At 31.7% G+C, this 72,089-nt stretch overlaps 2 protein-coding genes and 1 long non-coding RNA gene across 3 annotated transcripts; all 3 read left to right on the forward strand.

The window, feature by feature from the left end:
• The first annotated feature begins 12,679 nt into the window (after nucleotides 1–12,679).
• On the forward strand, nucleotides 12,680–18,122 carry LOC127709598 (low-density lipoprotein receptor-related protein 8-like). Its single transcript, XM_052215200.1, has 3 exons — nucleotides 12,680–12,773; nucleotides 16,543–16,656; nucleotides 17,998–18,122. Exons 1-3 carry the CDS (start codon nucleotides 12,680–12,682, stop codon nucleotides 18,120–18,122), a joined length of 333 nt encoding a protein of 110 aa, XP_052071160.1.
• A 6,027-nt stretch (nucleotides 18,123–24,149) lies between these two features.
• LOC127709599 (G-protein coupled receptor GRL101-like) lies at nucleotides 24,150–28,899 on the forward strand. The gene is made up of 4 exons (XM_052215201.1): nucleotides 24,150–24,195; nucleotides 24,915–26,474; nucleotides 28,443–28,564; nucleotides 28,810–28,899. The coding sequence occupies exons 1-4, from the start codon at nucleotides 24,150–24,152 to the stop codon at nucleotides 28,897–28,899; spliced, it is 1,818 nt and encodes a 605-aa protein (XP_052071161.1).
• A 458-nt stretch (nucleotides 28,900–29,357) lies between these two features.
• Nucleotides 29,358–30,847, forward strand: LOC127709789 (uncharacterized). The gene is made up of 3 exons (XR_007985767.1): nucleotides 29,358–29,429; nucleotides 29,671–29,900; nucleotides 30,609–30,847. It is a non-coding gene; the product is annotated as an uncharacterized LOC127709789 (long non-coding RNA).
• The last annotated feature ends 41,242 nt before the right edge of the window (nucleotides 30,848–72,089 follow it).

The following is a 72,089-nucleotide window of genomic DNA, read 5'->3' on the forward strand; positions in this document are numbered from 1 at the left end:
CACACAGAACCTTTTAAAGACACAAAGCAAAAATATCTTACAAATTTCTTTATTTTCAATATTGATATATTGATGATGTCCTGTAACTCAATGACACACATTAAAGTGAGTTCTGGCATCTCATAATTCTCACTGAACTTAAGATTATGGGTACTATTGAGAATTAAAGGTCTGCTTCATATCTTGATCTTTTCCTCGATATTGACAAAAATGGATGACTTCAACCTACAATATGTGAAATACGCAACATTACAGTTGTCAACTCCCCATCTTCAGCAGTAACATAACCTCTGTGTCACCGTATGGCATATACATATCTCAAATAATACGTTTCGGCCGTGCATGTTCACACTATGCGCACAAAAACGGCTCCAACGGAATTATGGGGTAATCTAGTGAAATCCCGAATTGATTGACCTATGCAATTTGTCTGTGTAACATCTCACTAACGACATCTTTTCTCAGACTTAGATCTTTAGATACTAGAATAGTCGTTTGATCTGTAAATTTACCGATGTTGTCATATTCCCGACTGTTTGACTGAGTGTAAATTTACATTGCGGGTGATGCATACATCGCTGGAGGTGCTGACTATGTCGATACATCTGATCGCGCCTTTTGTTTGATTAATAACCATCTTTGCTCTTTCTCCTGGATTCTATTTGCTTAGTGTGGAGAAGTAGCAAATACTAAATTTCCAGTCTTTGGTTTGATCCAGCCATGGATCAAACCCGCACCTTCAATACTTGAGGTGAACACGCTACCACAAAACCCCTGATGAGGCTCGTGTGATTTTCTTTACTATTGTCTCTAATTTACTTTTTTCTTTTATGTTTGTCATGTAAATTGAAACAAATTCAGCACGAGAGATATTGGATGCTTATTTTCCAAAGTAACACAATTCAAAGATTGAGATCAACCCAATAAAACCATTATTATGACAATTAAAACATACAAAATTGTATAGTAAGCTCACTGACACTTATCCTTCTCAAACAATAGACTATTTTTTGTTACTTGATTTAAAAAATTTAGTCTTTTTAGTATGCATTATCTCGCTAATGTTAATACTATACTACGGTACATTCCAATTATTTCCAGCAACAGGCTGTGGGCGTAATCTTGGGATGATTACGGGTGACATTAAGGATTACCAGATAGAGACATCATCCAACTATAAAGACATACACCACAGCAGAGCAATGCAAGGAACAGAGGGCTGGTGTTCTTCAACTGAAGACATGGATAGGTGGTTAATGGTAAGTTTACAAATCGTAGTTACATTGTTTCAATCTGATGAAATTACAACCAATTCTAAATGTATTTTGGCATTACATGTAAATTTATTTAAAATGTTGAATTATGTGCAAGATAAAAGCAAAATCACTTGAACTGATCTTTTTATTTGACTTGAAGTTTAAAAATACATACATTCATTTTATAGTTAAAACACTAACATAACAACATGAACATATTCAAAAGTAGCAGGGTTTAAGGGATATTCCCTATGAAAAAACGAAATACAAATAAGTTATGAAAGGTTTCAAGTTCTTTTACAATACTGGTTATTGATTATTTTATCTTTTACTTTAAGGTTGATCTCATTGCACCCACAGAGGTCCAGGGAGTAATACTTCATGGATGGTATCAATTGAAAAGGATGTTTATTTATTCCTTTGTGGTAGAGTTTGGTCTTAAAGAACATAATCTTAAACTGTATGGTGAAGATGGTCATGATCCAAAGGTAATATAGTTGAAACCAATTCATAATAGGAGTTTTCTCGAATGTTAGTGATCATTTCTTGTCATCTTAGTCGTAATTAGCAACGTAGAATATCCTGTAATAATATAAACAGTATAAGATATAATTCTCTGTCAATTTGATTTTTTGTAGGTTTTCACCCTTGATACTATCCAAGACGTTCACATTCTACAAAAGTTTATGTTTTTACATGTTATACTTACAAGATACATAAAGATCAAAGTCATAGAGCCCAGTAACGACATTGCTTGTTTCAAAGCAGAATTCATCGGATGTCAAGTATATGGTAATAACTATAAGAGTATCAAGTAATGTAACAATTTTGCTAATGAATTCCACAATTTAAAATAGAGACGCAAAATATACCAACGGGACATTCAAACTCATAAGTCGAAAACAAACTGACAACGCCATCGCAAAAACGAAAAACGACCAAGAGACAAATAACAGTATACAAAACACAATGACACTACTTTTATATTTCTTTTCACGATTAATTTTTACATTATTGCATATTATAGATTTCAAAAGAAATTTTGAAATACGTAAAAAATGTGCTCTTTGAAAATCTGTTTCGGGGCTAATACAATCCTCTTCGTCTTATTACATTTTCAATTATTTCCAGGGCTTATGGTTCGCCTCTACTTTATATATATACAAAAGCAATGCAAAGCCATTTGTTGGTAATATGAGAATCAGATTAGTAAAAGAATAAATAACAGATTTACTGTTGATGAAGTCATTTTGGAAATAAAACAGACGTATGCAATTTAAAAGTTCTTTTGGAGTAATATTATAATCAGCATTAATGTCTATTGTGTAGGAAGAATATTTTTCTTCTCTGAGCTTTTTGTTTCATTCCGTCGATCATTTTACATAAACAACTATCCAATCAATGCAGTTGGTTCGAATATTTAGGTCTATATAATCATTCAGACCAGTTATCTCAATATCAACGGCTTTCTGTGTGAATCAAATTTCATATTTGAGGACCGAACATCTTAGCTTAGCTTGTCAATAATATTGTACATAACCATTTATCTATTGTTTCGCATTGTTCTACGAAAGCTTCCCGCAATATATTGTGCAAAGAATCATCGAGTGGTAGCTTCCTCGGTAGTCCTAAGAGGAGCATTGACATGGGGTTTGCCTCTGTAAGATACATGGAAACAAATGGTTTTTGTGATAATGATTCAAATATCACATTGAAAGACTGCCAGCAGCGGACTATAGACAAAGGATACATTGGAAATGTTTATCAGGAATCAAATTTTCACTGCTGTTATTATAATATAAGTAGCACCAATAGACATTACAAACATCTGTGGAAAAGAGAAGAAAATAAAGATGTAATTTCATCCGAAAGGCTATGTTTCTCAGGTAATAAAATAATGTTAAATTTCCTTATTTTCAATTATAAATCATATCTATCATAAGTATATTGAATATTGTACAACAAACAAAAAGCCGGAACTATGGAAAAAGTGATAGCCTAATACAGACTCGTAATCTGTATATTTAAATGCCCAATAAAAATATATCATAAAAACCAGCAAACGTACGAAATCCAAATTTATATTTATATATAGATGTGAAGAAAGACGTGGGTTTTAACAAGTCTAAATATTATAAGGCGTACATACTGTGAAATTCACTTGAATCTAAAATGTCTACTGTAATTAACGGTCAAATGATTATACTGTTAAATTACTTCGGTCTATTTTTAACTAATTGGATTTGTCTCCCAATATAATATGTAATATTATTATGAAGAGAAATGTAGCTGCTGAAGTGATGATATACCGCCATGAGAGCTCCTAGTATATTCGCTTTTTTTTTAATTGATTAAGTAAAGGTATTGACATTTCACCAACGTTAACTACATTTTAGTTGTTCTAGTTTAAACATAAAATTGCTATAATTATGATCTTTAGCTTATTTAAATGGTATTATAATTTTGAAAGAGTCCAACAAGTTATCCTGGTATCTATGATGAGTTTATTTATGTTTTTTGTTGGTATGTTCGATTTTATTATCTCTTTTTATTGTATCTGGTCGCACTTTTGAATTTGAGATTATCTTTGTCCCTGAAATAAATGGTTTTGTTAGCAATCGTTCTATTTAAATAAAATGTCACTATTTCATTAAACAAGGAATAAAAAAAACTCAATGTTTTTTATATGTCTCCATCCAAGTCACAATTTGTAAAAAGTAAACCATTATAGGTCAAAGTACGGCCTTCAACACGGAGCCTTAGCTCACACCGAACAGCAAGCTATAAAGGGCCCCAAAAAATAACTAGTGTAAAACCATTCAAACAGGAAAACCAACGATCTAATCTATATAAAAAACGAGAAATGAGAAACACTTATAAACCACATTAACAAACGACAACAACTGAACAACAGGTTCCATGCATTTGTTCAATACTTTCCTTGACGTAATACTACTAGAAACTCGTTTCATATGATTTTAAGAAAATATATGATTTTTTTTCTAGTAATTCAAGGGACACATGCCATCTGAAACTACTGAGATTTTAAACATTAACAGTGATTAAAATCTGAACTTATACATTAAATATATATTCTTGAATTGCAAATTATTATAATCTAAAACCAAATAATCGAAAACAAAGAAAATATCTAAAGAAGAAATGCGTTATAACATATTTGCGGTATTTAATTTACAAGATAAACTAAAAGATAGCCTCTACTTGTTACTGTCACTCTGTAAGACAAAGTGTGTATTGAATATGCGGATTTTCTTGCAACATGACATTTTTAACTCAATGAAAAAAAATGACCTAATTAATTTACAAATGAGAGGTGAAAGATACCAAATGGGACAAAATTGAAACTCAGAATTCAAAAACAAACTGACAATCCTTTGCTAAAAACGAAAAAAAACAATGACAGTATAAAAACATAGAAAACTATCCACTATTAAACAAATAACGAGGATGTTGACGAATACATATTCTCTTGCAGCCTTCAATGACCAGCAAAACGCCTCTCGTATGGTGAGGCAATGAAAGGTTCCGAAAGTAAAAAATGAAAATATTCAAAAGGGACAGCTAATGACCTGGTTAAATGACTAGCAATAAATAAAACCCAATAACATGGATTTTGTAAGACATCATTATATATGTCTGATTATTTACAGCTAGGTGCTGTGATATTTTATTAGCTGCTGTCTAATATAAAAATAGTGAGATGTTGTATGTTTACTAATGAGACAATTAAGCTACTGTCTCATGCATATTCCCCACATCTCTTATCATTTATATACCACACACATAGTTTACTTTATGCAATAGCTATTTTAAAAGAACACGTACATAGTATGATAACATTATTAATTTAGCAAACACGAAAATAGTGTTTGGAAGAAAAAGTATTATGCAGATCAGTCTTCAATTAACAATGGTAGAAATTTGAATTCTAACTCGATCTATTACAACGTTGAAATTAGAAAATTTTTGAGATTTGGATACATTTGTTCTCTTTTCTGAGATAATTAATATAAAATACATGATTCTTTTTGTCTATGAATAAACCCTGTAATAAATCATTGAAACAAAAACATAACAGTTTTTAAAGTAAAATCCACAATTCTTTTTTTATTTTTGATCTGGTTGTGAAGGCGAATTTTGGGTATTTGATAAAAACTCTTCAAACAATCTAAAAGGAAATTCTAGAAAATGTAGACAATTAACAGCAGTTAGCCCTTATCCGACCTTTATTTTCTTTCTAGTTCTTAGTAAAAAAGTCAAGATGTAATGCAGAACTTACTGTCAATTGAAACCATTAGATTAAGCTTAATGTAAAATTATAATAACACTTTATAAAGTTGATGAGTCCAAAATGCTCACACCAAAAAGTATAGATCTGAAATAAAATTCATCAAAGTTTTTGAAGACCAGCATATATGTAAACAGTCCACCATTTCATCCTCCTCATAAGAGAGTTTCAGTTATGTACAACTTCACTTCTTTTCTTTTCAAACAAATATTATGCCTACAGAAGTACATCTTCACAATTTTCTTAACACTATTGCTAACAATTGTACTCTTTTCAAAAGACTTTTATAGACCAACGTTTCACGGTGCTGGGGGAATCATGTTTCCTCCCTTACTCGGATATACTGATTATACAGACTCTCCAATGTTTCCATCGAATTATCCAAAGGGAATACATGAACATTTAACCATATGGAGCTTTCCGGGAATGTACTTAAAATTGACCATTCTCTATGCATCATTTGCCCAGACTGCAACTGAAGCGCAGCTTAGTCAAGTAAGTTGACTCTTGAAAACAAAGAAGGTGAACGTTTAAATTGTATTTTTTGACATTGAATTTCCTAGAATGTTTACTTATTACGCATGACAATAATCTTCTCTGTTATTGATAATTGTTTGATGGCATTACTATATTAAAATAGCCTAGAGATTTTTTTTTCACCTTTAAAACAAGTATAATTACTTCGAGCTTTGAATATATAAATTGCAGCACCATGCCATTTTTGTAAATAACTTTAACTTTTCTTCAACTACAATGCCAAATGTAGTAGTAAATGGATGAATGTTCTATTTAAAAAAGTTCAAGTATACAACATGATAACGGTATTTATTGATTTAAATTTTACTTCTTTTCTACAGAGTGGTCATTCGTATATAAATCCAAGTTCTTGTAAAGACACATTATCAATAGACATCGGAACAGGACAAGGGATAAAAATAACCAGAGACAACCAAAAAAGATACAGATATGCGTCGTTCATGGCAACTGGAGATAATATCAACATATATTTCACATCGTGTTTTCAGTATCTTACGACGGATAACTTAATGTATCAACTAAAGATTGAAAATATAGGTAACAGTTTGCTCTTCAACTTCTTACTTCATTTAGCCTTTTAATATTTTTGATTCGAGCGTCAATGATGAGTCTTTTGTAGACAAACAGGCGTACAAAATTATAAGCCTGGTATCTTTGATGATTTTTTTGTATGTTATTGCGTTTAATTCTTTGTAACACGAAAATGTATACCGTATAAAGATATATAGGTTACAAAATAAGACAAAAATCATAAGAGTGCATATGCTGAAATTTCTCGCCTGCCTACCTGAATGGGAATGAATTTCATGTAGAAAGTCTTTATTTCAATGACATTGTCGGGTTGTTGTGTTATTGAAGAATATCGATTATCTGTTTAAGTTCAATTCCATTTAAAAGCCACACTCTGATCACTTGACTAAAAGCAAATACATATTATAATAAATATATCAACAAGACAAATCAATCAGAGGTTCAAAAATCATTAATCCGTCACATATCAAAACTCAAATATTTCAATTGATGTCTTCTCACATATCAAAAATTGAACATTTCAGTTAGTTCTCTTTTGCATTTTAATTTGTTTTTTATATTTGTATTTATTGGCTTTTTGCTTCTTTGTTTGGGTCGTAGGATTGTCTTCTTTTTGAGGTCCGTAAGATTATGTTGTGTTTTTTCTTCTTCTTCTATCAGTTCATATCTATGATCTGACAAAAACCCAGCAAAACAAAGAAGTTGATATAAAAGTGTCACTAATATTTAAATCTTACCAAATCATCTAAACAAATTAAACGTTTATGACGTCGTTGTAACATAACAAATAACATTCTTATATTTAATTATTCAATTAATTTGAATATATTGAAGAATTATTTTTGAATTTTTGTAACATAAACTTTTTTAAACAATGACTTTTTCATATAATCTATTTCAAATTACATACTATTACCTTAAAAGCAATATAATAAAACTTGGCAATCTGATTAACAAATATATAAATTATTGACGTGGCAAATAATAAAACAACAGATGTCTTTTTGACATTATTTAATATTTACAGAATATCCTGGATGTGGAGTAAATGCCACAAGATATGCACGATGCACTGAGGAAACTGCATATATAGCATCTTACTTATATCCGTCCTTATATACAGCGTCTGATACAAATATGTGGGAAATCAGAGGTCGATATGGACAATACATTGAACTTCAATTCATAGAACTTGATGTGAATATTCTGTCAATGATTGATGCGTTTGTTGAAGTATTTGACTTTAATATCATGGGAGAAAGATCTGCATCTCTTGGGCGCTTCACTAAGGCTTCGAAGCCACATTTTAGATTGATATCAAGTTGGCATATGATGGATGTAGAATTCCGTGTTGGAAATGATTTGACTGGTAGAGGCTTTCTAGGTTTATATACGATAAAAGATAATGTTATTGATACCATTTCAAATGCATCAAGTAAGTTTTTTAAAGTGTCATTTTACTTGTATTTGGTATGATATTTCAAGTCCAATCAATCTAATTCCTAACAATATTTCTTTCTTCATAATTTGCAATGTCAGTTAAATACATAAGAAAGATCTCGAACAAACATCAAAGCTTATCAATAAAAAAACAAAAAAAAACCCAAAAAACATTAGTATATACCAACAACAGCCTTTCAATAACTTGAATATTGCAAAAGTACTTAATCCTATGAAGACATGCTTTCTTGAATTCTTAATTTGGATATTAACAACATATATTATGTAAAAAGATAAAAAAAAAATAATGTTATAAATAAAAGCAACAGTAGTATACCGCTGTTCAAAAGTCATAAATTGGTTGTGGGAAAACAAATCCGGGTTACAAACTAAAACCGAGGGAAACACATCAACTATAAGAGGAAAACAAAGGAACAACAGGAACACTGAAGTGCAACAAAAACAAACGCCAACGTACATAGAAACGAACTATTTGATAACAACTGCCATATTCCCGACTTGGTAAGGCCATTTTAAGAAAAAATAGTGGGTTGAACCTGGTTTAATGGCTAGCCAAACCTCCCGCTTTATAAAACAGCTATGTGGGAAGATGTTCAAAATGATTTGTGTTTAAATCTACAAAAAATACAATTGAATTATATATTTTTAAACATTATTCGCATTAAATCAAATCAATAGAAAATGATGATGCATGGCTGTTTAACGTCTGGTGGCAAATTACATGAATATTCAGGACGAGAATATGTTAATGCTAAAACTGGAAGGTACTAGACCAACACGCGGAATTTTGACTTTTACGTGCTAGTTTACAAGTCCGCAGGCAACTTTTCATCCTACTCGTTAGTCTGTCTCCGAGCCGACCAGTTTTTGCTTTTACTACTTTTTGCCATGCACTTGACGGAAGAAAGAGCAAGTACCAATTTTAGAGTCTTTGGCTTGATCCGGTCGGAGATAGAACCCATAAACAACAGTTTTTTTTCAGATTGTGCTGAAACATGGGCTCACTTGAAAACAAGTTGTTATAAGCTATTTCACAACAACAATACAAATCAACAAAAGGCTGAAATTGCATGTGTGAAAGAAGGGGGTCACCTTGTCAGTATCAACTCTGAAGAAGAAATGGCATTTGTCCATCAACTGTTGTTCACTATGCCTGAAGCGACAAGTGCTGACAAAGTATACATAGGCATGTTAATTCTTTTTGATTTATTTATAGATTCGCATCATGACTGTAATATTTTTTCGTTAGGCAAATTTACAGAATGCATCTTACATTTCAAAAGAATTTTCGGACTGTAACATCAATTTGAAATAGCAACCTGAAAACAATTGGAAACGTGAAAGTAAAATGAACAACCTGATGAAATTTTGATGTGAAGAATAGTTCCCTAAATTTTCATTTATCATGAATCAAACCGTAAAAATGTACTTGTCTTATAAACACCAACCGCTCATCAACAATATTAAACGTCCTCGATGAAACAGAAACTATATAATACGACCTGAACATTTACATTGCATTTCTACACAATTTTGATAATATGCATATACTTAGGGACATGACATATTTACAAATGCACAAAAACATATTTTTTAGATATTTTCCCTTACAAATAAGTTTGCTTTGAATTTTACTTTTTAGGTTTGGTCAAGAGGAATAAAGGTTACAAGTTTACAGATTTCCAGTGGTTGAGTGGTGAACCATTAACGTATACAGCCTGGTAATATGCTTATTCTATTTTCTAATTAAAGAAAACCACACTATAAAAAAAACCGGTGGATTTAAACAGGTAATTATAAAATATATGAATCAATGTCATTTTCAATTGAAAAAAAAAAACAGTTTGAATTTCTAAAGAAGGAATATCGTACGAGATGTATAAGCATTTTATCACTTCTCACGCGATTTACCTTAGATCAAGTAATACTCGTATCTGTCAAACAAATTCAACTAAAACGTAAAGCTAATGAATAAAACTTCAACTTGTGAGGAAGAATGAATGAAGTTTTCGAAGATTGAATGACTACATGCACGACAACCGCTCCTGCATAAATCTTATTCAGATACTTTATATGAGATTATAAATGTTATTTAAAACAGAAGAAAATTTTTATAGCCTCAGCAGCTTAAGATAATTTGTCTATGGAATTAATTAGTTAAATAAACGATCAACGGTATCTAAATGTATAAGACTGCGTGGATAATGTGTTTAGCTAGTGTGTTTAGTTACAGACATATAGTATCGGTCAACTATTTGGTGGTAGTAAACGTAAATTTACAACACATCGATATAAGCCTATATTAACAAATTCATGGATTAGTGGTGTTCATATGTTAGCTATATATTTATGTGATATCTAAGTAATCGAAGAAGTGGATATATATAATCAATATCTTATTATAAGACATATACTAAATTTACTGACTAATGATAGATTTGATAAGACATGTCATACACATGTCCAAACACTGCTTTATGTGTTTAAAGGTATAACAAATTGTCAACGGGTATCTCTCAACCAGATGGTTTCGACGACGAACAGTGTGCAGCAATCATACTTAAAAGTATTCATGATAAACAGAACTGGCATGATGTTCCTTGTGCGTATGACAAAATATATTATTTCATGTGTGAGACACAATTGGATCCAATTCACAATCAAGGTATACTATAATATCCTTTAAAATTTTACGACAGAAAATATGAAATATAAATACAAAATAAACACGTCTGTACAAATAAATACTGTAGTTTGTATACTACATGTGATGTACGACATTTCATTCCTCTAATTTGAATTTATACACTTCTGGGAATCGCAATAGGGATATACAGAATTACCCTGTTTAATGTTATGCTCTTCTTTCATAATTTCCATACCTTTGATCATAATTCCTTTTACATACATTGACACACATAGTTATGTTGTCTGATCACGGGTAATCAGTGACTGATATGCTGCTTTAATACTTCCTTTAATTCATTAATATAAAAAAACAACGTATTTTGTTATTATAATTACTATTTGGTGATGTACAGATTATCCAAATAAACAAATGATCAGACGGGATTTGCCTCAATACAATAATATTGAGATTTTCTTCTGTTGTCAACTTTCACTCTATATATTCATGGACTTCATCTTCTTGTTTAACTTTGACTTTGGCATTTCAATTTTTATTGATCCAACATATAAAGGCAATAGTAGTATACCGATGTTAAATAGTCATAAATCGATTTAACTGGAACAAATCCGGGTCACAAACCAAAACCGAGGAAAACACATCAATTATAAGAGGGGATATGAAAAGACAGAGATGTATTGGATAGTTATTATGTATTTCTCTGTCTTTGGTGTTTTTGCATTTATTTGTACTCTGTTCCCGTCATGTAATGTTGTCATTTTAGCGGTATATATAACATTGCCATAAAGCGCGGAGGTTTTGCTAGCCACAAAACCATTTTCAACCCACCATTTTTCTTAAAATGTCATGTGCCAAGTCAGGAATTTGGCAGTTGTTATTTAATAGTTCGTTTCTATGAATGTTGCATTATTTTTTTTTTGTTGCACTTCTGTGTTCTGTTATTTCGTTGTTTTCATCTTATAGTTGATGTGTTTCCCTCGGTTTTAGTTTGTAACCCGGATTTGTTTTCTCTCAATCGATTTATGACTTTTGAACAGCGGTATACTACTGTTGCTTTTATTATCACATGATTTGTTAGTCTATTTGAAAACTACTTACAATGAGTGTTCAAGTTATTCTCATCAAACCATCTGCACATAGTTTAAAAATAAATGGCTTTTTATTACAACCTCACTTTGGAAGACGGATGGACGTACATTCATCATTAAACTTTATGTACCAACAATTCAAATATTGATTGTGATTATCAGCTAATGTACTGGCCTATAGCTGATATGGGATTAACAAATGCAGATAATTATGCTTTTTCATTAAAAGACATGTAATTTAAGCTGGTTGGTTAATTTTGAGATAGATTTGTATGTCTATTCTTATCTTATTGCACAGCTTGGAACCATTCTTGAGGTTGCAGTTGACATACGGAAAAACACGATCATCGGCTCTAATTTCAATTGCTTTTATTAGGAAAACTTAGATATATACTTTTATCATCAATAGAACAGACAATTTATTATGTTGCTTGTTGTATACTAGAATCATTGTCGGATTTATACTGATTGCATATTATATCTACATCGGGTTTTGGTCAACGTTTTACTGTATATTCTGTCTAATAAATAAAGGCATCAATAGTATACCGCTGTTCAATAGTCACAAATCGATTAAGCGAAAACAAATCCGGGTTACAAACTAAAACGGAGGAAAAACACCAACTATAAGAGGAAAACAACGAAACTACAGAAACACTGAACTGCAACAAAAAAAAACATCAACATACATCGAAACGGACTATTTGATAACAACTGCCATATTCCTGACTTGGTACAGGACATGTTAACTGTCTAACCTTATTTTAAGGATACATACTATTTTTTTTCAGAGATCGATGACGGAATAAGAGTAATGAACAATACAGGATCGCCATTTTCTAATCGTTCCATGTTTACCTGTGGAAATGAAGAAGTTATATCACAGTTAGCAGTTTGTGATTCTTATAATGATTGTTCTGACAATTCTGATGAAAAATATTGTGGTGAGAAATTTTTTGTGTTTGCTTCACGTTATTTGTTTTTACTGAAATTCACCTGGTATATCGTCTATGTTCTGTATGTCATTAGAAATTAGACCATTGATGATGAAATAACCCTTGATTCAAATGTAACTTCTTTTTGACCTTGATATATTCTCTTTAAAAATCGTCGTGTAAATCTTATAGTGCTATATGTCCACTTTTGATAAAATGGAGATAGGAGATAACTATAAATTTGAGATCCAAATGCATTGGTCTATCTCCCTATACAACTATAATACGAGATTTCTACTCTCTACGGGTTTTTGCAAGAACTACACTGTTCTATTTCCACACCCCCATTGGATTATAACGGCTTATTCATCTAGTTAGTTCAGAGAAAATATTTTTATAGTGTTGTATCTCCACTATTTCTCATGTATTTTTGCTGTAGTACTATTATTTAATGGTTTGCATGGTTTGAACTCAATCTATGAGCAATTCTTAGCAAATGCAGCAGTACAGAATCGGGGATATTACAAAGTTAAGAAATCCATGGTCTATCTCCAATGGAAATATAGGGATAAAACTACATTGTTTGTAGTGAAATGTTCTATCTCCAAAAAAGGGGATACTATATTTGTCTAAGTTGCTTGTCTATTAAAAAAACAATCGAACACAGAGTTACTCTTCATGTAGGTCAATTCGATTCCTATATAACTTTTCATGTCTCATTCAAATATTAATAGTATTAAGCTTTTAAACTTTAATTTAAATTTTCACCACTATTACAAAATTGGAAATACACCATAATAAGATTCACATGACGAAATCTTTAACTTCTTAACAAACAAACAAATAAAATGAAAACAAAACAAAAACAAAAGAACGCAATAACATATAAACATATAATGATATGACACCACTTTTACTGAATACTCATGTGACACTTAGATAAAAACTTATATTTAGATAAATATTGAAAAAATATATGATATTCCCAAGGGGTATTTGCGAAACTACCTGTCGAGAAAAGGTAAAAATTTTTAAGTCGCTTGGCGGAGAATATTTTTTCTCAGAGCTGGAATTTTGCAAAAATCCCTCCTGATATGTCTGTTTAGTTACACCGAATAACACGAGAGATAGTAAAGTTAAACATTCGAAATTTATTCTGTATATTTGTCCAAGACATTAGCATTTGAAAAAGCGCAAAAACGATAAAGAGTATCTTGGACTGGTGAACATATGGTCATATAGATAGCGACATGTTATCGCGGTGTTTTAGCTTTATATAATACAATTATAACCTTTGTATGAGGTCGATACGAGGTCGATATAACACCATATTGACCTCAGACAAAGGCTACAATTGTTATATTATTAATCAACAACCATTGCATGAACAATGTAAAATTGTGGATTTCTAGAATGTATTTTTAGTAACATGCTGTATGTCAAGTGCAATATGCTGTTTTTGACCTACTAAAAAGCTAAACACAACATTATCGACGTGCAAACTTAGTATATACAAATGAACATGTGATCAAGTTTTAACGAATCAGAAATCCTTAAAAATATTCGATTATTAATATACCAGAATATTCGTATGATTTATAAATTTATTGATTGTGTTCTGTTCTCGATGGTGACATTTGAATGAAAGTTTATTCGCTTACCCTGTCGAAGCACCGGGTCTCGCTCCTTTTGGTGTTAATGCGGTTCCCTCATTTATTTTCTTTACCTTGATATGTATCTTCTTATTGCATTAATGAGACTTGATCATCAGTTAATTTCTGTTGCCACTAGTATACGTTTTGGCAAATACAACGACAGAGATTGTATTGAAGGCAGCATATATTATTGCATATATGGTGATATATGAACAATATTCATCTTATTTAAGATACATGATAATGCACATCCAAATCCAGGGGACTTATATTAGGTGTAATTATTTTAAAATAAAATCATTCTTAGGATATATTCAACTTGTATAACTTCTAGAATAATGTGTGGTTAACAATACCTTTTTATCAAATATACTAAAATATTTATCATCATGATGTTCCTTTTCATGCTTTACTAAAAAAGATGTCTGTTTGTTTTCATTTTGCATCATATTCACAGGACAGAACCTGGTCACTCGAAAAAAACCGATCAATTCATTAGAAAAAACACAATCCAAACCGGACGCTTTACCTACCGTTGTTATATTATAAAGGCAATTATGTGGTCTAGCTAATTATCATCTTGTCCTGGAATACTACTTTATTGTACTTAATATTATACTTTGATTGGTTGTCAATGTGAATAATGGACTGTAAATAAAACAATAAACAATATTAAAATATGCATAATAAATTGAAGACAGTAAACAGGAGATAACATAAAAAACAATAAAACTAACAACGAAACACCCCAAAATATTAAATTCAAAACAATTATTTTAACAATTAAAATTTTTAGATGAAGATTAAGTACATTTAAAGGGTAATTCTAGCTTAAAAAATCAATATCAGCCAAACTAAGCAAATGTGTTATGAATAAAAACATTATGATGGCATCATTTTAACAGACCATTTTTGTAAAATATAATTTGTTCCTCCCAAAAGTAGTTAATGTATATACGATCACCATATTTTATGAAAGGAAGTGTGACAAATGTATCTGTGAATGAATAATACTTGTATAAAAAATAGGAAAGGACTGATAAATATTGAAAATCTGTGTTCCAACTTTTTTGAGACAGGTTGTCAGGCACTTTCTGTTGCCAAAACACAATCCTCTTACCTTAATATCTTACAGGAACTTAAGGCATTATTATGTATAAAAAGTAAGTGAGCAAATGAGGCTACTTCAAGACTCCAGTTTTCATTTTCTCTGCACTTGTAGAGAAAAGACATTAAAGAATAATCATTATGATCTCTTTATTTATATAAATTTAATGCAAACACATCGTAATTTAGTATCCAACTTTGATTATTTCAAATACAAGTTTAAATTCTACTTTTAAAAAATTTTAACAGAAAAATTCCATAACATTTATGATACATAACATGCCATTACGTTAGGCACTGGCTACTAGGTATGTGTTACCTTCGGAGTCTTCATAACCACACAACGACAGAAATGACATAACTAGATACGATATTATAAAAAGAAGATGTGGTAGTATTGTAAAATTACACAACTAACAATCAGCGACATAATGACGTATATGTTAGCAACTTTGGGTCATCATACAGCATTCAGAAAAACTCATAGCCCATAGCAAGCTATAAAAGGCCCTTCATCACAAAATGTAAAACAACCCAAACGAGAAAACCAACAGACAGATTTTTAACGTACAAAACAATTAGCGGAAAACAAATATGAAATACAAACGACAACCAGACCACTAAAAATCACACGAAAAGGTCTTGACTCATCAAATCGATTTAAAGCACAAAAATTAACTAACAAAAAGACTAAAGACACATAATACCGATTTAAGGTTACCCGCAGTTACTTAAATTTGTTCATATCCAATGATAAATAATAAAAAATCATATATCAAAAGACAAAATCAGTGTTAATCCAAAGGATTTAGTCATAGATGTAATCAACAGTGTGAGAAAAACATGACTTTGTGCAATGCTAAAATAGAAATAGAAATTTTCTTTTTTATAACATTGTCAAATTTTTTCAGGTGCTATGATTTCTATGTTGATTCATCTAATTTCAATCAATCAATCAATCAATAATTATAATTGTATAATATTGAAGCAGAACTTTGCTTTCATTACGATTACAGGAACAGCATGTTTAAGTTCCCAGTACCAATGTGCAGATGGTTCATGTATACAATTTACCTTCTTCTGTGACCACATAGTGCACTGTAATGATGGATCAGACGAACATCACTGCCGTAAGTTCAATTATTAATTTCAATATATTAATGAAATGATTTTCTCTAGATAGAACAGGTATATATAGGATTGTATGTATGTACAGGTAAAAATCCGAAACTTTACCGATTTATCTTATACTATTTTCGTTAGGTTCCTTTAGGTCATGAAACCCATCGCGTATTCAGGTTTATATATATTTTGGCTTTCAAATGTTGGGTATGAGCATACCTAATGAAGGAGAATCCAGAAAAGAGCTTCGGATGCACGAAATTTATTTACTGTTATTTTCATTTACTATTTTTCGATACCACTGATGATGGACTGCTAGTCTCCAAGGGTATCATCAGTTCAGTAGCCAGTGTTCCGGTACTGACATGATTTATAACATTATTTTCTAAAATTCTCCGTAAATAAATAAAGAAAGTATTTAGAATCTAATGTGCCAACTCCTTCACACAAAGTTGACCTAAGATGAATTGACTTTTTTTTTGTTTCCTTTTTTGTCATAAAGCTTCTCACGTATTCAAGCATTTTAACATCTTTGGCTTTCAAATGTTTGGGTTTAAGCGTTCCTGAAAAATCCAAACAAAGTGTTATTTGTATTATGTAAGTTTGAAAATGTTTTTCCTGAAGGAAATATGGAAAAATTTCGAATTTGATGTTTAATGAATTGATCGTTTGCAGAGCTTGTATATGACAGGATATTTGAAATAACATCACGATTCCAATTAAGGGTATCGAAGGTTAATGCTCGAAATCTAAATTTTTTAACAATCTCTGTTGGTGTAGACCTTAAGGGGTATGCAAAGCTTTCAGAATATTTATACATAAAAATTTATAGCTGAAATCGCCTAAAATACCTGATGGTACAACAAACAACATTAACCACCAACACCTGACTCTAACAAAGAACCAGACATACACACACATTGGACCATTTGTAAAGAGTTGAGGTTAAAATTATTGTGCTTCGGAGTATTATTATAATTTCATTTGATAAATAATATGCAGGGTATTGTGCAAAAGAGACTTCAGTGTTGTAATGTTAAGACTAGAAGTTACAAGATATCATTTCACTTCTCAAGAGAAAGACATCTGAACACATCTAAATTCAGATGAAATATTCAATAATCCGCTTATTCCTGTTGAACTAAGGAAATGTTAACTCATTACAAACAGTTCCAGAATCTGCATGTTTGACTAATTCCTTTCTGAAAGGGAGGTTACCTCTATCTTATAAATGAAAACAATACTCTACTTACAATAATATAATGTTTCTGGTAAATGATTATCATATATGTCTTTATCTCGGAAATATATATTGTTATCTCTGTATTCAACTGATATCTTTTGTTTAGGATGGGGAAGTTGTACAAACGGAGAATGGCAGTGTGACAACAAACAGTGTATTCCTTCAGCACAACGCTGTGACGTCACAATCGATTGTCTTGATGGATCGGATGAGAACAGTTGTGGTATATAAAATATATGCTAAGCTATTTGCCAATTCATAAAAAAAAAGGAAAAAGTGAAATGTTACTTTATAGAGGGTACAACTTCCGTGGTACCTTTGAAACAGTAACATGCAATGACAAAACTCTTTCTGTTTTCAAAGAAGTTATTCATAAACATGTATTCAAATCTGCACTATAGTCAAAATGACCAGTTATTGCTTTTGTATAATTTTTTTTATGTATAAACTTATAAATAATATTTACAGAATGTACACCATACAATTTTGAGTTCCTTAATATGGACGTTCGTATTGTCTAAGCGTTAATGTTAGTATTCGCTCAATCGCCTTCTATGATCGTTGATTCTTTCATCAAGGACTATCATCCTCAGTTTAACCGTTTTTGGTACAGCAATTTGTAATACTTAAGTCATGTAATGATTTCCATGACTAACTAGAGAACTATATTTGGACACGAGCTACTTCCCTTCCAGAGGAAAGTAGTTATAAGTTGTAGTTAAAAAAGGATTTTGGTTTCCGGTCACAATCTTTTGATCCAAAAAGAATTTTCTAACCAAACTTTTTAATAATGCCCGATAAGGAAATGAAAACATTATTAATTTGCAAGCCCTAGGTCGAAGGTCAAGGTTACAGCAGTTATTGATAGACTGTTATTGGGGCATAATATAAAATCCGAATAATATCCTTTGAACCTCATATCAAACCTTAAACAAACTTAGCTAATACGTGGCCCTTGGACAGCTAACTATTGAATTTTGGGTCAGCAGGTCAGCAGATCAAGGTCAATGTGCATTTTATTAGACTGATATTTCGGAAAATATTCGTGTCAATGGGTCAAAGCTGAAATTAAAAGACTGATATATTGGCATATTTTGGGTTTTGGATAATAACTTTTGAAGATACATCCAGTCATTTTGAAAGTCAGTTTGACAAATTCCCACGGAAAGAGACAAATTTGAGTATTTTTTTTTAATTTTTGGACAACATCTTTTGTTCCGAAATCAGACCTTTACCAAATTTGAATAGAGAGGAAGATTGCAAATGAATTTAAAGTCGTTATGATTAAGATAAAGGTCATATCAACTAAAAATATACTGATATCAGGCTAAAATTTTAGTTTCCTTGAAATTCAGGAAAATATCTAGTTTCTGGCTATAGCAGGTTCCAATACTTCCGATGTCAGAAACTACCATCATTTAACATAAATTGTCATCAGACTTTATAGTCAACGCATCAAAAAACCAAAAAGAATAACAAACAAATGTCCCAACACAAACAAACTATATTTCTACTACAAATTCATTTGGATTGCAACTCTGCTATGCATTATGATGCTTTCTATTAATTATCTTTTTGAATTTCCCTTGAAAACAATCAATATAGAGCATATCGGTTGGTCAGTGGGTTTTATTGGACCACGATCTTTAAAATGGTCTCTCATTTTTGTGCCTTAAAGGCTGCAAACTTATTTTAAAAATGACTAATGATAATATTTTTCTATTTGTTACTGTAACAAGTTAGCAGTAGGAACGAATATAATTTTCGAATTTACTTTTTTTTTCAATTTAAGTGGCTGGGAAATATTAAGAAATAAAAAAATTGAGAATGCGTGGTGCACGCCAAGTGAGAGCTACAGCTCTCATCATTCGTTTAGATTATTTAAGATAAAAGTCTTAAAATATATTCAATATTTCCTTTACCTTTAAATGGTATTCGTAACTGAAAATTTTGAAAATTTTAAATTTATTATATATTTATTGTTAAAAACTGCGGAATATATGCTTAAGAGAAAGGTATTTAAAGTAAGGTGAGAAGTTTTTTTCCAGACATGAAGACTTTTAAACAGTCGATAAACGGCAGAGTTGTAATATCTCAAAAAAAAATACCGATTTGCATGTGAGCATTTTGTAAATTGGAAAAGAATTCATGAAAAAAATACATTTTCTACTTTAAAAGGTATATTTGATATTTAGCTAATTGATTTACATGATATTTGTTAGAAAATTTAAAATAAACCTAATCATATAAGAACAAAATGTTAATTACCTCCTTTGAAAAGGTCCTTCATTTAGACATAGGGACAGATAGAGAATTCAATTTGGGATAATAACAAAAATTTACAAATTGAAAGTATTTACACTTTAGTCCTGACCTGGCATAAAACATTTCTTATATGTGCATGTATTTAAAAAGTTTCATTCAAAAAAAAAATTTTTTATTGCACATCAGAATTTCGGTGGAGTATATAGATAGGAACACATGACAGTGGTGTTGGATGACAGAAAGGTTTTTTTCTCGTTATTTTCGATAGAGATTCACTGATTAACGTAACCCTCCTTTGAGTAACACTATGCTATTATAATGTTGTTTTCGCTGTAAATGTAAATATATCTATACATTTGTTTTACAGAAACTTGCAGTTTTAACAGTTATCAATGTTATGACAAATCATGCATCAGTCAATATCGTGTATGTGATACTATATCTGACTGTCCTGGAAGATACTTAGAGGACGAGTATGGTTGCACGTATAGTATCAAACAGACATCGTGTGAACAATGGTGGGTCATCGGGGCGAGATCAAATGGGATGTATTATATAGATCAAGGAACAGATGGTATAATATATTACCCAATTATAGTCAGTTTTTGTTGAATTATTTACCAGAAATTTAAACTATTTCAAAAATTTAAACCATTTATTTAGAAGACAATGAAGAAAATTGATTTTTTATTCGAATTGATATGCTTAATACGTTGCAAAAATGTAGTCAATGTGATGGTATATGTTTGAATTCACTATAACTTCATTTGAAATTTTCTAAACATTTTGCATATGTTGTACCAGAAAAACCCAACAGAAAGTCCCGTAAAGTTTTTTTTCCATCTGAACATTTTTGTTGACAATATAAAAAGAGAGGCGAAAGATACCAAAGGGACATTCTAACTCATAAGTTTAAAATAACCTCTCAAAGCTTTGGCAAAAAAAGGACAAGACCAAAAGACAAACAACAGTTCACAAAACACAACATAGAAAACTAAAGACTGAGCAACACGAACCCCACTAAAATACCGGGAGTGACCAACAGTCGTAACAGTGACATGTTTTGGATGATTGGGTGATTTTTATCTCGATTTCTCTATTGTATAATACGGTAAATAAAATAAAAAATAGTAGTTCTTATATTCTTGCTATCGACTTTTGATTTAAAAGAAAGTGTAGTGTAAGAGATTCAACGTAGCTGAAATTGAAAACATTGCAGAGAAATGCCATTGAAAAAATCTTTCATTGCAGATAGATATTTGGTATATTGTGAATTCAACGAACAAGACAATACAATACTGGTTTCAACATCCTTTCATTATAATTTTGTTGGCAAAATTAAAAGCGCTATTGGTCACGTTGAAACAAAATCAAATATTTTTGTATTTCCTGTGGACATGATTAAGAGTGTTATGCAGAATAACGAACAGAGGTGTTCACAAAATGTTAAACTGACATGCTATTTCCACGAAGCCTTACATTTGGATAGCAGTGGAAAGTACACAGAAACTGTTATCGAGGCATGTCATGATAGGTAAGTAACTTAGCTCCAGTTAACTCGGATGAAAAGAGTATCATCATCTGAGTTGTCATAAATGGATAATGTTTTAAAAAATAAAAACGCAATGTGGCAATGATCTTTGATAGCTATCCATTTCTTATGCTTCGGTTTTCTAATCTTTCTTTAGTCTTGATATAGCTCTGAACACAGTATTGCACATCGCATGATTTGTTTTGTTTTTATATATTCCTTATTAGAAAACTGCTTAACGGTATAATTTAGATTGAAAGTTTATTAAATCTTTATGCACACAAGCATACATATGTTTATTGAAGTCACTCTAAAAGGTAAGAGTTCCAAATGAAACCCGTACCTTTAAAATAAAAACAAATATAAAACCGTACAATATTCTCTGTGGTTGTGTTCTACGGAACTCTTTGCAGCAAAATTTAAGTCAATCATTTAATATGAACTTTTTTACTTTTTCTGTAGTTGCCATTGTATTGGAGGTATTGACTGGAGTCAAGCAGATATCAATAAAGTGTTTACTGATGATATAGAAATTTCAAATCACGACAGACTTCCGTTTAATGCTTATCTTATTCCAGAGAAGTCTTACAGTGGCGAGGGGTTTTATGATGTGACAGTTGGACCTGTTGTATGTAAATCAGGTAAAGTATGATGAACAGACAGCATGATTGTATAATTAATGACATTCTCACTTTGTTTTCGACTTATGAGTTTGGGATAGTTCGCCTCACTTTTATAATGTTTAAGCTGATCATATAACGTCCTCGGTTTTTACAGTCATTTGTATTCTTTAATGCTCACTTGAATTATATTATGTGATTCGTATACTGATATTAATTTTTTACTTCAAACTCTCCGATGAATGCTTCTTATCAGATTATTTAACTAAAATGTGAAGATATGTTTTTAACTATAACTATCTTATAATATCATTTGTGTATAATTTTCAGAAATTTCTAAAAACGGTTCCCTTAGCCAATCCCTGTGTTCTGACGGAAAATTGTATAACTATACAGATCACTGCGAAATGCGTGTAAATGATAAAAGTGATTTGATTGGTTGTAGGGATATGACTCATCTTCAGCATTGTGGTAAGACACACAAATTGTATTATAAAAACGATTTAGAATAGGAACAAAGTTAACATTGTTCTGTACCTACGAATGAAGTCCCCTAATATGTCAACATCTTTTTATTGTGACCCAGTTGAAATATATGTAAATAAGCTTAAATCTGCTATTTTTTATTATTTAGAAAAGGAAGTGAATAAATTACCTTAATCATAATTTAAGACTGACCAACTTTCACTCATGTATATAACAATAATTTTAAATAATAGAAATGACGATACTTTGACAAGAAGGTCTATTTATATTACACGAAACCTAAAATATGACGATCAAATTATAGTTTTTAAGAAATTTGCTATTTTTGACAATTTTGGTGGAAAACATCTGAACGCACGACTTGAAGTTGATTCATTGAGATTCTTGTAAATAGGTGGAGTCCTAACTACACATTTGACAGTTACTTGACCTTTTGCATAGAAAATACCGGAAACAAAACAATTACCGTACCAATTGCCGATAAAAGGGTGTGTCTTGAGCACTTAACTTTTACAAAAAAGTAAAATAACAAAAATACCGAACTCCAAGGAAAATTCAAAACGGAAAGTCCTTTAAAAAAATGGCAAAATCAAAAGCTCAAACACATCAAACGAATGGAAAACAACTGTCATATTTTTGACTTGGTACAGGCATTTTTATATAGAAAATGGTGGATTAAACCTGGTTTTATAGCTAGCTAAACCTCTAACTTGTATGACAGACACCTAAAATTCCATAATATTGACAACAATGTGTGAACAAAGCAAATATATTCACCCTTACAAAAAAAAATATGAGGCAACGGTTAATCACACTTAGATAAAAACTTTTTTTTGTAGAAAATCAGATTTGCAAGCCAGGTTACTTTAAATGCAAAGAGGGTCATTGCATCACATCGAGCTTTCTTTGTGACGGGAGAAAACATTGCATGCATGGCGATGATGAATTATTTTGTGGTAAATATAGATTATAAGTTTTAGCAGATTTTATTGATTCAAGTGACTATTCCAGATAATTTTAAAGACAAACTCTTTTCAGTCTTCAAGCTGTATAATTAAGAGAAATTTTGGGATATTAATTAAATGGTTCATTTCAGGAATGATTAAACTGTCTCCTTTAATAATCCCCGATTAGAGTCGGTTGTTCTATTGTTTCTAAAAAGCTTTTAACTCCAATACTTAAGATTTTCAAGGCAATTTATTTCTAGGTAGGGGGTATACGGCTTTATCCTTTTTCGCTAAATTTTCCATGTGTCCGTCCATCAATGAAAAATATCATATTTTTCACAAGAAAAATTCATACAATAAATTCATGAAATTTGCATTCAAGCTTCATGTGAGTATGATATACCGCGTGATGCAATTTGACATCTCTCCTCATCAGCTTCCCGATAACAAAATTCGTATAGCGAGGGTATGATAAATGTGCAAATAGTTGATACTTATTTGCATAGACCAATGAAATTATTCTCAAAACAAATGCAGGTGCTATTGACCATCGTCCAAAAGGTATTATCATTTTTCCGTTTTAAAAGTACGTTACTTTTTCATCATGAGGAATGTATTACAGATCAGAATACTGACAAAAAAGTATTAACAAAAATACCAAATTCCAAGTTAAATTAAAAAAGAGAGAAGTTCGTAAACCCTGATAAAACCAATCGAACGACTCTATCCACCAACGGAACTAATGGAAAACAGCTGTCATATTCCTCACTTGACACAGACATTATCGGAAGAAAATAGTGGGTAAATCCTGGTTTTATAGCCAGCTAAACCTCTAAATGTATGACAGTTGTATTTTCGTAACATTTTTTTTTGAAAATCTACAAAAATTACTGTTATTTTATAATATAAATTATCGTATACTATCGATTCAGTAGGAACGAAGAATGATTCTGATAAACACTTTTATTCCGTAAACTCCAGGACAAAAGTTGCGGAGCATCGATCGCCGACAGGGCTTACTTAAACAAATTCAAAACATGCAAAGGTCAACTTTGCTCAATGGAAGTGGAGATGTTGATTTAAACATTTCTTTGATTTATAAACTGAAATTTGCAATCATAATTTATCAGTCAAAATCTTTTAATGAGGTTAGTTTATATATGACTGCTTTCAGGAAATTTAACCTGTCCTGGATTATATAGATGTCAACAGTCAACCACTTGTTTGTTATTTGATGAGGTTTGTGATAACATTAGACAATGTCCTCATGGGGATGATGAAATTGGATGTGATGTCACATGTCCTTCAGGATGTTCGTGTGAAGGTTTTGTATTTATATGTCATCAAAAAGAAGTAGAAACTGTTTTCATGGATCTGTCTGTTGAAGCAAGAAAACTAGATTTGAGCAGCTCAGTATTTCCAAATAATAATTTAATCGTTCCTGCATATACGTACCTTGCTGAACTTAATCTATTCAACTGCAGCATTGCAAATATTATGCCATACTCATTTGAGCAATTAATGAACCTTCTTCATTTAGATTTGAGCAGTAACAAAATAAAGGTTTTAGATAGTTACACATTCTATGGTCTCACCAAACTAGTAACCTTAAACTTAAAAAACAATCTGATGCTGGGATTAATCAAGCCATATACGTTCATGTCATTACCCAATGTCAAAGGGCTGGAACTGTCTGGAACTAGAATAAAAAAACTTTTCGATGGGACATTTAATGGTTTAGAAAACCTTGAAACGCTTATCATAACAGGGAATGGACTAACTAATGTAGAGAAGAAAGGATTTGATGGACTTGTATCTCTTATGATAATTGATTTGACAGGAAACGATGTGACAGAATTTTCTCTAGATATATTTTCTCGCCTTTCTCATTTAACAGAAATAAAAACTGATTCCTATATATTTTGTTGTTTAAAACCAGAATCTGTTTTCGCAGATAAATGTTATCCCAAAATGGACGAATTTTCCTCGTGTAGCGATTTGATGAGAAATGATGTATTGCGTGTGTGCCTATGGATTATTGCAGTTAATGCTTTAATTGGAAATATTGGAGTAATACTTTATCGTATAATCTACGAAAAAGCGTTGCTTTTCAAGGCAAATGGACTATTCATTATGAATCTTGGTGTTTCAGACATGTTAATGGGTGTGTACCTCGGCATTATTGCTGTTGCTGATATGTTCTACTCTGGAAACTACATTTTACATGACAGAAAATGGCGAGATAGTCTTGTTTGTAAATTTGCAGGTATCATTGCGGCCATCTCATGTGAAGCATCTGTTAATTTTATTATGTTAACAACTCTTGATTGCTATTTAATGGTGAAGTCCCCATTCGGCAGAAGGAGAATGACATACAAAACAGCAAAAATTTCGACATTTGTATGCTGGGTATTTGTAATCATTATAGCTGTGGTCCCGATTTTTAACACGTCGTATTTTTCAAATACGTTTTATTCAAGAACAGCAGTTTGTTTGGCTTTACCATTTTCTCGACAGAAAGTCAGCGGATGGGAATATTCAACAGCTGTTTTCGTGTTTTACAATAGTATTGCGTTTACTGTAATAGCTTGGTGCCAATTTTCAATTTACAATGTAGCTAAAAGTAGTAATAGAATAATGGCGAAGAGGACAAAACAAGACCTAACACTGGCTCGACGATTATTTTTAATTGTTTTAACAGACTTTCTTTGTTGGTTTCCTGTTGGAATAATGGGTAAGTGATCCACGAAGCAAGGTAAGCAATATCGACAGGTAAACTCATGGTTAAATACTGATATATACAGACAAACCGTCAATTCAGGAACAAATGCACCCACCCACACCAGGAGACAAGCCCCCAGGCAAAAACCATCTCAACTGCTATTGTAAATAAACAATTACAATGATTACTTTTTTTGTGTTTTTGTTTATGAAAGTCTTTAACGGGGGCTATCTTATTGCATAATTTAAAAAAAAATAATCTAGAAATTACAATTTAAATTTGAAATATGACCACATTTTGGTAACTCCAAAGAAGCCAATCAGGGTGTGTGGACAGGGCAAGCATATCCTGCTATTAGTGCATCTAACCACAGGCGAATTAAAAGACGAAAACATAAAGTATTCCTGTTAAAACCTTCATTAATCAAAAAATTCGGATCAAAAATATAAAATTTGCTTGCCGACTTGTTGCATAATTATTTCTGACTTCATACATAATCTTGTCAAGAAAAAAAAGAAGAAGCTGACATCTATCCCAATCAAAGTTCACGTTTCGATATAAAGATGATTTTTCTTCACTGATAAACACAAAGTTTGTTGATTATGTAGACTGTATCTATCCCAATGAACTTGGAATAGAGGATACAGTTTAGCCTGCTTCATATTTTGACCAATATCTGTAAATTAAAGCAAATGGAGGTCGGTTGAGAACAAAACTGTAGAAAAAAAGATGATTTCAATGCTCCAATTGTGAACTTTTCATTTCTATGTAACCCCATTCAAGCAACACCTGTATATTACGTATATATCTCCCTGCTTATACGATATTCCATGACTTGCGTTTCATATTATGATTTTTATAGAGGGTTTCCTGCTTACATAGAAGTTGTTACACCAAGGTTTCCAAATGTAAATCTGAAAACACACTTTCAAATGTTGTACGGGCGCTATCATGATTTTATAAACGTATGAATTATATATGTCACAGATGCTCCCGGATATGCTCCACTTGTTACAACTATAATCAAGTCTTCTTCTTTGATTTTGACATTACTGACTTATCTCCTTATTGTACTTGCAATGAGCTGCACGACGGCTGCCAGAAGAGAAACAGTGACTGCGTATATTTGTGGAAACACTGAGTTCCCTAACTTTTTCTTAATGGGTTTTATTTGTGTTCTGTTATTGTTGTCTGTTATTTAGTCATTTGTTTTCTTTTTAGACTTTTTTGGCCATGGTGTTGTCTAATTTTTGTTTAATTACAATTTTGATTGCTTCCTTGGTATTTTCTTTGTTTTTTGCAATGCAAACATAACTTTTATGATCAAATTGGTTTTATTAACATTACAACAGCTTTTCTGGTAAAATCTGAAACTGACAAGTTGTACTTTTTTGCTGTGACAATTCTCTCCTCATGCCATAAAATAGTTCGAGTGTGGATTAACAAGCTTAGCAACTATTTTCTAAGTACCCTCAGTGGTGCATGCCGTTCAGAATAATTGTAATCTGTAAAAAGTTGAGGATTCAAAAAATTGAAAAAGCTCCCCCCTCCCCAAAAAAATCCCGAATCCAACCAGACTGACGATTCCGAGCTATGAATAATGAATACAATTGTTTGTTTCTAAATAAATGCAGCATGAGGAATAACATACACATTTTGTCCTCTAAAGTAATAGAAAACGTCAAGTCGTATAATGATTCCAATATGTGAAGCAATTCTGCGGAAGATTGTTTTTGCATATTTGCATAGCCTTCTATGTTTTATGCAGTGTTGTATTGTGTGTTTTATCAGCACCAAAGTCACTCTGTAAGTATTTAGTTTATGAGTATCTGAAGATACAAAAACAAACTAAGTGACAATTCAAATAACTGGAAGGGACCTGTAGATTGGACTAAACTAATGTTTTAGCTTAAAAAGTTGTTTCTTTTACGCTTGATAAATCTATTAATAAATACATATAGGTTTTTTTTTTCATTTTAGGCATGCTAGCAATGACTGGTCAAGTATTTCCCCCAGAAACTTATTCTTGGGTAGCTGTATTTGTGATGCCGTTAAATGCAGCACTAAATCCTTTTCTTTACACGTTTTCAACAATCAAACAGGTACTTACTTAACAATAAACACATTTGAGCAACACCTTCTGTAAAAAAAATCTATTTCTTGGATCTGTCCCTTTAAAATTGCATGATTATGCATTTGGAATATTTCTGAAGTAATTGTAAAATCGTGCAATATATTTGAAGAGCCGAGGATTGCATATTATGACTTTTAGTTGAAAAGAGTTTTGAAAATCTAATAATACACTTCTTAATAAACACATTGAAGAATTCAATGTATTGTCAAACAGGAAGTAGGCCTGACAGATTCCAAATTTTCTAACACATTACAAAAGAAAACGTTACAAATCACCACTGTCAAGCTATTGACTAACTATTAAACCATTCTGTTCAGTAGTTCTAGTAAGGGGAACGATCTTATATTAAAACATTTTTTTTTGTACAGACAAATTGGCATATAATTGCAATATAACCGCTCAATCCTTGATTGGATACAGTATCGATATTATACCTTGTTATAGAAACTTGTTATGCAGTTCCTTCTTTGTTTTCACAACTAAATGTAAGATAAATTAGCGCACTTGAATTGTATGCTTCTGCAACTTAAGTAGAGGACTAAAACTATATAACCATATCCGACTACATCGACTAATCAATCTGATTAAAACACTGCAAGTTCCATTATGTGAAAGCCGGTCCTAAAACCCAGGGAAAGATAATTAAAGTAGTACAGATTTTGAATTAGAAATCGATATCGATAATTGTTAGTTACGAATTCAAGATTAATGTTCCACAATTCATCTTCTTAATTTAAAAATTTATGACTGTTTTCTTTTGTAGAAACCAAATATTCTTGGTAAAATATCTGGCAAAATATTCCAGATCTCCAAAGTTAAAGACCGACTTAAAGGTAAGAAAAAAAGTTAATTCTGCATTTAAATGCATATTCTATACGTTTCGAAACTAAAAAAGGATGTCATACAGACTTTTTCTTTTGCATGTTTATTGATTCTGTCCCACAAATTACAACGTTGCAAGCTGCATATAAAATTGAGAATGGAATTGTGGAATGTGTCAAAGAGACAACAACCCGACCAAAGAGCAGAAAACACATATAAATATGTTGACTTATAAATCAATTTTTTTTTCAGATACATCAGCTGAAATGTTTATGGCTTCTGCATTTATCAACAACTCACAAATGCTGAAAATGAAGCACATAACTCTGAGAGAACTATTTGCCTCGAGGAAACTTACCATTAAGGAGAGCATTCGTCTGGTGTCACAACTTACCGCCGCAATAGCATATTTGCATCATCATTATTTAACACTTTGTCAACCACTTTCATTAGATACTTTAGCTGTCTTTATGGATAGAAAGGTAATTTTAATTGTCTTGTCACCAGTGATGACTATTTCAATCTGGCTCCATAATTGTTTTGAACGCTTTTTGGTTTGATTGTTCTAAACAAAATGTGTTTTCCATTTAAATATGCAGTCATTGATTGGTCAAATCTTCATTCAAGTATACTACAGGAAAGCAAATATGTTATGCTTTTTGAACATTCATTGTATATCTATTTTTTACAATGAAATTCAGAAGATTATATAACATACCTCATCGCTTTGGCAAATGTCTTCAATCAGCGACATTTTTTTTTAATTTAAAGTATATCTTATGAATATTTACAAATATATACATAATAACTGAACATAGATTTAAATAAAGTAGAATTACTTTTAATTTGTTGAACTTATAGAATGCAATTACATATGTTTTTGCGTTTTGTCTGGTTAATATACTTTAACAGAACTTTCTTGAACATAAGTTTCGTGTACTTATTCATTTGCTCCGATTAAAGTCATTTAGGATATACCAATACATTCACTTTATAACCCCTAAAAAATCTCTAAAGGTTGAGAAGGCTAATAAGTTCAAAAGTTGATGAGCAGTTAAGAAAAGAAGAAGAAAAAGATGATAATGATGAGGATGATGATGATGATCTTTATCGTGCTCACAATTTAATATTTTTCACGCAATTAAATAATATGACCAATCTTCTTTACAACATGCATATTTATAATTCAGACCATCATACGAATAAAGGTGATTTCTGAAATAAAAGATATTAGAAATGAACTGGATACTGCTCAGGATGTAGACAACATCGGAAAGATAACTAAACTGGTATTAAGGAATACAAGAAAACTGCCAGAAGATGGCAATGTGTATTAGCAATTTATAAACAGATTACAAATTCTACACTATAAGCTAATGTTAACATGTACAAATGTGTGTTTACCTTGCATTTTCTGTAAATACCAATAAATGACGTTTACTACAATGGGTATTCTATTTCATATGTTACCGAAGGCCTAGGAGTCATTAAGATTTGATATCACTCACACCTACATAATGGCTCATCAGTGATCGTTCATGCTTTTCATTTTGGTCGACTTAAGTATCAAGCAGTACATATGAGATGGAATTCTTGTGAAAAAGTTTAATCTTTTTGAGAGAGAAAAGCATGACATTCTCCCATGTTAATATATGACAAATTACTATGGACAAAATGTAGGACCATCCAGTCTTTTAAAACTTTTAAACAATAACAAAATCAATCTTAATGTCCATAAACATTGAGTACACAATGATCGTATCTATATTTAAGAGACAAATAAACATCATCGATGTTTCTTAGCTTATTTTGACAAAATTGAACCAAACTGGCTGCTAAAAGCGAATTATTATTTCACTATTTCACTTTCATTAATGATTGAACCAAAACAAAATCATATTTCAAAATTTTTATTTATCTCGTAGCTAGTTCCCCTTTCAGTAACAAAGTTCCATCTTGTTACTATGTCTGTAGAAGGATAATTTGTTTTATTTTGAAAAAAATGATGCTGACATTTTTACTGTATATGAAGCTGGAATAAATGATATGCATGAGACGAACATTCATTTAAGGCAAAATTAAAGTTGCCAAGACCTGTTGTATTGTTTAAGCTTATTGTATTATCTTGCTAAAATAGTATGAATAACACACTGTATATTCATTTGTTTTTATTGTCGTATTTGTATTTGTCTTTGTATTTTGTAAATGTCAGCTGGTATCATTACTGTATTGGAATTAACACGAATAAAACTACTGGATTTATTTTTAAAAAATTAGATAAAAAAACAATTACAGATATAAAGCGGAACAACCACACTAACCTTTCGAATCCTAATCATTTAAAAAGAAACTTTTTTTAATGTGTAGTCTATAGCATAAGTTACTGCTTTGTTTCTTTAGTGTATTCAGAAAGAGTTCATATTGAGGGAGATAATTGGCAAGGGCTAGTTGTTGATAACATTAAATCAGCTGATCAATACTTGTTCTTTCATGAAAATAGGAATTATAATCCAATTCTGTCTATTTATAGTATTGATCGTAGTGAATATCGGTGCATTTCTACGAAAGCTGGACACAATTGATAATGAATTTTTATAGCAGATTTGCTACTCGGTTAAGGGGATATAGTTCATGAGTCTAGGACATTTTGCCTTTTATAGCCTTATTGAGATTGTCATGTTTTATGAGAAGATAGGGTGAAATTTTACGAATTCCTGTCTCTTTAGCTGAAATTCCTATTGGTGAAGGTAATGCTTGCATTTGTTTTAGAAAATTTACATAGAAGTTTCCGAGTAACTTGACGTTGGTATCACCAGCCCAGTATTCAGCACTTCGGTGTTGACATGAATATCAATTATATGGTCATTTTTATAAATTTCATGTTTACAAAACTTTGAATTTTGCGAAAGAACTAAGGATTTTCTTATCCCAGGCATAGATAACCTTAGCCGTATTTGGCACAACTTTTTGGAACTTTGGGTCCTCAACGCTCTTCAACTTTGTACTTGTTTGGCTTTATAACTATTTTGATCTGAGCGTCACTGATGAGTCTTATGTAGACGAAACGCACGTCTGGCGTATTAAATTATAATCCTGGTACCTTTGATAACTATTGACGTCACAATCAATTAACAGAGCAATAGTTTTAAACTGTATAAGAACCTTGTCAGAACATATACACACCTAATATTATATATGATGGTTTGGGGTTTAATCTGTTTGTACCATGCGCTCTAACATTTATAAGGGTAAGATTTAAGGCATTTAGAATAATTAGATTTATATGTTGTAATACGTTTAGTTGGTGTATTTTATATCTCTATAAAAATAAGAAGAAGTGATCTAATTGCCAATGAGACAACTCTCCACCAGAGACTTACTGCCATAGATGTTAACAGCTATATGTCACCTTACGGTCTTCACCAATGCGCAAAACCCATACCGCATAGTCTCCCTAGAAGGCCCCGAAATGACAAATGTAAAACAATTCTTTGTTGGTAATATACTTTTGGCGTGGCTAGGTATTCAGCTATGGTCGTTTTTGAATTCCTGCCCTTTCATTTTTGCTTATGTACTTTGTCTATACATTGTCTATAAGTCGTTTTGTTTTTCTTTGTTGAAATAGTTATTTGTTTTTATTGTGAATAAGATTAAAGCACTATGGTGACTGTTGTACCCAAAATTTGTGACATTTTTAACTATTATGTCTATTTGTTTTGCTGTTGTAAATATAATGGAATTCTATATACTGTCATAGAAGTGAGAGGTTTAGCTAGCAATAAAACCAGGTTAAATCCACCATTTTCTTCATAAGGAAATGCCTGTAACAAGTCAGGAATATGAGTTGTTTTCCATTTCTTTGATATGATTGAGCTGTTGATTTTGCCATTTGAAAAAAGGACTTTCTATTTTGAGTTTTCCTTGGAGTTCGGATATTTTGTTATTTTACATTTTTTCAAACGAGAAAACTAATGACCTGATTTATGTAGAAAATAATGAACGAAAAACAAATAAGATATACAGCAACAAAATAATTACAGGCAACTGACGGGACGGTCTCATACAGAATGTGGCGGGGTTAAACTAGTTTGAAGGCTCCAGCCTTCCCTAACATTGGAGAGTGGTGTAACTGTACAACATAAGTAAAACTATCTAAGCAGAAATGTATTTAAAAAAAACACATACTTATACATCCCACAACAAAACAGACACCGAGTACAGATCTGAGAGTACTCGCAGTTACTGACAGCTAGTTCAAATCCAAAAACAACTAATAAAAAAAAAAACATGCATCTTGGAATAAAATATCAACAGTACACATCCAATGGATCTATGTTAAGACGTTATTAACAGTCAGAGAAAAAGATGACCTTGTGCAATGCCAAGATAGAGGTATCGACAGATTGTAGAACCATGAATGTGCATATGTATATAAAAAAATACTATTCAGTTTGAATTTAATTCACTGATAGCAAGATCAAAATTAACACCATAAAAACAAAATTTGACTATATAAACCCATTGTTGAATTGGTCACCTTTTAGAATACGTTTATATAAAGAATCGATAAGTTTACCCGTATCGTATCTTAATTTCCGGGCTTAGTAAACAAAAATTAAGATGTTCTATACCGTATAAATTGGTTTTCTACAACAAAAAAGAATTTCTTTTTATGTGTCAAAAATGAGCCGAAAGATACCAAAAGGACAATAAAACACATAAAACGAGAATAAACTGACAACTACATGGCAAAAGAAGAAAAAGACCAAATTCAAATAAAAGTATGCAAAACACAACATTGAAAAATTAAAACTGAACAACATGAACCCCACAAAAACGGGGGTGATCTTAGGTGCTTCGGAAAGATAAGCAGACCATGCTCCACATGTGGCACCCAACGTGTACTCATGCAAATGCAAACCATGTGCTATGTCTAATTAGGTGATCAATATAAAAAAGAAGATGTGGTATGCTTGCCAATGAGACAACTCTCCACACAGAAATTAACAACTATAGGTCACCGTACGGCCTTCAACAATGAGCACAGCCCATACAGCATAGTCAGCTATAAAAGGCCCCGAAATGACAAATGTAAAACAATTCAACCGAGAAAACTAACGGCCTAATTTAAGGTCAAGCATAGTTTGTATTTCTTCGTAAGTTTATAATTATGATATAATATAACTGTCTGCAAAGTTTGGAATCCAGCATAGTTTGTGCAAATGTATTAACCCATATCATTTTCTTTTGATTCTTTGAAAAGGTCATTAATGTATAGTTTGTGTAGTCGAGTGCGGCGTATTCCTCTTTTACGGATGCCCTGATATTCTGGAAAGCTAAATCCGTTTTTCCATTTGACCTTAGAGGTTATACTTACCAGAAATAATTTTCCAATATCAGGGTCAATATTTTGGTCAAATAATCTGTCGGGGTAAAATATGATGGACGACTTCAAAAGCGTTTGGAGAGTCAAGCAGTCAACGCATTTATCATAAACCGAAAACTGCATTTGTACTACTATAGTCATCTGTTCAATGTTCACCTATGGTATCCATGTTTTCATCGAATAGGAGAAAAAAGATTAGCATTTAAAGAGAACATGCAATACATCATTACAGCCAATGTTCAAAATATTTGGCTTCATGGTCTCAAAATGGAAAAAAAATATACCATCGCTTTACTAAGATGAGCCACAAATACTAGTATAAGCTCAACAAGCCTTAAAGGGCCAGTTTCTAAAAAAACTAAATGTCGACCATTAAGCATGAATCTAGCACAGGTTACTCCTGTCTGACAAATTTTAATGTTGCCTAATTATTCTCTTAACAAATTGTTAAGACATTTTTTTTGACAGAAGACTGTTGCTATCAAGAAAGCTAATTAACGGAAATATCTAATAGAGAAACTGAACTTCTATTCAATTAGAAAATCTTCATTTTTTTGTTTTCCATTCATTTAATGATGTTTGAGATGGAAAACACTTTTAAAAATACCTTTTAGTGATCCAGATATTGCTTAACGTAAAACAACATTTCAATATAAAGTTATTAGTTGTTAATTGTTACTTACTTTAAAAATGTCAATATATATATAACACTTAGCTCTGAGGTTGATAGTGCATATTTCCTATTCTTATGAGGATAATGGTGTGTATTACCCTACCACAGTTCATATTTAACAGCTATCATCATGTAGCCTTTTAGAATTTAAGCAACATATCTTTTTAGTTAATGTAAAGTAAAGTGTGATACGTTAACATTACAAAATAATGTTTTATAAAGGTGTGGTAGGCAAAACAGAAATCGACAGTTCTTAAACATGTTAAACCTCACAAATACTGTTTTAATCATAGCTAGATTACTCTTGCAAATTAAGTCATACTTCGACAATAAACCCATATATTTGAGATAAACTTTTATTTAAACTATAAAAACATATCTATTTTTTCTTGTGCCACAAGACTTCTTCTAAATAATGAAATCATTAGATTCTTTTCAATTTTGATAACTCAGAAATGCAAAATGCATCATCAAATGAAATTGACTGATCGATTTGTAAAAGATAACTGATTAAGATCTTGTTTTATTGAACTGTTCTGTGGATCCAAATTGTTGAATGAAAGATTAAAAGGATACATATATTATGTTTTTGCATTTTATTCTGGTGTTCCTCTTCTTCTTCTTCTTTTTCTTTTTCTTCTTCTTCTTCTTCTTCTTCTTCTTCTTCTTCTTCTTCTTCTTCTTCTTCTTCTTCTTCTTCTTCTTCTTCTTCTGATGATGATGATGATGATGACTGATGATGATAAGTTGATGATGATGAAAGACATTAGCTTGACTTGAGTGCTATAATCATCATGATGATGATGATGATGATGATGATGATCATCATCATCATCATCATCATCATCATCATCATCATCATCATCATCATCATCATCATCATCATCATCATCATCATCACCACATCATCATCATCATCATCACCAGAAGCATCAGAAACAAAAAATATACGTAACCTTTATTCTATATTGATTCACAGAACAATTTAACAAATCAAGACCTTAAATTTATTTTACTTCATTCGAATCCTTACTAATTATCCTTTTAAAAAATTGAGTATTTTTTTCAATGGTGATACATTTTGCATTTCTGAGTTGTTCAAATTGAAACGAATCTAATGTTTTCATAACTTATGTGTTTATTATATGTTTTAATAGCTTTGAAGTTTATCTCAGAGGGACATTAAAACTCATAAGTCGAAAATAAACTGACAACGCCATGGCTAAAAAAGAAAAGACCAACAGACAAACAATAGTACACAAAACACAACATAGAAAACGAAAAGATTTAGCAACACGAACCCCACCAAACACCAAAACCTGTGGGTGATCTCAGATGCTCCGGAAGGATAAGCAGATCCTGTTCTACATGTGGCACCCGTCTAGTTGCTCATGTTAGTACAAACCCGGTAATAAGTCTAATTCGGTAGGTCAAATTCGGGAAAAGGGGACGGGATTGTCGTAACGACATTAGGAACATATCCGTTATCATCTGTGAAACGGATATTCCATAACGGTCAACCATCTCGTGTGGTTTAAAAATAAGGGAAGAGCGGTCAACATTGTCTATAATCTTAATCACAATAAAAACAAACAAATATAGATATGAGAAGATGTGGTATGAGTGCCAATGAGACAACTCTCCATCCAAGTTACAATTTGTAAAAGTAAACCATTATCAACAAAGAAAAACAAAATGGCATATAGACAAAATACATAAGCAAAAATGAAAGACACAAATACAAAAAATGACCACAGCACAACAACACATTGGCGGGATGCATAACTACCGAGCCACGGCAGAAAAGGATATTACCAAAAAATGGACTAAACAGTAAAGGTTAATAATTTACAAAGACAAATAAAAGAACACTACAATACGTAATTAAGATGATAAACAACGTCAGCACCTTGAAACTGTACTTCAAGACCATCGTTATTTGTGAAGTTGATACAGAATATTTATCAACAATGTCTTGGTATCTTCCGATAAAGTTTTTTAGAATAGGAACTGCGTTTTCTACCCTTTTCTACATAAGGAAATGCCTGTACCAAGTCAGGAATATGACAGTTGTTTTCCATTCGGTTGATGTGTTTGAGCATTTGATTTTGCCATTTGATAAAGGACATTACGTTTTATAAATTTCCTTGGAGTTCGGTTTTTTTTCTTTTTCTTTTTTTGATAATTGAGTTGTATCTAGCCTATTTCCGGTTATGAGTTTACAGCGTAATTTATTAGTGTGTCCGTAATATGTATACTAAAAAAAATCTGAAAAACAATCAATTAAAACCATTAGACGAATATTAAAATAATATCCATGCTGATTTGCTTCGTAAAATTGTATAGCCCCCCACTCTTGAAAAAAACACACTAATAAAATACGAAAAAAGATATAAGTATAAAGAATATTTCTAAATTTGTAAACTTGTGGAAAGAAAAACAAGGTTTTCTTTATTTGAACTTGTATTGTATTACTAGCTGCACTATACATGTTATAGAGAGTCAAATCTTTATAATCTTAAAAATCATATGTTCAGGTGAATGGTGTAAAATAAGCATTGGGCAAAATGTCGTCCTTTCTCTTTATATTCTATTGTTATCTATACAAGTTGGGACAATATTGTCTAGAACAATTTTTATAGTACATATTTATTTTTTTATATGTCATAGTAGAAAGATTTTTGCAAAGATTAATTAAACATAAATATCGTATTTGCAATATTCATAATGGGATGATTTAATGTGTCACATTTAACAGATTTATACACTTAATGATAATGTATTCGATCAAACATAAAATATAAACAATTGCATAGTGAATGAATGATTCTCATAAATCTACGTGTCATAGTTACACAGAAAATTGATATTTACAATAAAAAAATATAATTGACATTTGCGATTTAATCAGCAAAATATATAGTCATCAAACTGTAAAAACTAGAATTTTACTAAAAGCGAGGATTGCCAGTTTTAAGGTTTCCATTTTTTCAGTAGCAGCGTCTGTTGTTAACGCTAGGTAAAAAATTGAACGCAATTCCGTGACATATTTCATTTTAATTGTAGTTTATAATCATTTAACTGTCAAATATTTTTAATTAAAGTCGATCAGCGTATTGAAAACTATAGACCAAACGTAAATACAGAGAGACAAGACATATAAATCTGCACAAACAATTTCATGTCAAAATTGATAGAATTACCTGGCACTTAACGCTACTCAAAGTTTCCAAACAACTATTTTATCGATGTACTGATTTGTACGTTAACATTCTTGACGCTTCTGAATCAAACGCAAGGTGTTCTTCTTTTAATTGCATGAACCAGTACTGCATGACTGGTACCAACTCTGCGGTCGCCTGGGTATTGAACAAGTTCTGAATAACTGAAAAAGATCTTGACATTTTCTTTGCGGTAAGTTCAGGCATTTAAGAGTTACTCAGCTCAAAATTACCGTTTCAGAAATAAAAACCGTTCCTGGTGAAATAACAAAAGATGTATATCTGCCAACATCTATTGGTAATAAACTATTACTTATTCTAAACGTTTCCATTTCATAAATGACACTTTTGTTAAGGTCTAGTAGATGATATTTTTTCCAATTTAATATAGTTTTTGGCTTTGTGATACGTTGTTTATTTCCATAAAATAGTATATTTAATTCCTTTATCCTAAAGTATCAATGCTACGAAAGGAAGAGACCGATTTCATTGAGCCGCAACTCCTCTGAAACCATACAAAGTCGGAAATATTTGTGATATGACGTATAAATGTAATGTTTTGTACTTCCTAAATTTGTCTTTGAAACAATCTTTTTTCCACAGAAAACGATAATTTTTGAGAAAATATCCAAATTCTGAGACCGTTATCGATCCGTGTCTTATACGTTTTCGCGCATGCTCAGTCGACGTACTGCCCGCGAAATCCAAGTGTTGTTCACATATTTGCATATACAGCTTGTTTATTTTCAACGTATTTTAATGGAGTTTTTTTTTTTTATTGCTAATAAGATTCAGCAACTTGATATTTGGAGTAGCGTCAACGGTTTCTGAGATACAAGAGGGGTTGATTCCTGATGAACTGTTTTAGATTTTATTTTTCATCCGATTTAGATGGGATTTTTTCCATTGTGTTACTCTTTTTTATCCCTTTCAGATTTTACGTAGCTCATACGGTTAATGAGTTAAAAGGGTAAAAAACTACTGAAAATCACACTTTGCTACACTTTTCTTAGGGTATTTAATATTTTATTTTCCAACCGAGATGAATGGGGTCTTTTGCATTATGTTCCTAATTTTCATTTCTTTAAAGAAAAAGAATTAAATGCATTTCTCGTGTCCAAATCCTTACTGTGTCCGTCTTATTACTGTGTCCACACTCTTTGTTTCAACACTTGCCCAATTGTACCGCGATTTCGCGGGCATCATCTAGTTATCAATAATATTTTGAAAGAATTATCAGATCAGTGTGTATGTATTTCAAACCCATTTTACGAACTTTCTAGGTTCTTATCCAAAGGACATGGTACATAAAGGGCCGTATTTGTCCCCCCACTTTGTCACAAAATCATTTTCATGAAATAAATGAGACTGAGCATCGTTACAGATTTTCATATATCTGTTCTTCAGTGACACATGCGTATTTTATCTTTTAGTAAAGCAGAAACCTGATTTTGGTTTGCTTAAAGTGCGTTGATTACGTCAAAAGATAGAAAAATGTTGATTTGAGGACTGCAATCCTTCGTTAGGCTTCCGCGAACATGAGCCACAGTAAAAATTAGTGATAAAGATGGCATACTAACAGGGTTTCTCGATTAAGAAAAGAAATTATTGGCTCACGTTGGCGGAGGCACTCAAAAATTAAAAAAATATCTCCTAAAAAACCACCAACTTTCGCCGAAATAGTAGTATCGGATCGAAATCGGAGAAAGGTCTGAAAATATTCGCATTCGGCTGTTACTGCAAGACACCCTCAGCAAAAGATCACAAAAGCAAGAATACTTCGATAGGTGAGGTATTTAGTTTTAAGATTTTGCCATCATTCTTCAAATTGTATATTTTGTCTTTTTATCAAGGTGGATTTTGTTTTATCGATTTAAATCAACACTTAACATGGTGAAAACATATGCACTTGGCACACACGATAAACAGTAAGTTTTCAATTGTCCCTCCGGTTGAGTTACCTCATAAAATAAAGCGACACATAGTTTTAATAATTAAATTATTTTTCTATTTAAGTAAAAAATACTCATAATAATGTGAACCTTCGGGACAAGACACCCGGCACCAAGCCGCTTGCAGACGACTTTGCGAAAAACACCACCGCCGAAAAAAACTAGTTTTGTTTAATATCAACGTGAGAATTTTTATAATGTACACGTGTAATGTAAACAATTTGAAATCTAGTTTGTCCCAGTCCCAGATTTCTTTTACAAGAATAGTTACAAATCAATGACATGCAGTAGGTGTAAATACACCATTTTATCATTATTATTAATGATGACAACGTAGTGTGGTGGTAACGTGTCCGCTTTTGGATTTCGTGATTTATGTTCGAATCTCACGCAAATTGTTTTTTGTCGAATATATTTATTCTGATATCATTTTAACATATTTCAACGAGAAAGATTGGCAGAAGTATTTTTGGATTATAATAGCCAGCAATTTAGTCGGATGTCTATAAACATACTTTTTGAGTCTATTCAATGGGATGTTAAAAGACTTTCTTCAAGGTTCGAGTCTAATTTACAGGTTTTTTTGCCGTTGATTTCCGATGTTTCTGGGTTTTTTTTAAAACAAAAGTAGTAGAATAGAAGCTTTTTGAAGAAATAATATTTAAGGAAGTACCTATCTATATAGATCGTATATATACAGTTTCAAACGCATGCGAATTTTTAAGGGTTTAACTTGTGTCAATGGATAGCAGAAAAATGTCCTTACAAAATTGTTCTTGTATTTAAAAAGTTGAAATGATGAAAAACATTTCATAGCATAATAAAAAGGTAAAAAACAAATCATGAACAACCTGATACGTATCGTTTAATATAACATATATATTACTCGCACACTTTTTTTTCAATTTAAAACTTTACATTTAACCATTTTCCAGTCTTATTACAAGTTCAATTGACATCCTGAAAATGTAAATCATGGACACAACACAATGAAATGCATGGACATTCTTGTGCCTGTTCTGATATGGTACATAGTTATTTTGTTGTATATCATTAAAGACTTAATAATAGACACGTCTTGATTTATGACAGTATTCTCGGATTTCGTTTCGGCTCCGTATACATTCTGCATCAATAAAATGATTTTTGTATTCATAGATCACTTTTTATGCGACTGGAAAAATGTTTGCGCCTGTATTATCATATGACGTTGTTTGTTGTTTATTTCTTAACGAGTTTCAATGGGGGTTAATTCAAAGTCTTGAATTCTGGGGGTTCTTTGATATGCTGCATCTAACCGTGTATTTATATTTGGAATTCAAGGCCCCATTTTTAAATTGGTCCAAACTTGAGGTCCAAAGGTTTATAATTAAACTTTGTTTAATTTCATCAAACATTGAATTAAAGGGGTTATTTCATATGCCAAATCTAACCGTGGATTTATATTTTTTTTATTCGGGGTCCGTTTTCAAATTAGTCTACAATGAGGTCCAAAATTAAACTTTGTTTGAATTCAACAAAATTAAATACTTGGGGATCTTTGATATGCTGAATCTAACTGTGTATTAAGATGTTTGATTTTGGAACCGGTTTTCAAATTGATGCAAATCGGGGTCCAAAATTAAACTCTGTTTGATTTAAAAAAAAAAACTGAATACATGGGATACTCTGATCTGCATGTAATCGTTTATATAGATTTTTTTATTTTGGGCCCTGTTTTCAAGTTATTTCACATTGAGGTCAAAAATTAAACTTTGTTTGATTTCAACAAAAAATGAATTCGTGGGGTTCTTTCAAATGCTGAATCTTAACAGAATTTTGATTTTGGGCCCAGCTTTCAAGTTGGTCCAAATCGGAGTCCAAAATTAAACTTTGTTTGAATTCAACAAAAACTGAATATATATGGGACTCTTTAATATGCTGCATGTAACCGTGTGCTTATATATTGGATTTTGGGCCCTGTTTCCAAATTGGTCAACACTGAAGTCCAACGGGTCCAAAATTAAACTTTTTTTGATTTCATCAAAATTTAAAATCGTTGGGTTCTTTAATATACTGAATCCAACGATCATTATGTATTTAGATTTTGGATATTGGACCATAAAAGGTAAACGTCCACTTTCAATTTGTTAAGTTCTTAGACCACATTCATTCTGTGTCCGAAACCTATGCTGTGTCAAATACTTCATCACAATCCAAATTCAGAGCTGTATTAAGGTTGACCCAACTGTTCTGTGTTCGATTTCTGCGGTCGTATCAAGCTGCGCCCTGAGGAGCATTCTTATTTATCAATGTTATTATAATTCAGAATGCAAAATAAATGTTAGTAGATAAACTCATTATAGATTCCAGGATTGAAATTTTGTATTTGCGCCAGACGCGCGTTTTGTCTGCAAAAGACTCATCACTGACGCTCGAATAAAAAAAAGTTTAAAAGGCCAAATAAAGTACGAAGTTGAAGAGCATTGAGGACCAAAAATTCCTAAAAATTTTGCCAAATACAGCTAAGTAATCTATTCCTGAGGTAGAAAAGCCTAAGTATTTCAAAAATGTAAAGTTTTGTAAACAATTAATTTATAATAATGACCATATCATTGAAGTATCAAAAGTGCTGACTACTGGGCTGGTGACAATGCCTTATTTATCTACATTTTATAAGAATAACGATTTTGGCTTTTAAGGTCATCTAATACCGATAAGTAACTTTGTAGTTGCTCGACGACGATAAGTGGAATAAACTATTGTAATATGGTTCAAATTTTACGGATAAGATACATTGCTGTATATTTCCTACAAAATGCTGAGCAATAAGACTGTAGTACATTTTTAACAAATTGAACGGCACGAATGGGCAATAATGATTTATCTGCCAGACTTAGGTGATAATAGAAGCAAATGAATTCAACACATTTAATGAAATGTGATACAGGTTAACTTTACTCATTTAACTTTTTTATTCGAGCATCTTTTTTCGACAAAACTCGCGTCTGTCGTACACAGTTTTAATCCTGGTATCTATGATTTTTTATTTTGGTTGTATACGATATAGTATTTACGAAAAGGTTGTTCCGCACACATGAATATGAACATAATCTTATGATATGGATTTTTGTTAAATTATTTCTGATACTTATATCCCTCTTCTTCCAGTTTTTTGGTATTCATTAGTACCAATCAAGTTATCTGTCCGATGTTGTCAACATCCTGAGCAGTGTCCTGTTCTGGTCTGTTCTGGTAAATTTTAATATCTTTTATTTCAGAAATCACCTTTAGTTGTTCGACGGTCTTTATTATACATATGTATATTAAAAAGAACATTATTCATGTTATCTGAATTGTATCAGATGTGCGAAAAAATTACTGTGAGCCTAGGAGTACCGTACGAAAACATTGAAATTCAGAAAATATGACTATTGCCGTGAAGTTAATGACAATAAAAAATCTGCAATCAAATAAAAAGGTTTTAAATGAGAAAAAAAATAAATTACGAAATATAAAAAACAACTTCTGACGAATTTATGGCTTGGGACAAGCACACGAACTTGCCGAAGAGTTCAAATAGGTACAAGAGATCGCGGTATTTCTGATTGTTGTGAAATATTATATGTATTTAGACTAAATTTGCATCTGACAATCGTAGTAATTATAACATCGGAGAAACAATCAAATGATCAGAAAGATATATAATATATGTACATAAGAAGCGACGGGAAATTTGATTATTACACTTAAAATTGAGATGATTTATTGAATTCCATATACAGAATATGTTATAAAGTTGATTTTTTATTGTTGTAAGCATTTGAATTTTACATAAGAAAATGCCTGTACCAAGTCAGGAATATGACAGTTGCTATCCATTCGTTTGATGTGTTTGAGTTTTTGATTTTGCAATTTGCTTAGGGACTTTCCGTTTAGAATTTTCCTTGGTATTTTTGTTATTTTACTTTTTAAGATACTGTAAATTCAGAAATTATTGCGAGGTTTTTATTATTGCGAATAATGCGACTCCTTGAATTGAGAATCGCAATAATAAGAACTCGCATTCTGATATCTTGTGCATATAGCTTTGTGAAGCTTTTCCTAAAATCGCAATGATTAAAATCGCATTTTTGTTCATTCTTCAAAAATCGCAATAATAAATGCACGCAATAATTTCTGAATTTACTTCAAAATACTATTGAAGTAACAGATTCGTTGTTGCTGTCAAAAGAACTTTTATTGTTAATGGACTCATAGCAATAAATTGTCATTTAAATGAAACTCAATTTGAAAAGAACATTCTTTTACAACGATTTTTATAAGCATTCTGTACATTTATAGATGACATTGTTTTGATTGATTCTTTGTTTGGTAGAGTAAATCTTACATGTATCATTTTTCGACACCTTCAAATATTGTAAAATGAGTTCTGAATTCTTCAATCCAAGACACAACCAATATTGCGTTAACGTTCCGATTTATTTGACAGTTGTGACAATGTCAAGATATCCCGCCATAATACGTACCCAAAGATCATGTTATAACCTCGAATCTTTTCCATTCTTAAAAATTAAAAAAAAGGAGTTTTTTCATTGATAAATTTTGAAGATTATGTAATCAATCTATTTTCTAACATTACACCTCGTCCCTCGAGTAGTTTTATTATTTCAGAAAAACTGTGATAATGAATATGTAAATCCCTTCTGTAAAATCAATATAACACAATTAATTTAAAGCAAACGATTAACTTACTTCGAAACGTGTGTATAAGATAGTATTGTGAAACTATGATTTTGTTTGTGTTTTTTGGATGGATTTTTTTTGCCGGGTATATTTATCCTTTCATTGTACCATCAGCTTCTGAACCAGGTATTGTTTTTAATCAAGATTATTTTCGTGTTTCTTCAAATGTTAATTTTGACGAACAGATCTTTTGTAAATGAATGAGAGTATGGTGTTTTTTTAGCTCAATTCTTTATTGTTATCATGAAGTTGCTTTATTATTCTATTAGCCATCTATCGTGTATTATTGTCGTACCATTCAAAGTACGATGTTGTAAAACAGTTGGTTTTAGTACGTTTAATGTCGCTCCTGATTGAGTAATTCATAGTGAACTCAAAAGTAAAGAGAGAAGATAAAAAAAAAATGCCTCTTTTGATTATCGAAGTAAAAATAAAAAAAAAAGACTTATCAGTATTGTTTTGATGGTCACATAATATAATGAGAATACAAATGATACATCATTGCGGCTAATCGTTTTCGGACTAAATATATTTCGAATAATCGAGTTAAGTAAAATATCGGATTTCAGTAATATTGGTAATATATATATACCGACCGTACGAGACCTGCTACTTATATTTTGGAATTAATGACACTATATAAAAATAAGGAGATGTGGTATTATTGCCAATGAGACAACTATTTACCAAAGTTCAAATGAAGTGGATGTAAGCAATTATAGGCAACCGTAACCTTTTTAGATTCACAAAAATGGACGTATCTACATGAAATCAAAGATCCATTAATCATTCTTTATTCAATTCTTCCTATATTGGTGACGCTTGAATGTACAAAGTCAAATGTTTACACTTTACATAAATGCTTTATTAAAAAAATTAGCTGTAAGATACCTATAATGTTGTTTCTCTAAACCACTTATTCTTATTCAAATTTTATAATTCTTTTTCAAGAATCAACTATTTAAAACTATATCAAAGAAGCATAATAAAAATAATTTAACAATCGGGGAACTATCATATTTAAGTAAATGATTTGACCTTATATACATGTATTTATATTGTTCGTGTGAATGATTGTGGTTTAACTTTTGCATCACGGCAACCATTGGCACATTAGTTGTATCAATTACACAAGATTTTGCTCTTCTTCTTCCTGATTGATATTTAAGTCTTGAGTGTTAAAGAATATATGCGGTATTACTCTGTTAACATACATAAATGCAAGGCAATAGCAGTTTACCGACCGCCAATGTCATACATTCATTTACAAGACACAAATCAAGGCAAACACAAACCTGAGGTAATCCCATGAACTACAAAAAGGAGGAGAACGGTTGCTTCGTCAGGTCAAGCGTCTCCTGCTATGCATACACCAATCGCCATACGATACGACAGCTGATATTGTACTGCTTATATTTGTGAAGTTGATATTAAGAAAGTTGAATTCCTCACGTCTGTCATAAATTGTAGATTGAAGTCGTCAATCTGGGTCAATATCTCAGAAAAGATCACGATATGGAACAGACCTTCTTGTTTCGGTAGAAGTCTTAATATCAACTTCACTGGAATATATGAAATACAAGCCTCACTCAACAGTAGGTCATTTAGTGACAGGAAATAATCAATATATCTAAAGATGCTTTTTCATTTTTGTTTGGGTGGCATCTGTATGAATTATACGTCATAACACATGGGGGAACAGGAGTGTATTACCCATCAGGAGCATCTGAGAACATCTCCAATTTTTGGTGGGGTTCGTTTTGCTCGGTCTTTAGTTTTCTATTTTGTGTTTTGTAGACTGTTGTTTGCTATTTTGTAATTTTACGTCTTTTGTCAAGGCATTGTCAGTTCGTTTACGACTTTTTCATCATTCATGTGGTATCTTCCGTCTCTCATTATTAACAAAAATGTCTGCCGGTTGTGGCCCACAATTAGTACAAATTGTGAGAAGATGTAAAAAATGAATGCTAAAAAAGAAGCATTTATTTAAAGAACATATAGGAATGTTGTCTAATGTACACCAACATTCATTTTATTTTTCCCAGTAATTTACAATGTGTGTTACTTGGGTGCAAGAGGAATATCAAGGATTATACTTTCGTATTATATAATTTTGTTTTTTAATTTTTTAAACAAACAGAAAAATCAATCTGGCGTATTTCAGTCAGTATTAATATTGAAAAACAGTCAAAAGCTTAGATAAATGAGCTCGAATAATTATTAATTTGAAAAACAGACTGAGCAATAAATCCCCAAAGAATTAGACTAATGAATAAATAAAGGCAACAGTAGTATACCGCTGTTCGAAATTCATAAATCGATTGAGAAAAAACAAATCCGGGTTACAAACTAAAACTTCGGGAAACACATTAAATATAAGAGGAGAACTACGACACAACAGAAACACACCATTAAAATGTAACACACACAGAAACGAACTATAATATAACAATGGCCATTTTCCTGACTTGGTACAGGACATTTTAAGAAAAAAATGGTTGGTTGAACCTGGTTTTGTGGCTAGCCAAACCTCCCGCTTTTATGGCAATGTTAAATATAACATTAAAATGACAACATTACATGACAGGACTACAATGCAAATAAATGGGAGAACATATAGGACAGAGAAACATACGAATAATAGCTAACAAAAGGTACCAGGTTTAAAATTAAATACGCCAGACGCGCGTTTCGTCCACACAAGACTAACCAGTGACGCTCAGATCAAAAAGCTCGAAAGCCAAAACAAATACAAAGCCGAAGAGCACCGAGGACCAAAAGTTCTAAAAAGTTGTGCCAAACACGGCTAAGGTTATATGTCTGGGATAAGAAAATCCTTAGTATTTAGAATAATTCAAACTTTTGCAAACAGTAAATTTATAAAAAAAAATGACTATATAATAGATATACATGATAACACCGAAGTGGTGACTAACTACAGAATAAAAACGGATGCAAAAAACAACATTAACCAGCACTTAAAAATTCACAGCCGAGTTAGCCAAAGAGATCAACGCAAAAAAAAAAATAAAGTGACATCACATTTGAATTTCTGAAATTTCCCCAAAATAGGATAGAATTAGGATAGAATTCAAGATTTGGTTTAAAATACTCATATAACATTTATTGATAACAATGAAAATTACAATACTAATTAATATAAAATATGGTAGTAATTAGATAATTAATAGTATTATCTAGCTATGTCGGTGTTTCTTCTAAATCAAACTGTAAACCAAATATATTGTATAAATTTAGTTGACCCAAACTAAAATCTAATTAATGAACTGGATGATTAATTATCTTTACCATAACACACGAACACAACAGAAAAAAAATAAGATTTACAAATACAAACGATAAGACATTTGACAAAATCCGTTGAGAATAACAAATATAACATCAAAACTAAATACATGAATTTTGGATAGAAAAGTACCGTGACACGTCTTATAGCAATGCGAATTCACACTCAGCAAAACACTCACAATCGGGTTTTAATTCACGTTCGGTAATTAAAAGATCAGACGACGTAATATTAAACCACAATCTAACAGGTGGTAAAAATGTTCTTAGTTAGTTTGGACAAAGACACATCATATGGATCGACCAATTCGTTATGGTAAAACCAGCATCGAAATATCAAAAACAACCCAGTTAAAATCCAGTAAACACATCGCATAAAACAATTGCATCATCCAAATAACGAGGTTACGTTTTCAGCAAAGCTATAGCAAGCTTTAAACCTGTTTTCCATTGAAAAAAAGATCATGTGCTCAATTTATTTGAACAAGGTTAGTCATTACATTTGTAAATACGTCGAAACCCCCATCTATTTCGCAAGGTTAATACACCATAAAACAATTAGAAATGGCATATCCTAATTTTACAAGTAAGAAGCCAAATTGAAAAAACAATACACATTTAAAGTCATAACAGAGTCAGAAAAAGACCCCCCAAAAGGTAACGATCGAAATAAAATATATATATATACCGACCGTACGAGACCCTAATGGTAAGTCAAGGTCGTTAAACACCCTCTTAGTAGTACGATCGAAAAACAAGCGTTTTCTAAGTTTGATTTGTACTAATTTACTTCAAAAAGAAGATTGAAAGTTGTAGCTCAAACTAGACATATGCATTTATTAATACGTATTAGTGTTATTGTACACGTTATCAGAAGCAATATAGATATTAACTGATTCAACATTAAACTGTTCTGCAGAACAGTTATTTATGTAAAATATTAATTTTAGTGAGAAGGAAATCAAGCCCAAAATTATAAAAAATGAAGTCAGATTAAAATTGCCGCTGGTAGGTGAATCAATGTATTTGTTTAGTAATACGGATATCATTTGTGACAGTTGCTTTAAGCAGTTGACTGCACAATCATAAAATACGATGAAAATCCAGCTGCATTTATTTTAGAATTCCGATTTACAAAAATTGTGTGACCATACTGTTAGTTATGCAGCCAGGATGTATATTTGTTTTTTGGCTTGCAGTTGTTTTTGTATATTTTGCCAGTATTATACAGTTCAGTAAATAACAGATAAGCGTTGATTTGTAAAACAAAAATGTTGTGAGCATTAATAAGTATTGTCTTTTACGCACTTATGCGAATCAATTTAGTTATTTATTTGAACTATGGCTGGGTCGTCTTTTCAAATTTAGAGTTCTTTTATTAATCAAACCGCTTTCATTCGTATGCACTAATTCAAAGTGAACATAAATAATTATCTAATTATCTTGAAAGATGAACTCGAAACAACATTAATAAAATGTACACGTAGTGAATTTTAGTCATTTAAAATGAAATAAACAAAATCGTATTGGATGATTATGAATAAAAGCAAATATGTGCAAGTTACAAACTAAGACATTCGTTTTGTACTTGACCTAACTTTAAAACATGTATACAGGTATGCTACAAAAGATCAAGGCATCATCACTATTAGAACAAAAATGCTTTGCTAAAATGTATTTGTAAAGATAATTTAAAAACGAACACATTTGAATGTTACCAGATTACAGAAAACGAACAACGTTTATATATAAAAGTCGCAAGCCGTTTGTTCTACTTGATGGCATTTTGGTAATTCCTTTAAGGTCCATTTTTGTCTTACTACTTCTCAAGTACTTCAGTTTTTCTACATCATTGACTCTCTAATATTTAGGTATGTGTTCCTGATGAAGATAATTAAAAAAGGCGCAATGGATGCACCAAATGTTTGAAGTGTTAATTTCATATTGTACAAATTGTATAAATTTTTTGAATTAATTTATTCCCACAAAATTGTTAGCTGACAAGATAAATGAAAGTTCTTATTAAAATCATTGCGTGAAAAATAAACCACTTTATACACTCAGATACATTTCAAATCTTGAGAAGGCACACAATGATCATATCGATATTTGAACAAAAAAAAATATTTTGTTTTCAACTAATTTTTCGCTTTGTTTGATATAAGTAACAAATTAAAGATTTTAGTTTTTGAAACTTTTTGTGCTCAGGATCAATAAATCAGCGAATTCAAACTTAACAAAGGTAAAAGTTGAAAAAAGAGTCCACCCATTTACTAATTTACTAAGCATTGATTTAAGAAAAAAAGAAAACACGGTTTATGCATATCCTGAGATACAGCAATGGTTAAAATTTGCTGAACTGAATTTTTGTTTACGTTGTTCTATATACAACTTGTTAATCAATTGATTTAAGATCTAAAAACAATAACATTTAATTTATAGCGTGAAAAGGTTTCTTTGTAATCTCTTGTTTCAAATTTTATCTGGTTTTTCATTTATTAGCATGTCCAGGCATAGAATGTCTGTCTGGTCAAGAGATGAATATTTCCACGTGTAGGTGTATCTGCAACGAGAGTAATGGATCATGTAATGGTAAGTAGTTATTATCAAATATAACAATAGTATCTACAACTATCTAATTTGAGTTCTCATTACTAAATATAACAACAATTCGGTACTAAAATGTAAAGATTGCGTAAACTTCATTTAGTACTTTTGATACATGTAGCAGTGAAATAATTAGATATGTAGAAAGTCAACTATGAAGAGGATATCTGGAGGTCAACATTCGGTCAATACAAAATATCATGCTCATACGAGTTTATTTTTAATGCTTTTAAATTGATGTTTTGAACGAATTTTTGCTACCCAAGAAATTTTGACAGATAAATCTGATCATTTTGTACCGAGAGATAAAAATCTCTATTGGTTAATTTGAATGTTGATAGATAATCAATCAAGTCAATACTAGTACTTTATGTATCCATCTGAAGAGATTCGAGATTATGGCTGATCACTGATAGAAAACATGATTCCTCCAGCAATTGACAGAAGTCTGTAATTCAGTGGTTGTCTGTAGATGCTTTCTATAAGGCTGTCTGTTTTTTTCTTTTTTTTTTTTAATGTTGTATAGAGCCCTATAGTTGCTTTTATCTACATAATTAATCTCTGGAAGACAGTTGTCTCCTTGGCAATCATATATATTTCTTATGTTTATTACATTCATGTATGGGCGTATAACTCTAAATATAGCCATTTCATCCGAATGAAAATATTGAATATTGTTAATTATTGAGGTGTAATAAAATAAATCGGGGAGGGATCGATGTAAATGGAGGCTGTCAGGAAATTTCAATTGTACATGTCAACGAAAATGTTACTTTTTCTCAATCCCTTTTCTCCTTTTTCAACCTTAGTTGCCGTATAATCATTTTTTTTACTCAAAAAAGTATCTCCTTCCTACGTCATTAAGGTACCTTTTCTCGATTCAATTTTTAGGGATCGAGTGTCTTATTTTCATATGACTCGGAATTCCTTCAGATCAAACAAGCCAGATCATTTGATTTCACATTCAGATATATTGATGATGTTAATTCCATTAGCAATCCAAAATTTATTGATTGGGTTCCATTTATATATCCTACAGAACTAAAAATTAAAGAAAAATAGACACTACACTATTAGATATTAGCGGTCATGTCAGTACCAGAATCTATGACAAATTTCCCCAACCTTAGCAGCATTATATCAAATTCACCCGCATATGGGATATACATTTCCCATCTCTTTCGATATTCAACAGCTTGTAGCTGCTACTCAGAATTCATAAAACGTCACGTGGTCTAAACAGAAAGTTAATGAACCAGGGTTATGTTATGTTACGTCTCGTGCTTTTTTCAAAAAAAAAAAAAAAAAAAAATGCATCGGAAGATACCAAGAGTTTTTTGATAAATAATCTGTAACAACTTAACAAATAATAAATGATTGACTTGAGATATAGATTATAGGTATGGCGTTGAGTATCATATTAAACACGTGTAGTTGTTTTCTTGTTATTCGTCTTTGTATATCTTTAACCTTTACTGTTTAATCCATTGTTGGTACTAGTAATATCCTTTTGGCGATGCCCAGTTTCACCGCCATTGTGTTATTGGGCTATGGTTATTTTTTGTATTTTTCTTTTTTTTTATTGCTTATGTGCTTTGTCTATATACTGTTTATATGCCATTTTGTTTTCTTTATTGCTATAGTTGTTTGTTTTTATAGTGATGTAGATTATTACAAAATGTTGACTGCTGTATCCCAATTTTTTGTCACTTTTACCTATTATCATGATTATGTCTGTTTGTTTTGCTCACACATTGTTGTCAAGATAATGGAATCATAAGTGAGCTTTAGGTAGCTTTAAAACAAGGTTTAGTCCACCATTTTCTACATAATGAAATGTCTGTTCCAAGTAAGGATTATAATCGCTGTTTTCCATTTGTTGATGTGTTTTGGCTTTTGATTTTGCCATTTGATAAGAGACTTTTCGTTTTGCATTTTCCTTGTAGTTTGGTATATTTTGTTATTTTACTTTTTTATTATAACAAAACAATTTTGGAAAAAAACCCAAGTATGACAGGTACGAACCAACGACAACCACTGAAATGCAGGCACCTGACTTAGGACAAGCACATTTAGAATGTGGCTGGATAAACCAGGTCTGAAGGCACCGATCCTCCCCTAACCTGATACTATGGTGTAACAGTACAAGATAAGACGAATCTATAAAAATCAGTTGAAAAGGGCTTTACTAATTATATCGATACAAAGCGAAAAAACGCAAACCGGACGTCGCAGGGTATTCATAATTCACAATAAGACACAAAGGACAGATCTGAGAGTACTTGTAATTACTGACAGCTTGTCCAAAGCCAATAACAACTAATAAAGATTTCATGTATCTAAGACTAAGATATCAATCAGTACACACCTAACACCTAAAGGATTTAATGTAAAGAGGTCATTAACCGTCAGAGAAAAACATGGCCTTGTACAATGCCAAAATATAGGAATTTATTTCCAGGATCATTTTCTGTTGATGCAAATATTTTATTTTGTTTTTTGTGTTTTGCTGTTGTTCTTATTATTTTAATTTTGTTTGCTCTCTTTTCTTTTTTGCTTGATTGTCTGCAATATATTGGCATACACATATAAATGTATATGCTAATTTTGCTTTATATATTCATTATCCAACCTGCTGTGTTGAATTTTTGCTTTTATATTTTATATATATACATATATATATATTTGTGCTTTATTCTCTGCTGCTTGTATACATACTTATTTACAGTTTTGCTTTTGCTAGTTATTATTATTTTGACATACTACAACTTGCCTAATGCTATTAATATATGCTTGCTTTATTCCATCAGATACAGACTGACACAAATGAGTTGAAGTTTGAATGTGTAAATCATAGAAAATCATTAAAGTGATGTTAACTCAAAATTTCAGAATGAGATGCTTGTTTGCAATTTTCTTTTCTTGTTTTTTGTTTACAGATTTACGGTACATGTTCATTATACTTAAGTGATCATACTATAATATACTTTGCACAATTTCTACTGAAACTAACTAATTAATATGATATGCATACATGCACTCAGGATGTGCTGTCTGTGTTTGATTGGTAGATAGTGTTGTAAGTTTTCATGATATGTTGACCATGCATTACTCTGTTTTGCCTGTTTGATGCCAAAAGTATTGCTATTTGTCAAGAGAGATACTACATTTGATGTCAGTCAGAGTTCTTAATTTTGGATATTGTCCCTCAAGTACGCATTGCTTTTTCAAACAATAAATATTTACTTTCATGTATATTTAGTATGTTAACATCAAATACAGATTATTGATTTTTATCGTGTCTGAGATATAATGAATATAAATCATCTGTGCTTTATTAAATCGACAAAGGATCATATAAATTTGTTAATTTAACATGGGAGTTTTTAATACATGTATATAAAAGATGAACATAGAAATATTACTATCTAGTAAATTGAACAACTCTGACAGACTTGAAATATTGTACATGATATGATTATCTAGATTATATGTAGTTCATTTAACTAAAATTGTTTTCGAATAAGAATGCATGTGTTAGACAGACAACATCTTATGATAATATATTGACAAATCTGACTGGATCAGATTTGAATGCACAAAACAATGGACATTTTGTATAGTTGTGCTTCTTGTGTGATCTTTTCTTCTTTGCCATATCTTCACAGAATAGAAACAAATGTCTTTGTGTGTTGGAATGAATGACAGTATGGAAAATAAAATATATAATGATAATTATATGAATGAAATCAACCTCCAAAGTATGTACATATCATGAATTATACATATATTCACTGTTGGATTTACTCAAGTTAAATTTCTATCTGAATCCAATGTATTTGATTAAAATATCTTCAGAGTTATCTCCCCTAGACCGGATAATGAATATCATACATAGTAACAGTGAATGTCTCATAGTGCAGATTTAATATTTGATGTTAAAGTTGGACTCTGTCTCGTTCTTGAATATTTTTTTTCTCATATTTATGTATTTATTGTACAATGCAAACATGTCCTAAGGTGTAACAGATCATAAAAAAATATACAGTTTTAAATGAAGAGAATGCTGAAATTCCCTTGATTCACAAATACCATGTTGTATTTATTTATGTTCACTCATCATTAGAGTAATAATTATTGATACAGCTAAACACGGGTATGAAGGGTGATATTCTTAAAATAGTTTCTTACAATTGTCAAGGTCTTTAAACAAAGGAGAAACGGAGAGATGTTTTGAATTATTTGAAGTCAAAACATTTTAATATCTATTGTCTTCAAGACACACATTTTACAGAACAAGACGAATTAAACATTAAAAATCATGGAAGGGAGGATGCCTTTTCAATTCATTTACATCCAATCAGAGAGGTGTGGCCATCTTTTTTAATGAAAGCTTTGATCTTCAAATTCACAAAGTTAAAAAAGATGAGGGTGGAAACCTTCTTGGATTGGATATTACAATTGAAGAACAGAGAATTACATTAGTTAATATTTATGGGGCAAATGTAGACACCCCTTGCTTTTATCAAAAAGTGGGATTTTAACCTACCTCAAACTTTCAATCTTCACACTCATAATTATGTGAATATAAACAACCCTAAGTTTAGATAAAAATTACGGATAAAGGAAGAATATAATCTAGTTGATCCATTTAGAGAATTATACCCCAATATAAAAAGGTTAACTTGGAGAAAAAAAATCCTTTTAAACAATATCGTTTAGACTTTTTTCTGATTTCTGATAATATCTTTCACTTTGTTAGCGATGTTAAAATTGATAAAAGTTATACATCTGATCATTCAGCAGTGATCTTTTCTTTCAAGATTAATGAATTTATAAAAAACAGAGGCCTTTGGAAGTTTAATAATTCCCTTCTTCGTGATACTGACTATGTTAAAGAAATGAAAAAAAAACCTCATTAGTACACTAAAAGAACAATACGCCGTCAAGATATATAGAAATGAAATTTTACAAAATATTGACAACTCTGAAATTGAATTTATTATAGTTGACCAATTGTTTTCCGAAACTTTACTTACAGAAATACGTGGCAAAACTATTTCATATGCATCTTAAAATAAAGGGAGAGTATAGAAATAGAAAATGAGATTATCTACTATTTTTTAAATCTACAGACTAGAAATTACATTTATAAGACTGTTTAGAACCTTTCTTTAGAAAATAGGGTTGTAGTGGAAGAATAAAAAGAAATCTTAAGTCAGACAAAAGTGTTTTATGAGAAACTTTATAAAACCAAGATTGTTTGACACGGGACATTTTTTATGATGATATACCGAAGTTGAGCGAGGATGAAAAGCAGTTATTGGAGGGAAACATTAGTTTTTCTGAATTAACTGCAGCATTAAAGAGAATGAAAAATTACAAGAGTCCAGGATGTGATGGTTACACTGCAGAACTTTTTAAATTTTTTTTTGGATTGATATTGGTAAATTTGTTCTTAGATCTATAAATTGTGGATTTTGAAAGGGTCAAATGTCAGTCACTCAGAGGCAGGGAGTGATTACATGTACACCAAACGAAGGTAAACCAGAACAATTTCTTAAAAATTGGAGACCTTTTACTCTTCTAAATTCTTCATATAAATTGGCATCAAGCTGTATAGCAGGAAGAGTAAAATCTGTTTTGTCAAAATTAATAAGTTCTGATCAAACTGGTTTTATTCCAGGTAGATATATAGGGAAAAGTTGTCGATTAATATATGATATTCCAGGAATTCTCTTGTTGATTGATTTTGAGAAGGCATTTGATTCCATATCTTTGTCCTTTCTTTATGATACATTAAGATATTTTAATTTTGGCGATTCAGTTATATCCTGATTAAAACTTTCTATAATAATATAACAGCTGCAGTTACACAAAATTGTTTTCTGTCAGAATCCTCAACTGTAGAGAGAGGCTGCAGACAGGAGGAACCTTTATCCCCTTATATTTTCGTGCAGAAATGTTAGACATTTTAGAATAAATAGTAGAGAGATAAAGGTTATTACTATAGATGATACAGAATTTGTACTTTCTCAATATGAGGATGATACATCATTGATATTAGATTGCTCACAATAATCACTAGATGCATCTTTTTGTGGTCTCCAATTTTATGCTGAAATTTTCGGACTTAAGATTAATATAAAAAAAACATGTTATTTGGATAGGTAGCAAAAAACATAGCCAATATCAAATTTGTGTTAAATAGCGATTGAAATGGGGCTCAAGTACATTAAAGCTCCTTGGAATTACTTTTTCAGTTGAACTAGATAGAATGATTTATCTAAATTATAGGCCAGTGTTAGATAATATAGACAACACTTTGAAAAATGGTCAAAACAGTATCTCATCTCTAAATCAAATAATCTGTTTTTATGTATTCCTAGTCCAGATGATAACATGGTACGTAATTTAACACGTAAAATGTATGATTTTATCTGGGATAATAAACCAGACAAGGTCAAGCGAGATCTTTTATGTCCAGATTATCATATTGGTGGTTTAAAAATGCTAGATTTAAAAGCTTTTATACATAGACTGAAACTTACATGGATAAGAAGGCTGTATAACTCAAGTTCAAAGTGGGTGAGCAGTCTCTATTGTGGAGCAAGTGAATTTTATTGAACTAAATTACATTGGGCCGATGAAAAGGTCATCAAATGAATTTGGGCAAGACGTTTTTTATGCTTGGAAAACCCTTAATCAAATTAAAAAACCAAGACGTATAAGTGAAGTTCTTTCTTATCCTTTATTGGAGAGAGAAAACCTTGAAATTGGTGGTTCAAGTGTTTACTATAAAAACTGGACTTAAGCTAAAATTTGGACAGGGCATGACTTGCTAGATAATCAGGGCAAAATTATATCATTTCAAAATTTCCAACCATTATATCTATTTAGACCAATTTGTTTTTATATTATTATGGAATATCACACTCTCTAAAAGAGAGGTTAAACACGATCAATATTGATGTAAAAGAGAAAAAAGTTCAAGCAATGCTACCTTTCAATATAAGTATTTTCTTTGTATCAAGAAAAGGTTCAAAGGACATGTATTGAATGGAAAATATATTACTTTTGCTGCAAAGGAAAAAAAATCTTAATATGACTGGTATTAACTGGAGAAAAAAATACACCTTCGTGTACAATATACACTGGAAGCACTAAGCTTTGCTGGCTCCAATATAGAATTATCCATAGAATTCTGGGAACTAATACACTACTTAACATAGTAGCAACATATGTAAATGTATATGTATAGACTAATTAATAAATGTCGGCTTTTGGTTTATCAATTTTGATTTAAAACCACAAATAGATATTCCAAGAACGAATTTTAAAGATTCCATTGTTATTAGATAATTATTTATGTTTAACACAATGTTGCACCATTATATATTCAATTGGTGTTTTTGTCTAAAAATTCTTTGCTGTGAATATGCCATTCTGTATACCTTTGTTCATACATGTTGAGCTAGTCTATTTGTTACAATAAAGTATATTCATTATAATAAAAAAAAAAAAAAAAAAAACATATAGGAATCGACAGAGTGAAGTACCTTGAATGTGCATATGTGTATAACAATAATATTTAGTATGATTTTAATTTCCCGATTACAAAATCGATATTAATACCAATACAACAATATTCAAAGAACTGGTCAGCGCAACGTTTACCGGATTTGTAATAACATAAGCAACTCGACGGGTGCCACATGTGGAGCAGGATCTGCTTACCCTTCCGGAGCACCTGAGATCACCCCCAGTTTTTGGTGGGGTTCGTGTTGCTTAGTCTTTAGTTTTCTATGTTGTGTCATCTGTACTATTATTTGTCTGTTTGTCTTTTTATTTTTGGCCATGACGTTGTCAGTTTGTTTTCGATCTATGAGTTTGACTGTCCCTCTGGTATCTTTCGTCCCTCTTTTACAGTAACTGATTTTATGATAGTGACTCGTCCAGGAAATATAATGGAAATTTGATAGCTTTTCAAAAACCCTATATTGCGGCCATCAACTTTGTGAAAACTATTAGAGCAATAGCTATACCGAAAGGCATAGCTTTAAAATAATGATAAATCCAGTTAACACAAAACCGTAGGAATTTGTTGTGGAGGAAACATTGGAATTTGGGAATAAGCATCCTTCAAGTCTAGACATATGACATAATCTTCTCTAGCAGAGAAAGTGCTGTGAATCCCTTCACCTATCTCACATAAAAAGTAAAATAACAAAAAAACCTAATTAAAAGAAAAATTCAAATCGGAAAGTCCCTTATCAAATGGCAAAATCAAAAGCTGAAACACATCAAACGAATGGAAAACAACTGTCATATTCCTGAATTGGTACAGGCATTTCCTTATGTAAAAAATGGTGGATTAAATCTGGTTTTATAGCTAGCTAAACCTCTCACTTGTATGACAGTCGCATAAATTTTACATTATATTGACAACAATGTTTGAACAAAACAAACAGACATTATAGGTAAAAAGTCAAAAATAGGGGTACAGCAATCAACATTGTGTTATAATCTTATTACTGAAAAAACAAACAAATATGTCAACAAAGAAAATCAAAATGGCATATACACAAAGCACATAAGAAAAAATGAGAGACAAGAATACAAAAAACACCACAGCACAACAACACATTCGCGTGATGCATAAGTCCTCAGCCACGCCAAAAGGATATTACCAGTAATGGACTAAACAGTAAAGGTTAATAATTTACAAAGACAAATACAAGAACATAATAACACGAAATTAAGATGATAAACAACGCCAGTACCTAGAATCTATATTTCAAGACCATCATGTATTATTTGTGAAGTTGATACGGAATATCATGCACATATTATATGACATGCTTGCTATCTTTTCTGAAATATTTATTATATGTACAGGATTTATTACTCGTGTCAATCTGGTCTCGGACGTCAGGAGAGGCGGAATAAAGTCCAGATGAAGTATTTCCTGGAACATATTTATCATCACGAATCTGAAGTTATCCGACTCCACCTTTCGCATGTTTTTAAAACATGGCACCCTGCAATGGCTTGAGAGCTTATGTTCATGATCTGTCAGTTTGTTTGTTTTTTTTAAAAACTCATCACCCCAACTGACTTTGCCCCTTTTTTAAACTGATCTTTGTTTGTGACTTATCTCCTAATGCAAACAAGACACTATACATTTACTGAGTTTTAAAATCATTTGATAAGTTTCTTCTCTTATTGAAACCAGAATGCATAATTATATCTTATTAGAATTTGACTCTGCTATTGTGAAGAATATTAATGAATTTTCCACTTATAATTTGGACCAAACTGTAGATAGATATAATATATTGATAAAAGCAAACAGGTTGTGAGTTGAGGACACCTGGAATGTATCCAACAAGAAACAATAGACATTGAATTACCTGACTTTTGATATAAGAAAGAAATAATCTAATTTATCTAATCTCTTCACAGATAGAAATCCTCCTAGTATCTGGCCCACAGGAAGCTACGCGCTACCAGCTAGCATGTATGGTTGTCCTGAGGATGACTGGGAGATGCGGTATATCAATTTGACACTACCAATTTCATCAAATGATATGTACTGGAAGAGCAGTGGAACATTTTACATTATTAAAACCGATCTTTATGTATTTCATCGTTCACATTTGAAAGATTTGCACATTTTGGGACCTTATTCCAAGAGAAGTTTCCAGCTGAATTTTTGTGTCAGAGATAGTAATGATTTTTCTGGACTTCAAACAGCACAGGGAAATTTCTGCATATACGACATCGGAAAAGGATGCCCAAATGGTAAGTCCTGTATGTAAGATATTGGAAAAGGGTACCGAAATGGTAAGGTTCTGTATGTACGATATCGGAAAGACTGTAGAAATGGTATATTATGGCTCGTTTAGTCTATCTTAGATATTCATCAAGTTGAGTTTACGTTTTTTTAATGTTAAATATATATATTTACATACCATTTTCTTGTGTGTATTTTTTGTCTTTTTTAAAAATAAAAATTTTACATTCAGTCAAAAGATAAAATGACAAATATACCAAACTCAGAGGAAAATTCATAACGGAAAGTTCCTAATCAAATAGCAAAATCAAAAGCTCAAACTCATCAAACGAATTGAAACTACTGCCATATTCCTGACTTGGTATTGAAGTATTCAGAATATAATGATTCATGTTTGATTTAATTTTTTTAATCTCCATATTTTGTTAAAGGGGGTAAAAACCGATTGATTTGTAAGCAATACGTTCTTACAATTAATAAATTCATATTTGACAATAAAAATATTCTGATACCGTTTGCCAGGAATATTTCCCACTTAGTTGGAGTGTTTGTCATCTCTGTAGATAAACATGTCATACCATCATTTAGGTTTGCTAGTTGTTTTAGAAATAATGGAACTTTCACCATTTCTTATTACTTTTCTTGATCCTAAGGTCACCTACGAAAGCAACTTGGTTGGACTAGTTGTCAGCATTATGATTTGGCACGGTTTTTGTGGGAGTTATGGGACTTTGACCATTTTTGGGCTATCGTTTGTGTATGCAACTCCATAAACCAAAGCTTTCATACTTGGTATGTCAACATGCATAGTTGACCACGTCGCTATTGAGGTTTTACGCTTTTTTGCATGAGTTACTGGACTTAAATGTCACCTTGCAAACACAACTCCTCTTTAAACTGGTAACTAAAAGATTTCATAATTGATAATTGGTACGACTTTTTGTCACCATATGTAGAATAAAATTGAGAATGTAAATGGGGAATGTGTCAAAGAGACAACAATCCGACCAAAGGACAAAAAAACAGCCAAGGCCACCAATGGGTCTTCAACACAGCGAAAGTCCCACACCCGGAGGCGGCTTCAGCTGGCCCCTAAACAAAATGTGTACTAGTTCAGTAAAAATGGACGTCACACTTAACTCCAAAAAATTTAAATTAACTAAAATTAAAAAACATACGAACTAACAAAGGCCAGAGGCTCCTGATTTGGGACAGGCTCAAAAATGCAGCGGGGTTAAACATGTTTTGTGAGATCTCAATCCTCCCCCTATACCACTAGCCAGTGTAGAATAAACAAACACACAGCAATACGCACAGTAAAACTCAGTTTAAAAGAAGTCCGAGTCTGATGTCAGAATAGGTAACAAAAGAAACTAAGCAAAATGACAATGATAGATAAATTAACAAATGACTCAAGAAGTTACTGACATGCCAGCTCCAAACCTCAATTAAACTGATTAAAGATTATGTCTTCATCATATGAAAATCAAGCACAATCCCTCCCGTTAGGTGTTTAGTATCATACCATCATAAAATATATGAGAAGAACATAACCCTTATCATGCCAACAACTGGTTTTAGAATAAATGTGTTTATTTCCGATGCAAAGACCCTATGAGTGAATCAGTAGAAATAACAAAATATGCCATCTTTAAAGACCTGACAACAGTATCGTAGCTATATCCTTTCTGAATAAGTCTGTTTAAAGGTTTGATTAGCTTTTGAGGTGCATGCCGACATTTTTGTGCTTTGAATACAATATTACCATAAAAGATTAGATGTGAAATACCTGAACGTATAAGATGTCTGCATGTTGATTTATATTTACTTTCATGCCCTTGTACCGATGAAAAAATTTAGTAAATGTTTTGACTAGTTTGTGATATCGAAAACCCTAGTGTAATAATTTTTCAGTAATACAGAGATTTCTTTCGTTAAAAACAAATATGTTGTTACATACACGAGCGAATCGAACAAGTTGAGATATATAAACACCATAAGATGGTGACAAGGGAACGTCACCATCTAAAAATGGATAATTAACAATAGGAAATGAAAAATCATCTCTTTTATCATAAATGTTGGTATTAAGCTTCCCGTTAAAGATATATATTTTATATACTTTATTGTAATATTTATTTGACACTTTCTGCTGGAAATATTTGTCCTATTACAGCATGTTCATACTGTGTGATTGTATTTTCCTTTACACAGCAGCAGAAAATAGAAAACAATATATATTTAAAGATGTGAATAAAACAAAATCAAGAATTTCCATCATATCACGTACCTGATCGAAAATAATCGAGTAAATAACAATTGATTTTGTACCTATATTAACTTTTTTTTAATTTGTAAATTACAGTCTAAGCTAATTTGTTTTTTGAAGAATATGACTAGGGGTTAAGACTAAGTTCTTCAAGCAAAAGGAGGATGATTGATACTTAAAGGAAATTTTCTTCATTGAATTCACCGAAGATGATACATGTATTACCAAAATGCTGGACTTTTTTTATCGACATCATATTTGTTCAGCATGTTCAGTTCGGTAATTTGATAATTCAGCAGACAGTCGATACTAATGATGCACCACTACTGGCCGACGTGTGTTTTGTATAACAGAATTCATACAGTAACTTCTCAAAGACGCAATTTCTTTTATTTTACTCGCAATTGTATTGATGATGTTCTGTCATTCAAATATCCACATTTAACCTCAAATAAAAAAAAATCAAAAGCGTGATGATTTCAACTTTCCAATAGTAAACTTATATTTCGCAAAAGTAACATACCCTCTGCGTGTACGTATCAAAACAAATACGCTATGTTCGTTCATTTTCACACTATACAAACCTCATTTACAGAGGTGTGCTCCTTACAAAATTACTGCTCTACTAGTGATATGAGAAAAAACGACTGAAATTGACAATAAATTAATATTAAAGTCAGCCTCACAAACTGGTCGCTACGTACGATGTGTCGAGATCGCAACTCACTACCGAAATGTTTTTGAGGTCTTTGATCTTTTGATACCAGTAAAGTTGTCTGATTGTATCACATTCACGATGGTGTCATGTTTACTGATTGTGAATTCGCATAGCGGGTGATGAATGCATAGCAAGATACGTTTACCCTGTGGAAACACACGATCTCCTTCGTCTTGGAGTTCATGCGATTCCCCTCAGTTTTTGTGTATTACCTTGATTTGTCTCTTTTAGAACGAATGACAAATTTTGAACATTAGTACAACAGTAGTATACCGCTGTTCAAAAGTCATAAATCGACTGAGAGACACCAAATCCGGGTTACAAACTAAAACCGAGGGAAACAAATCAACTATAAGAGGAAAAAAACGGAACAACAGAAACACCGAAGTGCAACAAAAACAAACGCCAACACACATAGAAACGGACCATTTGACGACAATTGCCATATTCCTGACTTGTTACAGTAAACCACATTTGTCCGGCTATAGCCTATAAAAAATTGCAGAATTGTATTTTTTTGTCCATTCTTTTAAAAATATGTTCATTCTATTGATCATTCAGAACTGTCATTTATTATGTAAAAAAACCAAGTTGAAATTATTTAATTTGACCTTAATTGCCACCTTCCATATTTACATTGGAAGAAACCATATACATATAACACGTATGGCCTTGGTATGAATGCTATGCAATATTTGAGAGAACAGTAGTAGAAGCAAACAATGGAAATTTATGCATTTACTGAAAAAATGATATACAAAACGACTGCATATAAGGAAAAATCCTCTTTATACAATTGATAGGTTTTAAAGAAGGCAATATGACTATAAGAGGTTATCATATGGACATAGTGGGATTTGGTATTCATTCAAGGGATTCAACTACTGTGACATTTTGTTGCAAAGAAGATAGTAAAAGCACATTGTCCGAAGTATTTCCACATGACTTCCCGTTCGTATTATTGAAGGTATGGCTGTAATTTACTTTAAACATATTTCACTGTCAAGCAACATATGTTGTAATGTTGATTTGCAACCAGTTATGTACATATTATAAGGTTATGCGCTTAATATATTATACAATTATAGTCTTTCAAGAGGTCAATATGAGTATTAAAAGACCCAAAACTAAAAACTGTTCGTTCTCGGTAAAAGTTATTTCTTTTTTGTCTATCAAAAAAACTCATCATAGATACCAGGATTGAAATTTTGTATTTACGCCAGACGCGTGTTTCGTCTACAAAAGACTCATCTGTGACGCTCGAATAAAAAAAGTTAAAAACTCACATTGACCGCTACTAAAAACTGCAATTATTTTATCATATCAAAAATCTAGGAGTGAACTGTGAGTTAAAATGCGCAGATATGGATAATATATCATGTATGAGATGACATTGTATAAATAACACATAGCTGAGAGGGTGATAGAGCAGATTGTTACCCCGAGAAAACACTGTCAACTGAGGCGAAGCCAAGGTTGGCAATGTCTTTTCGAGGGGTAACAATCTGCTCTATCACCCTCTCAGATATGTGTTTTTTTAATTTATTATACTGAATGTTCTGTTATTACTGTAGATTAAATTTCAAATTCAAAGTAATAAACTATGACGTCTTGTACATAACAACCATCCGTATTTAGTAAAGCGCACACTTGATCAAGCGTCTCCGTGAAGGGTAATAGAGTATTTGCCATATGATAGAGTCGTATTTAATAAAGCGCATACTTGATCAAGTGTCTCCGTGAAGGGTAATAGAGTATTTGCCATAACATAGAGTCGTATTTAATAAAGCGCACACTTGATCAAGCGTCTCCATGAAGGGTAATAGAGTAAATTAACACCCTCGTATTAGCCAGTCAAAATATGGCATTTTAACGTGAAGTATGATAAATCTGAAATGAAATACGATGTTTACCCTATAGCCCATTTAGAATGTTATTTCTGTTTTAACATAATTACTAAATGAAGTGATCAAGATCTACAGTTACATGGCTAACATTTACCGTAACATATGTATTGAACACATGTGACTTACCCTTTAACAATTATCATATACTTTGTTATAGTCCGTTTGTACTCTTTTTGCTTTTAAATTTGATATAATCTATCTCCTTAGCCACTCTGAGGTGCTACATATTGTTTGACTTTCAAATAACAGACGCGTAATAACCATAGTTGTGAAAGCAATAACGCTATATCATGATGTGCTGTCATTTTTCTGTCCTAGTGCATTATGTTTACATATCTTCCTTCTTACAATGAATGTCAAATTAAAAGCATATCTTGAAAGTGCTCTTTTCTTAACCAAGTCGAATGAAAATTCATTTATCTTTGTCCTTCCTTATCAGCAGTTTATCAAAAACTATATATTCAGAATGAAAACGAAAGGAGTCAATATAATGTTTGATAAAACGACAAATTATCCGCTACCAGCATCTTTATAAATATGTTTTTTTTTTAAATTAGATATTGTTTAATAATTATATAAATATATATATATATATATCAGCTACAAGTGATATTGTGAAAAATATACCGCGAATAAGCTCAATAAGTTCCATAGGTGTCAAGCAGCTGATATTTATCAATATATACTGAAGAGACAATAATTGTCGAAATCAGGATATGGTGTACTAATTTTTGCACCTTTTTTTGTACCATCTTTTCCGCAAGTTTATTGTTTTCTGTTTGGTATTAAATGAATAGTTAAGATCCATTTTGTTACATCTGGTGATCCGTTTATTTGTTATTCGCCAATGGCAGTCAGCAGGGTTTAAGAACATCCGTTGTTTGACCTGCTAGTCAAATGCGTTTTGTTAAAATATACTTTTTCACTTTTTTTTGGTCTTTTGGAAAATGTTGTTTGTGCTGTATTTAGACCCCTCTACCAAGAAATTTGTTTTGCATGCACACGTATAAAAATTGCGGTTTTTATCCAACGCAATCATAGGTTTGAACGTTGTTTTCAGTTTAGACTTGTTTATATTTTTTTCGTTTGGGCTTGTATTATATTTGCCTTCGGGTTTATATGATCCGTTCATCCTATTTTGACTCCTCAAAATTCAAGAGTTTATATGATCCGTTCATCCTATTTTGACTCCTCAAAATTCAAGAGTCTATACTAAATTGAGGTAATATTGTATTGCTTTCCAAATACCGTTTCGATTCCTAACATTACTGAAGAGACATAGATTGTCGAAATCCGGATATGGTGTACTCAAAACCTTTGCACCTTTTGTTCGCGGTGTACCATCTTTTCCGCAAGTTTATTGTTTTCTGTTTAGTATTAAATTTATAATTATGATCCATTCATTACATCGATGACCCGTTTATTTGGCAATCGCCAATGGCAGTCAGCAGGGTTTAAGAGCATTTGTTGTTCGACCTCTTAGTCAAATGCGTTTTGTTGAAATATACTTTTTCCAATTTTGGTCTTTTGGAAAATGTTGTTTGTGCTGTATTTAGACTCCTCTAACAAGAAATTTGTTTTGCATGCACACGTATAAAAATTGCAGTTTTTTATCCAACCCAATCATAGGTTTGAACGTTGTTTTCAATTTAGACATGTATATATATTTAGACATGTATATATATGTATATATATGAGAAGGAGAAGAGAAAATTTTTGGATCCACCAACTCCACACTTTAGAACCTGATGGTCTTAACGAAAAAGATGAGAAAAGATACAGGAAAGATAAAGAATAATTTAGTACACAGCATCGTCCTTTTTATCCTGTAATATTGGCCAATGGACGTTGCTAACTTCAACTACCAATTTTGTAAAAATCTTGAACTTCATCCAAATTATGTATTATTTTCAAGGCAGCTAAATTCAAGTGCAACATATACATTGAGCTGCAAAAGTTTCTTATCATCTACATCCGATTTCACCTGGATAGATGCACGCTTGATAAAGCTAGTTAGTCTAGCGAAATATTGCGTTTATTTTCATCATTTTGTAAATATTTTAAACATTCTTATATTTACATACTAAATAGTGTGTTAAAATTACATTGTTAGGCAATCTATAACTTTATTTGTGTAATTGAATTAATCTCTGTACTGATTAATCCACACTCCCATAGATTTGTATGTCATGTGCTGCTATTTATAGGCACTTATATTATTATCTTCAGTAGCACGCATTTCACAAATGTTTGTGTAATCCATTCAAATCTATCGCTATCTTTACAACATGGATAGCGCACTGCATTTCAAGAAATTAAGATCTTTAACTAAAAAGAAACTACAAACTGAACATCATTTATCAAACTTAAAACAATATATTCAAAGTAGAACTGTACCAAAAGGTTTAAACATCAAAGTGAGTCCCCAGGCACCGGGACATAAATCCAAAAGATTCATGAGCCGTTGGAATGAAATTCTGTTTAACTGTTCAATCCAGCTACTTCAACTGTTACTTTCTTTTACAACCACAAATTACAAACAAATTGTAAATGAAATATCAGATATCATCAACAATAGTAACATTTCACGTGACGATTTACCAATAATTAAACGTCGCCTCGCAGATATTGAAAAAATTGAACTATCCAAACATAAAGAAAAACAAAGGAATAAATTTCAAAGAGATAAAATTCACACTGTCTATTTAAATCAGGATATGAATGATATCAATACAACAAACCATAAGGTCCCTAGAAAAAGAAAATTCAAAAGACGGAAACAAAAAACTGAAAGCATTGTTGTAAATTTGTCATCTAAAGAACTTACACGTGCTGAAGAATCTCTTTTAAGTAAAGGTTTAAACTTCTGTCCTATCCCATCAAATGTAAATAACTTTCAGCTAGACGAGGACTTAGACCAATTCGCTAGACGTTTACGCTTGAAAGATTTTTTCTACAATAGGGGCAAGAAAAACCTTGAAGAAGCTGGATTAACAGATTCAGATACTGACACCAATGATGAAGTCACGCCCATCCCAAAATTTAAGAAAAAAAGTTCATGGAAACCACCTAAGAGTAAAAATGATAACTTGGAGTCATTCATTAACTACGTGAGGTCTGATATAAAGTCCTGTATAACAAATACAAGAAATTATAATTTATCCAAGTCAGAAAGCATTGCTTTGAAAGCGTTAAAAGATCAAGAGGATATCGTAATAAAACCTGCCGACAAAGGGGGCGCTGTGGTTGTCATGAATAAAACAGATTACATAGCAGAGGGAAATCGCCAACTTTCAAACTCCATTTTTTATAAACAATTAACCACAGATCCAACACTTAATAATATTCGAAGGATCAACACCATCCTTCAAGAGATGTTCGACAAAAAGCATATAGACAATGACACCTTTGATTATCTCCGACCTCTTGAGAACGAAGCAAAGGCCGGAAGATTCTATATGTTGCCTAAAATACATAAAACGGGCAATCCAGGTCGACCAATTGTTTCAGCAAATAGTCATCCAACTGAAAAGATATCAGAATTTTTAGACCATCATCTAAGACCTCATGTGAAAGAACTACCCTCTTACATCCAAGATACGACTGATTATCTAAAGAAAATGGAAAGCCTCAATCCTCTACCAAGCAATACTATACTTGCATCCATGGACGTGTCTTCTTTATATACCAACATTCCACAAGACGAAGGAATAGCAGCGTGTGAAGAGGTATGGAACACTCGTAGTGAAAAAAATCCTCCAACTGAGTGCCTTGTTACACTTCTGAAACTAGTGCTAGAGAACAACAACTTCTCTTTCAATGAAAAACATTATCTCCAGATAGACGGTACTAGTATGGGCACAAAAATGGCCCCGTCATATGCCAACATATTTATGGGCCAACTTGAAAAACGCCTCTTGGCTAGTGCTCCATACCAGCCCTTATCATGGTTCCGATTCATTGACGATATTGATTTCAAATGGACAGATTCACAAGAACATCTTAATGAATTTCTAGGACACTGTAACTCTTTCCACCATTCAATAAAATTTACATATGAATCATCTATGGAGAAAATAAACTTCCTCGACACTACGAGTTACATCAAGAACGGAACCATTATAACGGACCTTCATACCAAACAAACGGACAAACATCAATTCCTTTCTCCTAAAAGTTGCCATCCTAAACACTGCTCCCGTGGCATCCCATTCAGCCAGGCATTGCGAATCAAGAGAATATGCTCTACTGAAAATACGCAAAATGCTAGACTTGGACAACTACGTAAACATCTAGTTGTTCGAGGATACAATAACAACATCATTGATAGCGCTTTCGAAAGAGCAAACAAAACTAGTCGCCAAGAACTTCTAGAGTACAAAGATAAGAATAAAGCAGCTAACAGAACACCCCTTGTACTCACTTACCATCCTGATTTTAAAAATGTGTCTTCCATTGTTCAGAAGCATTGGAAAATTATAGAAAATGATGCAAATCTTAAAAAAGTATTTTCCTCACCACCAGTCATGGCCTTCAGAAGACCTAAAAACATCCGTGACAAATTAGTGACATCTGTATTAGCAAAGCAGCCTACTCCATCTCCCGGTTGCTACAAACAATGTGGTCGAAGGAACTGCTTGTGTTGTAAAGCTGCCAATACAAGCAGTTCCTTCATCAGCTCCGTTACTAAACAAAATTATACCATCTACTCAAATTCCAACTGTAAAACGGAGAACTCAATTTATATATTAACATGTGACACATGTGGCATTCAGTATGTGGGAGAAACAATGGACAAATTTAATATTCGGCTCAATAACCATCGTTCATGGTACAAAACAAACAAAAACTGTCCTCTCACAAGACATCTTCGTTCTACGAAACATTCTTTTGATAATGTTACCTTCCAAATCATAGAAGTCAACACCGAGTGGGACACCACGGCGAGAAGGAGAAGAGAAAATTTTTGGATCCACCAACTCCACACTTTAGAACCTGATGGTCTTAACGAAAAAGATGAGAAAAGATACAGGAAAGATAAAGAATAATTTAGTACACAGCATCGTCCTTTTTATCCTGTAATATTGGCCAATGGACGTTGCTAACTTCAACTACCAATTTTGTAAAAATCTTGAACTTCATCCAAATTATGTATTATTTTCAAGGCAGCTAAATTCAAGTGCAACATATACATTGAGCTGCAAAAGTTTCTTATCATCTACATCCGATTTCACCTGGATAGATGCACGCTTGATAAAGCTAGTTAGTCTAGCGAAATATTGCGTTTATTTTCATCATTTTGTAAATATTTTAAACATTCTTATATTTACATACTAAATAGTGTGTTAAAATTACATTGTTAGGCAATCTATATATATATATATATATATATATATTCTGTTATTAAGACGTATTATATATACATAATGTGGGTTCAGCCTTGTATCACAATCATTGGTGATCCGATGGATAAAATATGTTGTAGAGTCGTCACTGGTTCAGACGTACTTATAATATAATTATTTTTCTGTGACTGCATCTACATTAATTTGTAGGATCCTTTACAATAGATAATTGAGCTGATCTGTAACAATTACATCTTCATGCCTTATATATCATGTACTGTTTATACGACGCTAGATTAAAACTGACGAGGAAAGGTAACACCCGGCCACCTAAAGCTTTATTATTTGTAGAGCCTAGGTGGTCGTGTGGTCTAGCGCATCCCTTGAGTTACCTACCAACAAGACAAGACATGATAAGTTCACGTCAAACCATTCAACGTCGGGTTAAATACTGTGATGTCAGTGATAAGTCCGGCACAAAGTTATCTGATTCTGTATATCTCAAAAGAAACCGGATAGCAAGATAAGATCACGTCTAAATGAAATAAGGCCAGCTGTGCATTTAAGGTAAGCATCACCTGCTATGAATGAATCAATTGTCACACGATTCACGCTGTGACATGTGTGAGCACTTCGGAAATCTGGAAATCTCAGATGAAGAAAAATATGTATTTTAGTTATCTTTCTCTGATAACATAAGCTTGAATAGTCGTGAAATTTGTTTCAGCACTATTGTTTTATTTTGTGGTGGTCAGTTTTTATTTGT

This window comes from Mytilus californianus, unplaced genomic scaffold, assembly GCF_021869535.1.
Source record: "Mytilus californianus isolate M0D057914Y unplaced genomic scaffold, xbMytCali1.0.p SCAF_7, whole genome shotgun sequence".
NCBI classification, from domain to species: domain Eukaryota; kingdom Metazoa; phylum Mollusca; class Bivalvia; order Mytilida; family Mytilidae; genus Mytilus; species Mytilus californianus.

Bases quoted from the DNA above. Each gene is read 5' to 3' on its own strand.
- LOC127709598 (XM_052215200.1), top strand. From the start codon at position 12,680: ATGTTTACCTGTGGAAATGAAGAAGTTATATCACAGTTAGCAGTTTGT. The intron at 12,774-16,542 runs GTGAGAAATTTT...TTACGATTACAG, and splicing joins TTCTGATGAAAAATATTGTG to GAACAGCATGTTTAAGTTCC. The intron at 16,657-17,997 runs GTAAGTTCAATT...TCTTTTGTTTAG, and splicing joins ATCAGACGAACATCACTGCC to GATGGGGAAGTTGTACAAAC.
- LOC127709599 (XM_052215201.1), top strand. From the start codon at position 24,150: ATGCAATTTGACATCTCTCCTCATCAGCTTCCCGATAACAAAATTC. The intron at 24,196-24,914 runs GTATAGCGAGGG...GACTGCTTTCAG, and splicing joins GCTTCCCGATAACAAAATTC to GAAATTTAACCTGTCCTGGA. The intron at 26,475-28,442 runs GTAAGTGATCCA...TTTTCATTTTAG, and splicing joins GTTTCCTGTTGGAATAATGG to GCATGCTAGCAATGACTGGT.